This window comes from Amblyraja radiata, chromosome 46 (assembly GCF_010909765.2).
Source record: "Amblyraja radiata isolate CabotCenter1 chromosome 46, sAmbRad1.1.pri, whole genome shotgun sequence".
NCBI classification, from domain to species: domain Eukaryota; kingdom Metazoa; phylum Chordata; class Chondrichthyes; order Rajiformes; family Rajidae; genus Amblyraja; species Amblyraja radiata.
The window spans coordinates 7908870-7980546 of NC_046001.1; the positions used below are offsets into that span (position 1 = coordinate 7908870).

General features: G+C 45.1%; 3 protein-coding genes across 5 annotated transcripts in view; all 3 read left to right on the top strand.

The window, feature by feature from the left end:
- Positions 1 to 15063: 15063 nt before the first annotated feature.
- marchf9 (membrane associated ring-CH-type finger 9) lies at positions 15064 to 42350 on the top strand. Its single transcript, XM_033015547.1, has 5 exons — positions 15064 to 15133; positions 15581 to 15982; positions 27042 to 27197; positions 35652 to 35844; positions 41146 to 42350. The coding sequence occupies exons 2-5, from the start codon at positions 15599 to 15601 to the stop codon at positions 41466 to 41468; spliced, it is 1056 nt and encodes a 351-aa protein (XP_032871438.1). The 5' UTR covers positions 15064 to 15133; positions 15581 to 15598; the 3' UTR covers positions 41469 to 42350.
- Positions 42351 to 58439: 16089 nt separating this feature from the next.
- mettl1 (methyltransferase like 1) lies at positions 58440 to 66649 on the top strand. The gene is made up of 6 exons (XM_033015506.1): positions 58440 to 58595; positions 58773 to 58939; positions 60014 to 60198; positions 61866 to 61979; positions 62674 to 62775; positions 63586 to 66649. Exons 1-6 carry the CDS (start codon positions 58516 to 58518, stop codon positions 63730 to 63732), a joined length of 795 nt encoding a protein of 264 aa, XP_032871397.1. The 5' UTR covers positions 58440 to 58515; the 3' UTR covers positions 63733 to 66649.
- Positions 66650 to 68528: 1879 nt separating this feature from the next.
- The window catches only part of LOC116968782 (25-hydroxyvitamin D-1 alpha hydroxylase, mitochondrial), a 12725-nt gene continuing 9576 nt past the window's right edge, over positions 68529 to 71677 (top strand). For 2 of the 3 annotated variants that reach the window (XM_033015609.1, XM_033015611.1), the window contains exon 1: positions 69115 to 69307. In XM_033015609.1, coding sequence (XP_032871500.1) covers positions 69122 to 69307 — 186 coding nt within the window. In that variant the 5' untranslated portion in view covers positions 69115 to 69121. Of the gene's footprint in view, positions 69085 to 69114; positions 69308 to 71677 lie in introns of those variants that run through there. The other variant, XM_033015610.1, reaches the window with a different exon arrangement.

Sequence of the window (71677 nt, forward strand, 5' to 3'; positions counted from 1 at the left end):
CTCCCTGCCTCATCCCTCATGGGTGATTGGGACTATTGTTTGGCCCGGGGAGAAAAGGTTAATTATGTTCACAGCAGTGGTGTTTAGCAGAAGCCTCCTGTACATGACTTAGCATTAGATTGCATTACTTTGTGTCCTCAACAGCGTAAGAAGAAATTGCAAATACATTTTTATGTCGATTAAGGAGAGGCAAAAATAAAATATAAAAGACACCGGGGGAACTTCAAGCCTGCCAGTGAATTCCACTGTGCTGCACCATCACATGGGAAGTAACAATTTATGTGTTAAGACACATTTGCTTGGTGTGAAGGCAGTTCTACAGATTCTAGCAGGAACTGCAAAAGCATTTATGCTGGAGGGCTGCCTATCAATTCAGTCAGTTATTGTGGATGTGAGATTCTCGTCCGTATTTTCAAATTCTTCCACACCATGCCTTTCCTTATCACTGTAACATCTCCAATTCAACAAGCTTATGCTCCTCCAATTCTGGCATCCTGAAACATGAACTGACCACAGTCAATCCAAATCTCCAAAGTCTGAGGAATTAAATATTTCCTTACCCAAACTGACTCAGATAAAGCACTGGAGACACACAAAATTGCAGATGCTGGTATCGTGTGTGGAACACAATGTGCTGGAGTAATTCAGCGGGTCAAGCAGCATCTTTGGAGGACACATTAACACCGAGTAAGGTCACATCAAGGCCCTTTACACCTGTGTGATCTCTTTACTCCTGTATGCAAATTCTCGTGCAAAAATAAATCAACACATCAGAGTCTAAAGAAGGGCCCCGAACCAAAACATCACCTATCCATGTTCTCCAGAAGGTCGTTGTAAAGTTGCTTCGAGCAAATATAGACAAGCAGATTGAGTGGGCAACAACATGGGAGGTGGAATATAAAGTGCTGGAGTAACTCCGCAGGTCGGGCAGCAAATCTGGAGGGAATTTGCTGCCCGAATCAGGCGACATTTCATGTTGGGACCTTTCTTCAGACTGGACAGGCAACATTTTGTGTTGGGACGGACTCTGATATGATGGTGTCTTTTTGCAAGAGGATTATCATATAAGAGTGAAGAAGTCAAACAGGAGTAAAGGATCTTGATGAGACCGCACCTGGAGCAATGTGTAGTTTTGGTCTCTTTACCTAAACAAGGAAATATCTCAGTACACATGACATTAATGAACCGAAAATGGCCAAAATTTGAGCCTTTACTAGAATTGGGAGCAATGTGAGTTCAGTGGGCACGTGGACAATGGTCGCAAGTGGTTGACCTTAAGACTGGGCAGTGTATCCTCCATCTAAACCATGAGGGATTGAGTATGCATTTAAAATTCTCCACCATCTGGTTATGATCGCTGCAGAAGCGGCTTTTCCTTCTCCTTCCTAATGAATTGGTGTTTGGGCATTTTCAACATTAATCTCGACTTGGACGCTTTAAAAAGGAGGGGCGCACAATACATTTCCACCCACGTTCTTGGAGACAGCTGTACAACACATGTTGTAATTAAACTGATTATGCACAGCAGAGGTGCAGTGTCTAGACTCTGGTGCACTGATCAGCATTTCTTTTACAGAGCTTAAAATAAATGTACAGAAGCAACAAATAACATTTTAGAACTAATTACTGTAATTGTGCTGCAGTTGCAGGTGATTTTTGTTTGTTTTATTTTGCATTATACACAGAATAAGGAATAATTAAAGGGCCAATTCAGAAATGCTCATTTTGGCACCAGCTTTATACTGGCACTGGAGATTGTATCTGGTTGTCGAGGTTTGACATCGTTGTCGATCCTGAATCAGTCTTGTGCTAGCAGTGAGACATTGGGTTTCACCAGCCTTCACTCGTCCCTCTCTGCCTCCTTCCTCCAACATGTTACCTTTCAGACCTTTACTTCATGGACATGCCACAGCCCAGGTCTCCCTTTCCATCCATTCCAACACGCCCCTGTCTTCCTTTGTTTTCTGAGTTACAGGTGACGGATAAAACTCCGTTGTCTTGAATGAAAGGCAAACCAGGGCTGGGAGAAATTCTAGTTCACGGCAGCTGCCTGAACAAATTGCGACGGCTGTTTAAAAATCAAAAGGCTTTATCTAATTGAGGCACAGAACGTAAGAAGCAGGAATGGGAGCAGACGGCTCTTTGAACCCGCTCCACCATACAATAATAGACAATAGACAATAGACAATAGGTGCAGGAGGAGGCCATTCGGCCCTTCGAGCCAGCACTGCCATTCAATGTGATCATGGCTGATCATCCCCAATCAGTACCCCGTTCCTGCCTTCTCCCCATATCCCCTGACTCCGCTATCTTTAAGAGCCCTATCTAGCTCTCTCTTGAAAGTATCCAGAAAATCAGCCTCCGCCGCCTTCTGAAGCAGAGAATTCCACAGACTCACCACTCTCTGTGAGAAAAAGTGTTTCCTCGTCTCCGTTCTAAATGGCTTACTCCTTATTCTTAAACTGTGGCCCCTGATTCTGGACTCCCCCAACATCGGGAACATGTTTCCTGCCTCTAGCGTGTCCAAACCCTTAACAATCTTATATGTTTCAATAAGATACCCTCTCATCCTTCTAAACTCCAGAGTGTACAAGCCCAGCCGCTCCATTCTCTCAGCATATGACAGTCCCGCCATCCCGGGAATTAACCTTGTAAACCTACGCTGCACACGCTAAATAGCAAGAATGTCCTTCCTCAAATTAGGGGACCAAAACTGCAGCCAATATGCCAGGTGTGGTCTCACCAGGGCCCTGTACACCTGCAGAAGGACCTCTTTGCTCCTATACTCGACTCCTCTTGCTTTAAAGGCAACATGCCATTTGCTTTCTTCACTGCCTGCTGTACCTGCATGCTTACTTTCATAGACTGATGAACAAGGACCCCCAGATCCCGTTGTACTTCCCCTTTTCCCAACTTGACGCCATTTAGATAGTAATCTGCCTTCCTGTTTTTGATACCAAAGTGGATAACCTCACGTTTATCCACATTAAACTTCATCTACCCATTCCCCCAACCTGTCCAAATCACCCTGCATTCTCATAGCATCCTCCTCACAGTTCACATCGCCACCCAGCTTTGTGTCATCTGCAAATTTGCTAATGTTACTTTGAATCCCTTCATCCAAATCATTGATGTATATTGTAAATAGCTGCGGTCCCAGCACCGAGCCTTGCGGTACCCCACTAGTCACTGCCTGCCATTCTGAAATGGACCCGTTAATCCCTACTCTTTGTTTCCTGTCTGCCAACCACTTCTCTATCCATGTCAGCACTCTACCCCCAATACCATGTGTCCTAATTTCCCCCCACTAATCTCCTATGTGGACCTTATCAAATGCTTTCTGAAAGTCCAGGTACACTACATCCACTGTACCTCCCTTGTCCATTTTCCTAGTTACATCCTCAAAAAATTCCAGAAGATTAGTCAAGCATGATTTCCTCTTCGTAAATCCATGCTGACTTGGACCAATCCTGTTACTGCTATCCAAATGTGCGGCTATTTCATCTTTTATAATTGACCCCAGCATCTTCTCCACCAACCGATGTCAGGCTAACTGGTCTATAATTCCCTGTTTTCTCTCTCCCGCCTTTCTTAAAAAGTGGGATAACATTAGCTACCCTCCAATCCACAGGAACTAATCCTGAGTCTATAGAACATTGGAAAATTATCACCAATGCATCCACAATTTCTAGAGCCACTTCCTTAAGTGCCCTGGGATGCAGACCATCAGGCCCTGGGGATTTATCAGACTTCAATCCCATCAGTCTACCCAACACCATTTCCTGCCTAATGTGAATCCGTCACCCTAGATCCTCTGGCCACTAGTACATCAGGGAGATTGTGTCTTCCTTAGTGAAGACGGATCAAAAGTACCTATTCAACTCATCTGCCATTTCCTTGTTCCCCATAATAAATTCACCTGTTTCGGTCTTCAAGGGTCCAACTTTGGTCTTAACTAATTTTTTCCTCTTCACATACCTAAAGAAGCTTTTACTATCCTCCTTTATATTCTTGGCTAGCTTACCTTCGTACCTCATCTTTTATCCCAGTATTGTCTTTTTTGTTATCTTCTGTTGCTCTTTAAATATTACCCAATCCTCTTGCTTCCCGCTCATCTTTGCTACGTTGTACTTCTTCTCTTTTATTTTTATACTGTCCCTGATGTCCTTTGTCAGCCACGGTCACCCCATACTCCCCTTGGAATCTTTCTTCCTCTTAGGAATGAACTGATCCTGCACCTTCTGTATTATTCCTATAAATACCTGCCATTGTTGTTCCACTGTCATCCCTGCTAGTGTATCTTTCCAGTCAACTTTGGCCGGCTCCTCCCTCATGGCCCCATTGTCCCCTTTATTCAACTGTAATACTGATCTACCCTTCTCCCTCTCCAATTGTAGATTAAACCTGATCATATTATGGTCACTACCTCCTAATGGCTTATTAACCTCAAGTTCCTTTATCAAATCCGGTTCATTACATAACACTAAATCCAGAATTGCCTTCTCTATGGTAGGCTCCAATACAAGCTGTTCTAAGAATCCATCACAAAGTCACACTACAAAGTCCCTTTCTTGGGGTCCAGTACCAACCTGCTTTTCCCAGTCTACCTGCATGTTGAAATCGCCCATAACAACCACAGCATTACGTTTGCTACATGCCAATTTTAACTCCTGATTCAACTTGCACCCTATATCCAGGCTACTGTTTGGGGGCCTGTAGATAACTCCCATTAGGGTATTTTAACCCTTACAATTCCTTAGTTCTATCCATACTGACTCCACATCTCCTGTTTCAATGTCACCCCTTGCAAGGGACTGAATTTCATTCCTCACCAACAGAGCTACCCCACCCCCTCTGCCCACCTGTCTGTCTTTTCGATAGGAGGTATACCCTTGGATATTCAGTTCCCACCCCTCTTGCCCTCTTGCAGCCATGTCGCTATAATTCCCACAACATCATACTTGCCAGTTTCTAACTGAGCCTCAAGCTCGTCAACTTTATTTCTTATACTTCGCACATTCATTTACAACACTTTGACCTCCGTATTCACATTCCCCCCTCGCATCGCTTGCAATTGGCCCTTTTATCCCTTCTCGAACTTTCCTTTCCATTAATTCGAGAATCTTTTGTAATTTTTCCTGTAGCCACTTCCCCTTCAACTCCATCTTTATACTCCCAATTTGTCAATCCCTCCACCCCCACTATTTAGTTTAAACCCACACGTGTAGCCCTAGCAAACCTGCCTGCCAGAATGTCGGTCCCCCTCCAGTTAAGTCAAGTCAAGTCAAGTGAGTTTATTGTCATGTGTCCCTGTATAGGACAATGACATTCTTGCTTTGCTTAAGCACACAGAAAATAGTAGGCATTTACTACAAAACAGATAAATGTGTCCATATACCATGATATAAATATATACACACATGAATAAATAAACTGGTAAAGTGCAAATAGCAGAAAGTGGTTATTAATAATCAGAGTTTTGTCCGAGCCAGGTTTAATAGTCTGATGGCTGTGGGGAAGTAGCTATTCCTGAACCTGGTTGTTGCAGTCTTCAGGCTCCTGTACCTTCTACCTGAAGGTAGCAGGGAGATGAGTGTGTGGCCAGGATGGTGTGGGTCTTTGATGATACTGCCAGCCTTTTTGAGGCAGCGACTGCGATAAATCCCCTCGATGGAAGGAAGGTCAGAGCCGATGATGGACTGGGCAGTGTTTACTACTTTTTGTAGTCTTTTCCTCTCCAGGGCGCTCAAATTGCCGAACCAAGCCACGATGCAACCGGTCAGCATGCTATCTACTGTGCACCTGTAGAAGTTAGAGAGAGTCTTCCTTGACAAACCGACTCTCCGTAATCTTCTCAGGAAGTAGAGGCGCTGATGAGCTTTTTTGATAATTGCGTTAGTGTTCTCAGACCAGGAAAGATCTTCAGAGATGTGCACGCCCAGGAATTTGAAGCTCTTGACCCTTTCAACCATCGACCTGTTGATATAAATGGGGCTGTGGGTCCCCCTCCTACTCCTTCCAAAGTCCACAATCAGTTCCTTGGTTTTGCTGGTCTTGCGGGCCAGGTTATTGCGCTGGCACCATATGGACAGTTGCTCGATCTCCCTTCTATATTCTGACTCATCCCCATCAGTGATACGCCCCACAATAGTGGTGTCGTCAGCGAACTTGATGATGGAGTTCGCACTGTGGTTGGCTACGCAGTCATGGGTATAGAATGAGTACAGCAGGGGGCTGAGCTCGCAGCCTTGAGGTGCTCCCGTGCTGATTGTTATCGAGGCTGACACATTTCCACCAATACGAACAGACTGTGGTTTGTGGATGAGGAAGTTGAGGATCCAGTTGCAGAGGGATGCGCAGAGACCCAGTTCTGCGAGTTTGGTAACCAGTTTAAAAGGGATGATTGTGTTGAATGCCGAGCTGTAATCGATGAATAACAGCCTGACATATGAGTTTTTTGTTGTCCAAGTGGTCCAGTGCGGAGTGGAGAGCCAGTGAGATCGCATCCACCATTGATCTGTTGTGGCGGTAAGCGAACTGCAGTGGGTCCAGGTTTTTGTCGAGGTAGGAGTTGATTTGCTCCATGATCAACCTCTCAAAGCACTTCATCACCACTGGCATTAGTGCCACTGGTCGATAGTCATTGAGGCACGTCACATTACTCTTCTTGGGCACCGGTATTATTGATGCCCTTTTAAAGCAGGTGGGGACCTCAGACCTCAGAAGTGAGAGGTTGAAAATGTCCGTAAAAACTCCCGGCAGTTGGTCCGCACAGGTTTTTAGAACACGACCGGGTATACCATCAGGACCAGGTGCTTTTCGGGGGTTCACCCCTCTGAAGGATTTCCTGACGTCGGCCTCTGTGACTGAGACTGAAATGCCATCACAGCGAATGGGGGATCGGGAAGGCACATCAGTGTTCTCCCTTTCAAAGCGTGCGTAAAACGCATTGAGCTCGTCAGGGAGTGATGTTCAGGTGTAACCCGTCCCTTTTGTACAGGTCACCCCAACCCCAGAAGAGATCCCAGTGGTCTATAAATCTAAATCCTTGTTCCCTGCACCAGCCCCTCAGCCACACATTCAGATCCCCCATCTCCCTGTTCCTGTCCTCACTAACACGATAATCTCAATAATCTTGTAGTTGATCTGATGTAATCCTCAACTCCCTTCTCTGTTCCATAACCCTGGACTCACCTATAGATTAATGAGCTGATGTCTCAGCCTTGAATGACAAGGACTCCACAGCTCTCTGGGATAGAGAAATTCAAAGATTGACAACCATTTGAGAGAAAAAAATTCCTCCTCATCTGTCTTTAAATATGCAAACCCTTATTCTGAAATCGTGACCTTCCCCCCATCCCCATTTTAGATTTTCTCACAAGGAGAAACATTCACTCAGTATCTATCCTGTCAATGCCCAAGTCTTCCAAAAAGTTCACCTCTCATTCTTCGAAGCTCCAGTCGGTCTTCATAAGGCAATCTCTTCATCCAAGGAATGAACCTAAAATACAAGATGAGGAAAGGTTCATAAGTTCATAAGTTCTAGGAGCAGAATTAGGTCTGAAGAAGAGTTTCGGCCCGAAAAGTTGCCTATTTCTTTCGCTCCATAGATGCTGCTGCACCCGCTGAGTTTCTCCAGCACTTTTGTCTACTGCAGAATTAGGCCTGTCGGCCCATCAAGCCCACTCTGCCATGGCTGATCTATCTTTTCCTCTCAACCCCATTCTCCTGCGTTCTCCCCATAACTCATGGCACCCTTAGCAAAAGGAAAGTTGTGTTAAATCTTTATAAAAACATTTGTTATCAGCAAGTAAGTTAATGTTCAATTCTTCAGAAAGAATGTTGGGTCTTGGGGAGGGTGTGAAGGAGATCTACCAGTGAGTTCCTAGGGGAACGAGAGGCTTCCGTGTGTGAAGACTTTTCCAATCCGTGGATCAGCACATCGGTGTAATTATGAGGAAGGTACGCCTCTACTTTCTTTGAAGTTTAAGAGATTTGGCATGACACTGAATACTCTAATACGCTCTACAGATGCACTGTGGTAAGGTTTCTTGACTGATTCTATCATGGCCCGGTAGGGAAATTCCAATATCCAGGAACGCACGAGGCTGCAGAGAGTAGTGGACCTAGCCCGGTCCATCATGGGCACAGCTCTCTCCACCATTGAAAGCATCTACATGAGATGCTGCCTCAAGAAGAAGTGGCACGGTGGAGTCTGTGCTCACGTACTGCATGAACACGTGGTACTCCAACTGTAACTGCTCAGGCAGGAAGGCTATGCAGAGGGTAGTGAGGGGAGCAGAGAGGATCATTGGCGTCTCCCTACCCTCGGTACAAGAACTGTTCCAGAGCCGCTGTCTGAAAAAAGCTCTGAGAATAGCTAAGGACAAACTGCACCCTCTCCACACACATCTGGATCTCCTGCCATCAGGCAAGAGATACTGTAGCATCAAAGCTTCCTGCCACAGGCTATGAGGCTGCTAAACAGTCACTCCACCTGATTCTGCGGCTTTGCACTGACAAATTAATAACTCTGGCAATTGCCACTCAAATCAGCTGCCCTGGACATTTTAATGACTGTTTTTACTGTATTTTAATGTTGCTGTTTAACCTGCTTTTAACTATTTATACTGTTTCATCAGGGACTGGATTGTTTTTACTGTTATTATGTGTGAAATGTTTTATGTTTCATGTGCGATGCTCCTGGGAAACGTCTTCTCATTTTGCACTGTACAATTGTTGCTTTGCAAGATGACAATAAAGGCTGATTTGATTTGATTTGATTTGAACAAACTTAGGTCATGCCCTCTCTTACTGCTACTAGGAGATGCAGAAGCTTGAAGTCCTACGCCACCAGTTTCAGGAACAACTATTTTAGGTGAACCGACACACATAATCCTAAGGTACACAAAATTGCTGGGGAAACTCAGCGGGTGCAGCAGCATCTATGGAGCGAAGGAAATAGGCGACGTTTCGGGCCAAAACCCTTCTTCAGACTGATGGGGGGTGGGGGAAAGAAAGAAGGAAAAGGGGAGGAGGAGGAGGAGGAGCCCGAGGGCGGGCGGATGGGAGGAGACAGCTAGAGGGTTAAGGAAGGGGAGGAGACAGCTAGGGCTATACCCAGCCACTGACACTCTCCTCCGCTTAGCGGAGTTGGTCCTCACCCTCAACAACTTTACATTTGACTCCTCCCATTTCCTCCAAACACAAGGCTATAGCTATGGGCACACGCATGGGCCCCAGCTACACCTGCCTCTTTGTCGGGTACGTTGAACAATCCATGTTCGAGACGTACCAGGGCCCCATCCCCGACCTCTACCTCCGTTACATTGACGACTGCTTTGGCGCCACCTCCTGCACCTACACACAACTGACTGACTTCATCCACTTCACCACCAACTTCCATCCGGCACTCCAATACACCTGGACGATTTCCGACACGTCCCTACCATTCCTTGACCTCACCATCTCCATCGCAGGGGACAGACTCCTGACCGACATACATTACAAACCCACTGACTCACATGGCTATCTGGACTACACGTCTTCCCACCCTGCCCCCTGTAAAGACTCCATCCCCTACTCCCAATTCCTCCGCCTACGCCGCATCTGTTCCCAGGATGAGACATTTCATACCAGGGCATCGGAAATGTCCTCGTTCTTCAGGGAACGGGGATTCCCCTCCGCCACCATAGATGAGGCTCACACCAGGGTCTCATCCATACCCCGTAACACTGCTCTCTCTCCCCATCCCCGCACACGCAACAAGGGCAGAGTCCCTCTGGTCCTCACCTTTCACCCCACCAGCCGGCAAATACAACACATAATCCTCCGCCATTTCCGCCACCTCCAACGTGACCCCACCACTCGCCACATCTTCCCATCTCCCCCCATGTCTGCCTTCCGCAAAGACCGCTCCCTCCGCAACTCCCTCGTCAATTCTTCCCTTCCCTCCCGCACCACCCCCTCCCCGGGCACTTTCCGTTGCAACCGCAAGAAATGCAACACCTGTCCCTTCACCTCCCCCCTCGACTCCATCCAAGGTCCCAAGCAGTCGTTCCAGGTGCGACAAAGGTGCACCTGTATCTCCTCCAACCTCATCTACTGCATCCGCTGCTCTAGATGTCAGCTGATTTACATCGGTGAGACCAAGCGTAGGTTGGGCGATCGTTTCGCCGAACACCTCCGCTCAGTCCGCAATAACCTACCTGACCTCCCGGTGGCTCAGCACTTCAACTCCCCCTCCCATTCCCAATCCGACCTCTCTGTCCTGGGTCTCCTCCATTGCCAGAGTGAGCAACAGCGGAAATTGGAGGAACAGCACCTCATATTCCGTCTGGGGACCTTGCGTCCTTATGGCATTAACATAGAATTCTCCCAATTTGGCTCGCCCTTGCTGTCTCCTCCCCTTCCTTAACCCTCTAGCTGTCTCCTCCCACCCTCCCATCCGCCCGCCCTCGGGCTCCTCCTCCTCCTCCCCTTTTCCTTCTTTCTTTCCCCCACCCCCCATCAGTCTGAAGAAGGGTTTCGGCCCGAAACGTCGCCTATTTCCTTCGCTCCATAGATGCTGCTGCACCCGCTGAGTTTCCCCAGCAATTTTGTGTACCTTCGATATTCCAGCATCTGCAGTTCCCTTTTGAACACACATAATCCTAATACTACTTCGGCCACGGAACACTACAGACCACCTCTTGCACTACTATGGGCTTGTTTTTATAAATGTGTTAGCACTCGTATCCTGTTTTGTTTTTGCAGTGTTTTTTTTACTGTCTTGCAGAATTTATGTATAATTTATATTTTTGTGTGTGATCTGAGTCTATGTGCCTGTGAAAGATTGCCTTTGTATCTGCTCCTCACCATATTTATACCTATGACAATAAACTTGACTTGACTGAAGGGCTTATTTATGTGATGTACAACTCCATGACTCCATATCTATCCCTCAAACAACACCACTAAAAATAATAATCTAGTTATTATTGCATTGCTGATTGGGGGGTCTTAATGTGTCCAAATTGGCTCCTACATTTCCTATATCACACTGACTTCAGTTCAGATGTATTTCATTGTTTGTAAAGTCTGGGGGTGCACTGAGAGGTGCTATAGAAATGCACATTGGTCTTTCTAGTTATTAATATTTTTTTGATTCTGTATTGTTTGATTGGAAATGCTGTTAAATAAAGTAGTTGTTAAGAGGAAAGAATGTTAGGAAAGAAGGCCTTAATGCCTTCTGCATGTGTTATGAATTAAAACAGAAATGCCAATGTTGCATTGGTCTTATATTAGCTATTGGCTAGGCTATGGCAATATACTAATTGAATCAGTTTATGCGGAAAGTCAATGTATAGCAGCAAGGTGGTGCAGCTAGTAGAGCTGCTGCCTCATTGCACCAGAGATCCAGATTCGATCCTGACCAGGTGCTGTCTGTGTGGAGTTTGCATGTTCTTCCTGTGACCGTGCAGGTTTCCTCTGAGTGCTTCAGTTTCCTCCCACATCATAAAGACGTGCTGGTGTGTAGGTTAGTTGGCCTCTCTTTGTTTTCTAGATCTCTGTCTCCATCTCAGAAGACAAACTGTCCACCAATATTTTCTATAAAAAACTACGTACACCTACTGCTACCTTGATGACTCCTTCTCCCACCCTGTCTCCTGCAAGAATGCCATCCCTTTTTTCTCAGTTTCTCCATCTCCACCACAGCAGTTTTCAAGATGAGGTTTTCTGTTCATGGTCCTCTGAATTGTCCTCCTTAGCCAATGCCTCCTATCACCGACCAGCCACTGGCTCTAGTCTTCCTCATTCTCAACCCTACCTGGCTCCATCTGCCCATCATCTCATCCTCTAAAGGTTCCACCTATCACCTACACGTCTCTGACTCATCCCTCTCTCTCTCATTCTATATACTAGCTTTCTTCCATCTACACTCTTAGTCCTAATGTAGGGTCTCAAACTGAAACGTCAACCATCCCTTTGCCCCCACAGATTCTGCTTGACCCAGCAGTTCTTCCAGCAGTTTATTTTTTGCTCCTGATTTCAGCATCTGCACTCTCTTGTGTCCCACAAGTTGAGATATTGCAGTATCTCATAGGTAACAAGGGAAGAGAATTGTACTAAATGAGACCATAGAGAATGCATTCGATGCATTACAAGAAAATTGCAATCTGTCGAGAAATGAAGAAGTGGATCATTACTGGTTCTTCATACACAAACGGGAGAAGGGAGAATCCTTTGCCACTTTCTCAAATGAGGTGAAACTGTTAGCATATAATAGAGGTTTTGCAGATTTGAAGGAGATGGGATTATTTGTGCAACCCAGGAGTGCAGCCCAAGGGAATACCCACTACACAGGACGGAGATAACTCTAGAAAACTACTTGCAGACTGACAAAGCTGCAGAACTATCGAAAACAAGGCTAGAAATGTTAGGAGACCGACAGAAGGAAGTATGGGCAATGTGTCAAAAGGCAGAACAAAATATGGGTTGGATGTTGCAAGTTTTGTGTATAGCAACATGAGTTGCTGAGAAAGAAATGGCCTGAATCTGGGGAAAGGTGTGCACTATATGGATTGGAAAACCATTTCTACAAATGGTGAAAGATGTAGACGTCATCAAAAGTCAACGGAAAGGTCAAGATGAACTGTGTGAGGACAGGGCCAGATTCAGAGTGCCAGATGAAAACAATGTACCTGGTGCCAAACAAGGTCAATTTTGTGGAAGGAACTTCAGCTAGATCAAGAACCGAGAAAGCTGCAGTATTACAGTATATGGATTTCATTGCAGTGGACTATAAAGACATCACAGCTTGTACTTGGAAGCATTACAGCACAGCAGATGGCACTGATAAAGGTACACAATGACGGGATCATGAAGACCGCTTCAACACAAGCAATTACTTCAGCTGTGCAACTCACAGATGAATATGCAGATATTATTCATGGCCAAGTGAGACCAGAAGTGTATGAAGGTGCAGGAAGACGATTAGAAGTGATTGAAAAAAAGACTCTTCTGCTCTGCCACAGCTCATGCTGAAGTTAGTGAGGATGAAACCATATTAGATAAACGCCTGACATTGTTGAAGTTAGTGGTAACTCAACACACACCATGGCCTGATCATGACAGAGGAGGGTGTCCTGTGTCAGAGTTTTAGGAGGGTACACCATCCCATGTTTTATGCTAAATTAACAAGCACAAGAACTGGAGCAGTTATTTTGGCTGTTTGTTTTGTTGTCCACTATTAGAGGAGGGAAATAATATAAATGTCAAATGTAATATTTATTGTACTAATTTAAGAATTGTACTATGTGACCAACTACTCTCTGTATACACATTATAAAAAATGTTTTAGATAAAATGTTCCAAAGAATCTCTGCTGGTAGAAGCTACACCATTTACATAGACTTAGAGAGATATCAAAACAGGCCATTTGGCCCAACCAGTGCATCCTGACTTTTATGCTGCACTAAAGCCTCCTGGTGTAATTCACCATTGAATGTGTCGGTGTGACATAGAAACATAGAAATTAGGTGCAGGAGTAGGCCATTCGGCCCTTCGAGCCTGCACCGCCATTCAATTATGATCATGGCTGATCATCCAACTCAGTATCCCGTACCTGCCTTCTCTCCATACCCTCTGATCCCCTTAGCCACAAGGGCCACATCTAACTCCCTCTAGTCCCTTCCCCCTCATGTACTGGCCCTGTAAATTCACTTAAACCGCAAGTTCCACATTCTCAACACTTTTTGAATAGTTTCCACAAGTGGAAAAGTTCTCTTTGTTTCTACTCTTAAAACCTTTCGTGGTTTTAAAAACCTCTATTCGGTCACCTCTTAACTTATTTTTCTCCAGAAAAGGGAGAAGACAGGGAAGGTTAAGTTATTTTATTTAATACGGCATAACCAGCTGTCCTCTGTTATTCTGAAGGGGCTTTGACCTGAATCTTCAACTCTCTTACCCTTTCCACAAATGCTGGCTGTTCTGCTGTGGCTCCAGCACTTTTAGTTATTATTTCAAATTTCCAGCATCTGCAGTATTTTTGATGCGCATATTCTCCATTATCTTATTGGGTGAAGGAGAGAAAGAGCGAGAAACAGTTTTGGCATTGCAATATGGTTCACTGGCCACAACCTGTAAATCTTCATCCAACTGTTCCTTCCTAATAAGAGGGAGTGGTGAGATATGAGGTAGATGCATGTATGTTTTTAATCAGTTTGAAAATCATTAGCTTTTTTTAGTAATTTTCTTCATTGCACTCCTTTCCAAACCTGTTTTAATTTATTCCACCCGAAGGAACTAGGGGTAAAGCTTTTTTTTAAAATCTGCATTGGTGTTCAGGGTAGGTGGTAAATATAAGATTGCACCATATCACTTTGGTAAAAATTTCAGAAGTGCTTAACAGAGTTGTAACCAAAAAAAGACAATAAATCAAAAATACATCTGGACAGGTGACCACACCCTTGATCTGAGAGGAGACCTTTCTGGTATCTTAGAATTTAAATCCCACAGATGCTCTGAAATAAAACGGATAAATGTTGAAAACACTCAGTAGGTCAGGCAGCATCTGTGAAGAGAGAGTGAACGTTTCTGGTTGAAAACCCATCCTCAGGACGGGGAAAGAGAGAAACCAATTTAGTCTCTTCCCCAGTTCCAGCGACGAGGGGTCTCCGACTTGGAACTACTCTGCTTCTCTCTCCACGGGTGCTGCCTGACCAGCTGAGTGTTTCCAGCATTTTCTGTTGTTATTTTGTTCTGCCAAAACCCACGATCGCAGTCAGTTGCGAACCTGAGAACACGAGCTAGTAGCAATTAACTGACGAATCGCTGGGTCTATTGTCTATTGTTACTAAATCAAATGTCACTCAGGGGATGCGGGTATTGCTAGTGCGGTCCAACCCTGAAAACCCGGGTGAAACTGACACGGGACTACTTGAGATCGCGCGGGAAATTCACACGTGGCCGACGTCAACACGCAGTCAATTTCGAAAGGGGGGGGGGGAGTCAATGGAGGGGAAAAGAAATAATAAATGTTTATACATATATGTATATGTTAGTATCGGAAGCGTGGAGCTCGGGGGTGGCATTGTTGATTGAGATGTCCGGGAAGAGGCGCTCGGACTTGGGGTGGTGATTTATTTGGGAGGTGGGTTTGAAAGAAAGGAGGGGGGAGGGGAGAGAGAGGGGGGGGGGGCGGTAGTGGGGGGGGTAGTGGCAAGGAGATAAAAGGCAGGGCTTGGTTGCAAACGCGCACACGTCCGGGCATTGAGGTCGGCGCAGATGTGCGCGGGTTGGAGAATGTGGCAAGAGATTAACAGAGGGTGGCCCCTGGTGCCAGCGAGGACGAGGGCGGCACGGAGCCGAGCGGAGCAACGGATGAGCAGCGGCCCCGGTCCATGTCTTTTTTCTCTTCGTTAGACAGTCGTGCACAATGGGAGGTGCGGAGACAATAGCACCGGCTATTTCCTAACGCAGCGCGGAATCTGAGAATTCTGCTGCCGGTTTAGTATTTGGCCGCATATATTTTATTATCCAGCGATCAATAATCGACTACTTTATATTTTTTTGTGTGTTTTTTTTGCATACGACTTAGTGCAAACACCAGATGTAAATGATGTTCAAGTATCACATCCGCATGGTTTGCAATGACCTGAAGGTGCTGGTTTTGATGAGATCTTTCGCGATGCAGAGGAGCGAGCAAGATTTGGAGACGGGCCGGAGAAGGGGAGGAGGTGGAAGAGGAGGAGAAGAAGAGGGAGCAGGAGGGGGAGGACGGCTGGCCAGATTGGGATGCGGCTGGCCTCCCTTTCCCAATTGCTCGTCCCGGTCCGACGAGGATTGTTACGGGTCGAACGGTGCCGGGGCTGGAGGAGGATACGACGACAAGGGGAGGAATGGTGCGCTCCAAACCGGCATGGACTCCGTGTCCCTGAGCAGCAGCGACAGTGGAATGAGGAGCCCTCTGTGCAGAATCTGTTTCCAGGGACCAGACCAGGTACAGCGAGGAGAAATGCTGAGATACCACATTCTGCTCACATATTCCTATCATTCTCAGCATAGCTACTGCATCTAACGCTCAGAGTTGTTAACAGAAGACTGAAATGACAAAGCTTGGGCATTATTTTGCAAACGGTTATTTGTTACAGATCTGTATTAAGATGTTATTTATTCCCGCGTGCGTAGACTAAGGGGCTACATAAGACGCCCAGGAATGATTAAAGGATTCATTGGTTTCTTCAGGTAAGGCACCATTAAAATTAGAGTCAGGGGAGATGATGTTAGGATTGACTTCACACAAAAGGGTGGTGGCAATTTGGGACTTTCCTCCCCACATATAAAAGAAAAGTAAATTAAATTGTAAAAACATTTTTTTTTCATTGGATGGTAGCACTGAGGGATATGGAGCAGGGGTGGAGAGATGAATTTAAGATGCACATCAGTCAAAATAGGAGAGGGAAGTAGGTCCGAATGGCCCCTTCCTAAACCAGTATCATCACGATTTTATAAAAGCATGGTGTTCATATCTTTTATAGATTACATATTAACATTACATGGAAAGCTGGTTGAACTCTGAGAAATGTGTTTGGTGCTTGCCTGCAATCAAAGGATGTTGTAAATGCACAGCAGGTTAAACAGCATCTAAAATGAAAGATCAGGCGTGCCTTTAACGGATAATGATGTGCCTGGGTTAGGGAGATCCTTATACAGGGAGGTCAAGAATTAGGTGTGTAGAGGGATGAAGTAAGGGGAAAAGCTGGCTGAAGATTGGAGTGTCCAGGAGAGACACTTGATGGTGACGTTGTTGGCTGTTAATGATGGAAGGCAATAGGCATTTTGTCCTTTATTGCCCAAAAGTCTTGTTGCAATAGTACAGGGCTTTAGTGAGACCATATCTGGTGGACTGTGCTGTTTTGGTCTCCAGATGCAAGGAAGGATATACTGGCCTTGGTGTGTAGATTGACAAGATTGATTCCTGGGTTAAAGAGGTCATGCATTAGGAGAGACGGACTAAAATTGGTCACAATCATTGGGTTTCAGAGGAATGAGAAGCAATCTCATTGAGACACTGGATTTTGGAAGGGATTTTACAGAATGGTTATAGACAGGCCGTTTTCCCCATGGCTGGAAAGTCTGCAACTGGAAGAAGGAGGGCATTGTCTCAGAATAAGGGGTCACTCATTCGGCAATGAGAATGATAAATTCTTTCATTCAGAGCTGGTGATTCTTTACAGTTCTTCCACACAGAGGAGAGGTTTGCTTGGGTGTAACATTTATCTGAAACCAACCCAAACACGGGCAAGCTGAACCTGAACTTGGCCAGCACATGAGGGCATAATCTGAACCAGATGTGTATAGTTGGGTGCTGAGGGGTTTAGGTTGGGAGGGTCTAGAAGGATGGGTGGTCGTTGTACTGGCACAGGGCTTCACCTTGGGTTTCACTGTCGGCACTGCCCTTGCCTGTCTGATTGACTCGGTTTCTTCATGCTCTTGCATACCATTTCAGAGAGCTCCCTACCTCAATATGTACACACACACATACACACATATATGCCACCACCTTATAATGAAGTTAAATAGTGACAGTTTGCCTGTCCCACTGAGTTACTCCTGGATTTTGTGTCTATCTTTGGTGTAAACCAACATCTGCAGTTCCTTCCTACACAGTGACAGTTGTTAGTTTGGTTGTAAATCTGACCTGAACACAAGGATTTTTCATTTTCTTCAAAGCTGCCCCAAACTTTGGGCCCCATTGTGCTTGGATCAAATAGCCAGAGAAGAGGGCTCCAGATGCTCAGTTACTGAATACTAATTAAAATCGATAGATTTTTGGACACAAAGGGAATTGGGGATATGGGGATCAGAGAGAAAATGGATGAAGTAGAGGATCGGCTGTGATCTTATTGAAAGGTGCAAGAGGCTCGAGGGGCTAAATGGTGGAATTCTGTATTTTATTTTGTTGAAGGTTGTTCAAGAGGCAGATCAGGTCCTGTCCCCTGAACGGGTGCTGAGACACTACCTAATTAAAAAAAAAAAAGTTTGATCACGGTTCCGTGAGATTATATCAAATATACTGCCTGGTGAGTTAAAATATTTTGTGATGATTCTATCGTTATTAATGCCTCACTTTGAGAGTGATCGTTCACCATGTACATGGACGGTTAGAAAATGAATTAAAACTTATTTCAGTGCTGCAATTAGCATTATGAAGTTTAGCTGATGGTTCTAATCCCCTGGAATTGTGCTCTCTGTTTATGAGTTGCATTTGCTGCTTAGTAATGGTGCCCCATATGGGGGGGGGGGGGGGGGGGAGGCAATTTTAACTTAATCGCCAAAGGGCAAATCCACGGGATTAGGTGAAATATGGATTTTACTACTCTGTCCCTTGTGGAGAGTGAAATTGGACAGGGTGCAAAACCAGTGCTACACATGATCAACTTCCGAACAGACGGGCAATTACTTGGTTAAAATCTGTACATCTCACAGACGTGAGACATCTGCCTCTCGGTTTACAGGTGAGCTGGAACATTCAGTGATGTCCAGCTACCCGGCCTGTGGTTGCACTCTCATTCTCAATAACTCGTGTAACCTGAGGACCAGTGGTTATTCTGATGCTAGGACAAGATATCCTCTTCGGTTATTGTCTGTTAGTGACGTTAGTAAACATGGTGGGCAGATTTCCTGTGGTTGCTATTTCCAGCAAAGTTGGAGGTGTAGTTTAAATGCGAGGGTGAAAGCTTGACCTGAGTGTCAGCTGAATGGGGATTTCTTTGTCAGATTTCATTTTATGGGTAACAGCATGCTCAGCAATGGTAAATAGTAATGTTTGATTCTGTAGAGAATGAGGTGAAGGTGTTGTCAACTTTATCATTAATGTGAACTTGATGGTAGATCCCGACTGGCGGAAATGCATATACTACAAATAGCAGTCTTGACATTAGCATATTTTTGCTTCTGCATTAATTGACAGGATGTGGCTTTCACTGGCTAGGCCCCACATTGTTCCTTGCACTGAGTGGTTTGCTGGGTCAGCGCACAGTCGAGCTCGTTGCAGTGCGACTGGAGTTACGCTTAGACCCAGACTGGGTAAAGGGGCTAAGTCCTTTAGAGAGCGCGGAAGGGGGGGGGGGGAGAAGGAGTGGAGACGCTTTTAAGAAGTATAATAACGTTTAGTGGGCATTTTCCCTGGTCCTGAAAACTCCAATAAGCCAATCAAAATTCCCGGTCAGCAAAGGAGATTGCCTACGGCTGCCCTCGACTGCCTGTAACTAAATAGCGACCCCACTCCACTGCGCTACGAGTTAAAAAGAACCATGCCGACCAATTTTTATTCGCGGAAAATATTTCAACATGCTGAAAAATCTTCCGAAACCTATCTGAGGCCGCGAGTATTCGGGAACTTCCCTCGAGCATGAAGGAGAGTTCAAGTGACTCAGGCCTCCTCCCACATCCCAAAGATGGACAGGCTGGTAGGTGATCAGTTATTATAGTAAGAGAATGTAATAATATTACTTGTCCAGTAATTTAACAACTGTGCCAAGTGGTTCAAGCCCCAGTCTCGGGACTCAAGCCGAAAAAATTAGGCTGTCACTTCAGCGCATGCCATCTTAAGGCTAACGTGTTTAACTCAAAGCACCTTCTGCCTACTTTTGTAGATGAAACATATCCCACAGTCACCATTTCAGAGAAGAGTAGGAAGGTTTTCCTGACAGTGTCCTGGGCATTATTTATCCCTGAACAAATATCTACTCATTTCTGTTTCTGGGAACTTGCTGTGCACAGACTGTGACAATAGTGACTGTACTTCAAACTGTGTAGAGCTTACTAAGACTGTGGAACGCTCTATAGAAATGCATGTCTCTTCTGAAGATTGTTGTGAGGAACAAAAAAAGCATTTTATTTTATTATGTTCGACCTATTTGCACTGTGTGAGTGGATTAAGACAACATGCGTCTCTTTGCACTGCACATCTCGTATGTGTATGTGACGAATAAACTTGACTTGACTTGACTTTTCTTGAAGATCTGGAATAAGTCAAATTCAGGTTTGGAAACAAATGTCTCCACTTATGTCTAATTGTAGAGAAGTTGGACCATCCTATTTAACTCTGCTGAAAGTGAATCTGTACATTTTGCTTCTTGGGTTTAGAGAAATTCTAATTTCTTATCACCTGCAGTGGACTTTACCAGCAGCATACTCCGAGAACCATATCTCAATACTGCAGAGGAAGGAGCTTTTCTGCTTATCATGTCTGTGCTGCCCAGAGATTTGTAAATATTTCCTTTTAATATTATAGGATTGGCAGTTGTAATAAAATGGCTGCTAAATTGTTTCCAGCCACCCCATGCAACTTAGCCCCACAGTTGCATTTTGGCTCATAGAACCATGAGGTCAGAATTAGAGGAGTGTACAGATCTCAAAGGACTAAAACTGGAAGGTAGACAAAAATGCTGGAGAAACTCAGCGGGTGCAGCAGCATCTATGGAGCGAAGGAAATAGGCAACGTTTCTGGCCGAAACCATTCATCAGTCTGAAGAAGGGTTTCGGCCCGAAACATTGCCTATTTCCTTCGCTCCATAGATGCTGCTGCACCCGCTGAGTTTCTCCAGCATTTTTGTGCACCTTCGATTTTCCAGCATCTGCAGTTCCTTCATAAAGGACTAAAACTGGAGATGGGTACACAGGGAGAGATAATGCCATGGAGAGATTGAAAATGTCCAGGGTTGGAGTGTTTAATGAAGATCTACAATAGCAAGCACAGGAGAATGGGAGCACGGAATTTGGTGCAAACTATGACAGAAGGGATGATCACCTTGTTGGGGCTATACTATAGGCCCCCAAATAGTCAGCAGGTATTAGAAGAACAAGTATGCCAGGAGATTCCAGGGAGCTGCGAGACGAATACGGTTGTCATGTTGGGGGATTTTAACTTTCCAATGTAGATTGGGACTGTCATAGTGCCATGGGCTTAGACGGGTGGAATTTGCCACATGTGTTCGGGAAAGGTTCCTCAGGCAATGTGCAGAGGGCCCTACAAGGGTGAGGGCAAAACTTGAACTACTTATAGGAAATTGGGAGGGGCAAGAGACTGAAGTGTCCATGGCCGGCCCTTTTGGCACCAGCGACCACTGTTCTATTAGCTTTAAAATAGTTACGGATAAAGACAGGGCAGGCCCACAAGTTAAAATTCTAAATTGGGGCAAGGCCAAGTTTGATGCTAGTACACAGAATTTGCTAACGTTGATTGGAGAAGGTTGTTTGTGGGCAAAGGAACATCCGGAAAGTGAAATGCTTTTAAATGTGTGATGACAGGAGTTCAAGGCATGCAAGTTCCTGTTTGAGTGAAGGGCAAGGCAGGTAGGTGGGAGTAAGGAAGCTTGAACAATGAGAGAAATTGGTCTGGAAAAAGGGGACATGGGACAAGTATAGGCATCAGGGATCAAGTGTATCCCTGGAGGGGTTTCGGGAACCGAGGGGCATACTTAAGAAGGAAATAAGAAGAGCAAAAAGGGGGCCGGAGGTAGTTCTGCTGGAAAATTCAAATAAATATTGTAAGTCCATTAAGGGAAAGAGGGCAACATTTTGTTCCTCGTGTGACGGCACCAGTGGGATAAATCACTCTTGTTCCTGTGCAAGAAATGAGGGGTTCAGTGGACACACCTACTCCTGTAGAATGAGCTTGAGAGGTTGAATGGCCTCTTCGTGTTCTTGTGCAAAACACCTTACTTTCCAAATTCAGTCTACCCTTTATAATTCTGCTTCTGCTTGTCAAAGGTTATACACATTATAATGTTTGTGCAGTCATTTAAGAATGGGTTAATTGCACAAAACATATGAATTGCTGAAAATGGAGTTACATGGGTAAAAACCCATAAAGACACCTGAATTAGGATTCGATTGATTTTTTTTTTGTTAGTTACCATTTGTAATCGGCAGAGAATCAAAATGAATTGTCCTTTATCCTTAGTTCTATACAATTATAGACAATTACTGGTGATTGCGATTGAAACTTGCTTTGTCTGGCACTTCGTTTTAATGTAAACTCTGAGCACCAAACACTTGGTAGGAGGAGAGCATTGCAGAGTTGGTGGGGCCTTCCTCTTGCTGTATGGATCTGTGTGCTCTCTCTGGTGAATATAAATGATCCCACATCTGCTACTTTGAAGCTGACACCCTGACCATCATTCATCCCTTAGTCAACATTGGTCAAAACCACTACTTAAGGCACATTGGCCTTTTCTATGTTGGAATATTGGCCTAGTCCTATGTATTAAGCTTGAGTCGCATAACCTCTTGCTGTATAAACAGTTAGAATGACAACATTTTGTTCCTCATGTGACGGCACCAGTGGGATAAATCACTCCTTGTTCCTGTGCAAGAAATGAGAGGAGTTCACTGGATACTCCTACTCCTGTAGAATGAGCTTGAGAGGTTGAATGGTCTCTTCGGTTTTTTTTTTGTGCAAAACAACTTACTTTTCCAATTCAGTCTACCCTTTATAACTCTGCTTCTGCTTGTCAAGGGTTTAACACAGTAATGTTTTGCAGTCATTTAAGAATGGGTTAATTGTACAAAACACATAAATGGATGAAAATTGAGTTACATGGGGTGAAAATGCTTAAAAGACCCAATTTAGGATTCAATTGATTTTTTTGTTATTTACTATTTGCAATTTACAGAAAATCAAAATGAATTGCCTGTTATCCCTATGTGTAGGAAGGAACTGCAAATGCTGGTCTCGACCCGAAACGTTACCCATTCCTTCTCTCCAGAGATTCTGCCTGTCCCGCTGAGTTGCTCCAGCATTTTGTCACTGTCTGTTATCCCCAGTTCTATATAATTATAGACAATTACTGGTGATTGCGACTGGCAAAGTTTGAAACTTCCTTTGTCGGCACTTCATTTTAATGTCAACTCTCAGCACCACACACTTTAGTTTAGTTTAGTTTATTGTCACGTGCACTCAGGTACAGTGAAAAGCTTTTTGTTGCGTGCTATCCAGTCTGTGAAAAGACTATATATGATTATAATCGTGGTGTCCACATTGTTGAGATACAAGATAAAGGGAATAACGTTTAGTGCAAGATAAAGTAGAGTAAAGTTCGATCAAAGATGTTTCAAGGGTCTCCAATAAGGTAGACAGTAGCTCAGGACCACTCTCCAGTTGGTGATAGGATGGTTCAGTTGCCTGATAACAGCTGGAAAAAAACTGTCCCTGAATCTGGAGGTATGAATTTTCACACTTCTGTACCTCTTGCCTGATGGGAGAGTGGAGAAGAGGGAATGTCCAGGGTGAAACTCGTCCTTGTTTATGCTGCTGGCCTTGCCGAGGCAACATGAAACCAAGGCACTGGTAGGAGGATGTTGAAGATCCAATATGGCTGGGCTGCATGCTAAACGAGGGAAGAAAAGATCTGGGGACTGTGAACTGGCATAATCTGAAGTGCTTAGAGGTGGCAATGGCACAGGAAGAGTTTGGGATGGGGAGAAAGGAACTAACATAAGGTGTTTCCCAGGAGGTTGCCAGTCACTCAGGTGTTGTAAAAAGCCCAAGGAGTGAGCAAATAGCACAGGGAAGATGAATTGCACCTCGGGACCAGCCGGGAGATGGAGCTGGCGGCAAACCAACTCCAAGAGACTTGACTAAACTGGTAATTTTTTGTTAAGTCCACACTTTGGAATTATTTGGCCTTTGCAATTAATTGATTTGTTGGCTTGTGTGAAGGACAAACAAGCCAGGGAAATAAATAGAAATAAGTTGTCAGACACCGAATAGAAGCGCAGAAGGATTTTTGGAGTGAGACACAAAATGCTGGAGTAACTCAGCGGGACAGACAAGGATTTTGGAATGGATGGATAAGGTAATTAAAGGCCACAAACAAATACTGGTTCTTATCAGTCGAGGCATAGAATACAATAGTGGGGAAGCTATGTTGGAATTGTATAAAATATTCCCATATATAAGATTGAGAGCTGAAAAGCCTTAATACTCTTTTTGGCTAACGTGAATAAAATGGGTTGAATGGTACCCGGTGATGATAGCTGGAGCAGTGTGTGACTAGAAACCCAAAGGCCCCTTGTCAGAGGCTGAAAGAGACCGAGTAATCATTTTTAATGAGGAACTTCATTCTGAGGGGAGTGCAGGCTACACAACATTTGTGTATGTTTGACCTCGGCCTGTATGGCTCTGTTCCAGCTACTGTTTTTGTGGTTCTGCTTCATATCAAGTGAGAGGTGGCTTCAGAACAGTCTTTCTGTACTCTTATTATCGAATAGTACAAAAGTTTGGTTTTAAATGCACAGACCAGTTTTGTTTTCAAGTGAGAGTTAGATTTAGCTCTTCGGGCTAAGGGAATCAAGGGATATGGGGGGAAAGCTGGAACAGGGTACTGATTTTGGATGATCAGCCATGATCACCATTCATAGCAAAAGGATTTGAGTATAGGAGCAGGGAGGTTCTACTGCAGTTGTACAGGGTCTTGGTGAGACCACACCTGGAGTATTGCGTATAGTTTTGGTCTCCTAATCTGAGGAAAGATATTCTTGCCATAGAGGGAGTACAGAGAAGGTTCACCAGACTGATTCCTGGGATGTCAGGACTTTCATATGAAGAAAGACTGGATAGACTCGGTTTGTACTCGCTAGAATTTAGAAGATTGAGGGGGGATCTTATAGAAACTTACAAAATTCTTAAGGGGTTGGACAGGCTAGATGCAGGAAGATTGTTCCCGATGTTGGGGAAGTCCAGAACAATGGGTCACAGTTTAAGGATAAGGGGGAAATCTTTTAGGACCGAGATGAGGAAAACATTTTTCACACAGAGAGTGGTGAATCTCTGGAATTCTCTGCCACAGAAGGTAGTTGAGGCCAGTTCATTGGCTATATTTAAGAGGGAGTTAGATGTGGCCCTTGTGGCTAAAGGGATCAGGGGGTATGGAGAGAAGGCAGGTACAGGATACTGAGTTGGATGATCAGCCATGATCATATTGAATGGCGGTGCAGGCTCGAAGGGCTGAATGGCCTACTCCTGCACCTACTTTCTATGTTTCTATCCCATGACCAGCCCTTGGCTTTAGTTCACAAAAGTTGAAGTCAGTACTCTTGTGCAGTGCTGAGATGGTGCTGCACTGTTTGTTTTTACTACACACACATAAACACAAACAAACACATCACCATAATACAAAATAAACAAATATTCTTAAATATTAAATTACTATTTCCCCATCCTTATTGAGGATACATTCCACCCCCGCGGTGCCCAGCGGTCCCGGAAATCCCCCAGGGCGCCCATGGACTGCGCGTAGTCCCTTTCTATTAACACCCGGGTGCGGACGTAACCCCGGAAAAGGGGCAGGCAGCGGCTCAAGTGCTACACTGTCAGGATGTACACTGTAGCCACAGTAGTGCTGACTGTACATCGAACTGTAGGAGGGACCATGCCCATGGAGTGTCGCAGTGTTGATGGGACAGTCTTGATTGAGCGTTGCACTCTTGGTTGGAGGCGCCATCTTTCGGATCAGCTGCTAAGTTGAGGTCCTGCCTTTTCTTAGGTGTGTGAGAACCTCTAAAGAACCACTTGAAGGAAAAGTTTCACAGTTCCTTATATCCCCACAGCTTCAGTCATTGATTAATCAAGATCACTAAGTCGGCTTTTAACCTCCCCTCCATTGTTTCTGGGATCTCGCTGTACAGAAGCAGGCTGCCCCGTTTTCCCATTCCAAAAGCGTAGGCGTTTTGTAGCGTGCGGAAGTGCGGAGCATTTTGATGTGACCCAAGGGTGTGAATGATGCTATAGAAATGCTAGTCTGCCTTTCTATAAGCAGATGAGCAGAGTGTGGATGAATAGCTCACTCTAGATGCTTCTGGAGAAACTAAGGGTTGGCAGTCAGTTTTATTGTGTTGTCACTACCCCTTTAAATGATTGATTAATTATGGTTGGATTGGGATTAGGGAAGACAATCTAGATAAGGCCAATGGAAAGCTCAGGCGCATTTCAGTGCCCCCTTCTTTATCACTCACCAAACTCCGCACTCAACCGCTGCCCAGAAATGTGATGCTGCGTGTAATGTGGAGTGTTTGATGGCATCAGACGGGACTGCAATGTATGCCATCCTTGATTAGCCAGACAGCCCTCATTGTCTGCACCGACACATGAAGAGTGCCTGTTTTGTATTCGATCCCAGTGGAGGTGGGTGGGTAGTGAGGAGAATAAATCTCACCAAAAAAGATCAAGATAAGTGTGTTGCTCGGTGTGATCTCATCCAAAGAGTATTTTTTAATGTAGTGTGAGAATAACAAGGCTGGAATGATTCAGGATCCCTGTGGGGTTGTCATCTGTAATTGTGCCATCTAGAAAGGATAATAATAGACTCGATGTACGTGTGGGCTGTGTTATCACTGTCGATGTGGATCAGTGTGCTCCGAGACATGTTGGAGACGACAGGAGCAACACGGTTCAGCTCCACCTCAGGAAACAAAAGTGGAATCTGCACCATTCAGTTAGTTGGTGTGTATCAGTGTGCCTCCGTGTGTAGCACTCCTCCTTGAGTCAGAAGGTTGCAGCTTCAAGTCCCACTCCAGAGACCTGAGCTTCATTGTACAGGGCTGAGAGAATGCTGTGCTGCTGGAGGGCAACTGCTGCACCGTTGGAGCAGTTGTTTTTCAGAATGAGCCATTAAACATATCTTCCTTCTCAGATGGGGATTAATGATCCTCTGGCTGCTATTTGAAATGAACAAGAGAGTTCTCCCTGGTCCTCTTTCACAATCTTGTTTTGAAAAGAAACAGATTATCAGGTCATTTCCTCACTGCTGTTTGTGGGAGCTTGCTGGGTCCAAATTGGCTGCCACGTTTCACACATTGCACCAGTGACTGAGCTTCAGTGAGGCATCATTGACGGGCTGTGACACAGTTTGAGGATGTGATGAAAAGGTGAGCAGTGATTGTGACCCATTACTTTGCTGTGTGTGGCGCAGATAAGGAGGCCGTCGCTTCTCCCTGGCCCCAAGGCGTGTGTGAGTGACCTGCTGTTTATTGTGTCTGCCTTTGTCTTGCAGGGTGATCTGCTGAGCCCCTGTCGCTGCGATGGCTCTGTGCGTTGCACCCACCAGCCGTGCCTAATCCGCTGGATCAGTGAGCGAGGCTCATGGAGCTGCGAGCTCTGCTACTTTAAGTACCAGGTCTTGGCCATCAGCACCAAGAACCCCCTGCAGGTCAGTCGCCGGCGCTCACTGGCATGTAGGGCAAAAGAAACGGGTCTTTGACGCATTTCTTGTGTGGCGATAGTTGTTTCCAGCTTGGCCTCTCCATGACAGATCACGGCTTGAGTAGGGGTACATCCCATTTTACAGCACTTCATGTGCGGTGACCTACAGCATTACAGACCAAAGTTGGGATAAGGGACTAGTCTCAACAGTTCCTTCGTCCTGATGGCTGAATGGCCTCCTCCTGTGCCATCAGTGTCTATGTGCACTACAGCCCCAGACGACAGCATCAATCCTGATGGAGTTACCCCTTGATGTTCCAGTGCTACTCCTCCCTAAACCCTTTCCCACCTCCCATCCCCCCCCCCCCCCCACCCCACGCATGGCAAGTAGTGACCTAATATCCGTGGCTCTTCTGCGCATCCTGATGGTAATGGGAAGAACTACAGAGCGAAAGGAAGGAGGTGGGGTGGGGGTGAGGGGGTGGTCAGGGTTTACCAGCATGAGCTCCTGTTTTTGCGCAGCATCAGGTGGGAGCTGCTTGCAGGCTGCGGCAACTCCCGGTCAGAAAGATAGGAATGAGATGAAGGGAGTGGGGAGGGAACCCGTTCCCCAGCCTCAACTACCTTTTACTGACTGCAGTTCTGGCAGCGGATCGGTGGCATACTATCATAGCAGCTGTTGAAGAGCATGAACATTTTGTTTTAAAGTTGGGAAAGGGGGGTGCAGGGCAATTACTAAAATGCCCCTGAAAAGTCAAAAGATTGCCACGCATTGGAGTTCCAGCACATTGTGCCACCGAGCCACAAACCTGTAATTACCACACTCGGTGCCTGAGCCATGTTCTCTGCCAACAACGCACTAATGCAGCACACCAGCACTGTAAATAAAGATAACTGTATTCAGCTCTCTCTTTCTCGCTTACATTTCGGGGAGATACAATATGATCTTGGGAGATTTGCTGGTACCTGTAGTTGTATTACTATGTCATAATCGCAGCAGGTTGCCGAAAATTTTCAACATGTTGAAAATCCAGCGGCGACCAGAAAAAGGTACGACTCTTTGGGCCATTACTCACCACCAAACAGACTTTACCCCGAAACATGTTGAAATTTTTCGGCAACCTGCTTGACTGACGGGTGCCGGCAAGTCGCTGAAAAAATTGCGTAAGTGGGACAGGCCCTTTAATTTCACAAACAACTTTTTTGCTGTTCAAAACAATCTGCCGAGAATGTGACACTGCCTCACAGACCTGAGACCAGGGACAGTGGGGTCTCTTCCACAGTGCATGCATGAATGACAGCTTCCGGCCCACACCCACAGCGGAGTGCAGTGTGAACTCCAAAAGTTCCTGGAAAACCGCTTGAATGTGATTGGAAAGAGAGGAGGGATGTGGTGGGATGCAAAGTGCGACAGAGATTAGATAGAGAAAGAGAGGGGATAGAGGGGAGATAAATGGGGAGGGGATGATAGAAATGGGTTTAAAGGCGGTGGGCAAAAGATGGAGAGGGCTTCTGACTTCAATTGATGCCAGCATCTTGTTAGTGAACAGGCAAACCTGCCCTGCATTGGCAACATAGCTGTGCTGCGAATGTTGGCAAAGATTTGCTGTTGACGAACTGCAACATAGACAAAGTAACAGACAGATGAGAGGGATTCAAGGAATACTAAGTGTGCCTAGTCTGCAGAGAACATTTCATCTGTTCCCAGTTATTAACTTTGTTTTTCTAACCACCCCACCAGGGGACCTCAAGTGCAATTTCACAGGCATCAGCTGCCCTTAGGTACTTGCCCTGCTTGCTCACTCATTCTTTATGGATAGTGCAGTGGATCAGTGGGTAGCCCTGCTGCCACACGGCTTCAGAGACCCACGTTCAATCTAACCTATGGTGCGGTCTGTGGAGTTTGCGGTGTCCCTGTGACCAAATCGTTTTCCCCCGGGTGCTCTGGTTTCCTCTCACATCCCAAAGACGTGCTGATTGGTAGGTTAAGTAGCTGTGCTGAATTTCCCCGAGAGTGTATGTGAGGCGTAGAATCTTGGGGTGGGTGACGGGGTGGGCGGAGAATATAATGTGATTAGTATAGGATTAGTATAAATGGATGCTTGATAGGTGGTGCGGACTAAGTAGGCCGAATGGCCAAATTCCATTCTGTATAATTCTGTCGCAATCCTAGGTGGCAGTTAGGCTGTTTAATTCTGGGTGGTGTCGCCTGATCCTATGGCTCTCCCGGCTTCTCCACACATTTAGTTTCCAGCAGAGAGTGTTGGGGTGGGGAGCTGGGGGCAGGAAGGTGATTAGAAAGTCAGTGGATTTAACAGAACCGATCTATTCAGCCTAGGGTTCCTCTGTTACACAAGGGCTACAGGGCAGGATGACTGTGAGGGGGAGTGCTTCCCTATGGGAGCGGCTGTACAAGGGATGACTGAACTATGGGAGAGGCAGTATGAGGAAGGGTGTCAGAGGCAACATTTTGGACACAATTTTAATCCAGGGCTCCACCAGCCCCCCTGGCTATGCATGGGTATTAAAAATGCACGTCACGATTTGTAGAAGAACATGGACATTCTCCATGCTGACTGTAAGGCAATAGCCAACAACCTGGTCATTTATTGAATTCTTGCTTGAGGGAGCTTGCTAGGCGCAAAGTGTCCACGCATTTTCCTTCACTCTGTATGGCTGTGAAGTATTTTTGGGATACGCTGTGCTCATCAAAGTCGCAATAGAAATGCAAATTAAAGCCCAGTTGAACTTGGCAACACAGCAAACACACGCAGTCTTAGTGTGTGAGAGGGCAGGAATACCAAGAGAGAGGATCATGTGGCTGAGATCACGCAAGCATTGTCAAGCAACTTCAGCCGCTGTAGCATGAGGTGGCAGCACATAGGATCACTGGCTCGCACCGTATCAACCTTTTGGTCTCTTGCATGCAATCCTGCACCTTCTGTCAGCTCTAAGTGGCATTGTACTTTAATTGGGCACCATCTCTGCTTAGAACCCCCTCACCCAAGCAAGCGATGGACCATTCACCAAATGTAACACCAGTGTCTTTCATTGGAGATGAGCTTCAGCCTCTGGAGTCCAGGTGCCACTTCCTTCAATGGACTGTTAAAGAGGGCAGCTACAATGTTCCTTGTTCATTAACTAGAAGATATTACTCCAAGGCTGCAATGTGAGATGCAGCAACTGGGACCAGTCTCCGTTTCTCCTGCTTGGTCAGCATGAATCTGATGGGCCAAATAGCTGCTTCTGCCCAATAGATCCCTCTTGCACTGATTATTTGTAATTGTCCCAGTCAGGCAGAAGCTTCTTGTAAAGGAATTCCTCATCCTGTGTGTATTCGTGGAACTTCTGATAATGTGAAGAGATTCCCTGGAGGCTAGATGGAAGGCTGGAGAAACTTATTGAATTCGTGCAATCCTTCCAACCATAGTCCCCTGAACTTCCCCTGACCTCTATCCCAACAAACTGCCACTCCCTGCTGAGCAGTTCATTCAAGGCTCAATACCACCATCTTGCTTGGTTGTTGGCGTGTGGATTGCATATGATGACAACTGCTTCTCCAATGGAATTACTGTTATAGAAGAGCAAGTGTGTAAGCTGCCTGCGGGAGCTCACAGATTTCCTTCTGGGATTCTGGTGTCCCATTCCATTTTGAAAGACCTTGCGCTAAACATTGCCACACCCATGCCATGGCAGGTGTCTGATACTGCATAGCAGGCACTACAACTGCCGCTTGTCGTGGGACAGTCTCAGCTGCAGCTGAGGCTAACTTTCTGGGTGCTGTCGCATTGGGCTTGTCTCTGTCCAACTTCCCAGTGTGCTGAATTTGGTTGTGGGTCATCTCTGTGGAGCAGCAGAGCCAAGTTCCTGTGCTGAGGGCTCCAGACAGATTCATAGAACATAGAAGAGTGCAGCACAGGAGCAGGCCCTTCGGCCCACAATGTCTGTGCCAAACATGATGCCAAGACCAATTCTTCTGCCTGAACATAATCCATATCCCTCCATGTTCTGCATATCCATATGCTTATCTAAAAGTCTCTTAAATGCCACTATTGTATCTGCCTCCACCACAACCAGAGTTGCTGCCTTACAGACCAGAGACTCAGGTTCAATCCTGACTACGGATGCTTGGCTGTATAGAGTTTGTACATTCTCCCCGTGACCATGTGGGTTTTCTCCGGGATCTCCGGTTTCCTCCCATACTCCAAAGACGTACAGGTTTGTAGGCTAATTGGCTTGGTATAATTGTAAATTGTCCCTAGTGTGCGTAGGATTGTGTTAATGTGCGGGGATCGCTGGTCGCTGCAGACTGAATGGGCCAAAGGGCATGTTTCCGCGCTGTATCTCTAAACTAAACTAAACTAAACCACCCCTGGCAGCACGTACCAGGCACTCACCACTCTGCTCGTTGCACTACGTTTTTCCATGAGAAGTCACAACTGTCCACGCAAGGTCGCAATCTGGCTCACAGACTCCTTCTTGGTCTTCCAATAAATCTGCCGTGGACATATGTAACTTGTGTCAGTGATTCCTGCTCAAATAAAAATGTGTATTTGCTGAGATCTGATCCCTCGGCGTTGGAGCACAGCTGGAAACCATTCGACCACCTGCCAGACAGACAACTTGCTCCTCATCATTTCCTGTGACTCACTTTAATAGTTATCCCTTAAATAACATCCCAGATAATATCTTGTTGGTAATCACATTGCTATTTGTGGAATTTTTCCGTGCACAAATTGGCTGCTGCAATTCCTGGCTGCAACTCAGATGTCAACCTCCTGCCACAGTTAACCATTCCAGAGTCAACTGGATCCTCTGGTGCAATCCAGTATGCAACAATAGATGGGAAGATTTTGATTTCAGATCTGGCTTCCTTTCATCTTGCTAAGCTCTCTCTCAAATCGGGGCCGGATTTCATGGGCTTTGGATTCCCACCAGTGCAGGCATACTACAGCTGATTTTATTGCCAATATGAACGCATTGTTGGGATCATCAGGATAGATGGAGCAATGCTGTTGAACACATCACTTCACGTCCCTGCACAGTGAATAACCATCGACCCGCTTGGCTAAGTTGCAAACATTCCACATTAAAAACATTGCCACCTGGAGACTTCTGCCAAGCACATGGGTCACATTGCCGTCTGCTCATCTTGTTGGATCCTCGTTCAAACAACCCCTTTCTTGCTCTGGCCCTTCCACAGAATAATGATGAACATCACGTACTAAAATTTGGCCTTGCCGATCTTTCTTTCGCGCTTATTTGTGACACCTCGTCATGCCCAGCAATACTTTGGGCCTTGCCAACCACTGATTTATTTTAGTTTGCGATCTTCCATCTGGATGTGCTTGGGTTATCTCGGTCAGATTTTAGATCTTCTAAAAGCTCAGTTCTTGGGGTTTTGTGACAGAGAAATTGTGGGCAGTACCATCTCTCCTCAGGATCAAAATGTCATAGATGCACGTCCAGTGCAGAGACTCGAGCATAAAAATCCAATCTGACCATTAAAGTGCTGGGACTGAAGGAAGCACGGCCTTTGACCACCAGTCCTTTGATAATGACCCTGTAAAGCCCCTAGTGTTTTGTTTTAGTAAAAATGCTAAATAAATGGAGGTTGCTGTTGTCCTTTGGATGAAATGCTAAACCAAGGCCTTTCTGATCTCTTAAATGGATGTAAAGGATCTTGCAATCACTACTATGAAGAATTCTCAATGTCCTAGGCCAATATTTGTCTTTTTGCCTACCTCCCTAGAACACATTGTCTCATCTTTATAAGATAGTGATTTGTAGGAGCATGCTGTGCATAAATTGGATGCCACCTTTCCTACATTACTAAAATTATTTCAGTGACTGTGAGGTGCTCCTGAGGTTGTGAAAGACATCATAAATTCAAGTCTCTCTTTCAGATATTTGTGAAGTATATCATGTGTACATGAAAATTGCATAGTTAGTTTGCAGTGTACTTTTGGGTCCATGGGATATCCATCTTCTCAATTCCTCCTGAGTTTGCGCTATTTCTTGTGTTGCCTTTGCTCCATCAAGGACTTAATATAATCAGTTCCGCCGAGCTGAGTGGCTCTCCCAATAAAATAATGTCCCGCACACTTTCATCTCGGTCCCTGGCGGAATGCCTGGGGAAATCAGTGCAAGTAGGTCCCTTCTCTTCTCAGGGGCATCGAGATTTGTAAAGAGGTGCTGGACCTTGTTCTTGATCCTGCTGCTCTCTGCATGCCATTTATTGCAGGTTCTGTGACGGTGCCATAGATAGCACGACTGGAGATGCTGAATAAAGTCTAAGCAATGCTCATCCGTCCCTCAAACTGTGCTTGATTGATCATTTCTAGGACACGGCATGTCAACGTGTTTCAACTGTTCCACCGCTCAGCGGATGTTTGCACTGGTCAGTGGGTTTTGGGGTCGCGACATAATCACCAAAGACTGAGTGGACTTTGTGCTGAACCTCTTGGCTGGCAAGGCTGGCATTTTATGGCTCTCCCTCAAACAGGTTAGACATTGTAGTCAGGAGTAAGTGAGTAGGGGTCCACAGGGGGAGTTTGGTTTGGTGTTCCAGGAACACCTTGGGTTGTCATTGGTAAAACGGGTATGTAGATGTACAAGATTGGGTTCACATTATGATTTTTCCGTTCCTTCCCACTCTTCAGTCCCTCTCCAAAACCCACCCACCCTTCCTGCTGGAATAGCCTAGTGTCCCTCCATATTGGCCTGCAAGAAGAGTAGAGACCTGAGCAAGGTAGCAGGGAGCTGGTGGCACCCATGCTCTGTGCCCACAGCGTGTCTCAATACCGATAATGTTTTTATTATTACTTATTTACAGGATGTGGGTATTTATTCCACAGCCCTCACTGTGTTTTTTGAACTGAGAGGCTTCATGACCACTTTGGGATAGTTAAGAGTCAACTACATGAGTATGTCTGAACCAGGTATGGGCAGCAGATTTCCTTCCCAAGAGCACATCGTTTAACCAGGCAAATAAACTTGACATTTCACAATGATTCAACAGTTTTACGCCCACCACCAGCAATCTGTCTTGTTTTATTCCAAATCTGTCTGAAGAAGGGTTTTGACCCGAAACTTCACCCATTCCTTCTCTCCAGAGATGCTGCCTGTCCCACTGAGTTACTCCAGCTTTTTGTGTCTATCTTCGGTTTATACCAGCATCTTCAGTTCCTTCATACACACCAATGAATTTGTTAACTAGGTTTAAATTTCCCACCTGCTGCAGTGAAATTTGCCTGTGACCTTATAGTTTCTTCTGGGTGCTCCAGTTTTCTCCCACATCACAAAGACATAAGGTTTGGTATGTTAATTGGCTGCCTTAAAATTACCCCAAGTATGTAGGTGAGTGGTAGAATCTGGGGGAGATGGGGGGAGTTGATGGGACCGTGGGGAGAAAAATATAGTGTTTATGGGTCAGTGTGGGCACAGTGGGCTGAAGGGCCTGTTTCCATGCTGTATATATAGCTCTGACTCAATACTTCCAAGTCAAGATGATGTGCAACTTGGTGGGAAAATTGCAGAAGGTGGTGTGTGCCTACTTCCCTTTAAGGGGCCTGCCGAGATTGAGGTGGAGGAGAGGCAGGGGGATGATTTGCTGTCAAATCTGTGCTGCCTTGTGTCTGATAGTTCCTTTATTCCCACACATGGTTCATTCACTTCTCTGACTTTTGCTGCCCAGCACCAAGTGTGTGTAAATATGTAATTTCAACCCTGGGTCCAGTAGCCCAGTTAGCTCGGAATTGGTTACCATACCAGCAGGACCTCACTTTCCCTACCATGCAAGACTCTCATCTCTGCTGGGAAAAAGGAATGAGTTGAAGGAAAGAATGGAAGTGGAGTACGGGGAGAGCGGAAATGGGAACCCAGACACAAAGCCACAGCTCATTAGTTTTATAGTGGAACTGCACCATGATGAAACGTGAGTTAAGGCACCCTTGCTAAGACAGATCCCGTATCCAACCTGTACTACACCTGGAGCCGCTTCACACTGACGGCCAGTCCCATCCCAACGCCAATCGATCTGTCATGTTAGAGTGCTATTTTTTCTGAGCAATCCTCAGGGCTTGTTCATTCAGCTGTAACTTGAGCCATCTCGCGGGCCAGACCTTTAGGTGACTCCCTGGGATTAAGAGTCCCAAGATGTCATAATTTCATGCGCAATTGCATTGGAATCATGTGATACTAGCAACAGGTGCTTAGCTTTAATGTTATTCTCTTTCCCTCTCATGTTCCCAACCCTGGCCCACTCATTCTCTTGTGTTGAAATTGCTCACATAATCTTAATTTCTCTCCCCTTCCCCATTCTAACTTGTTCATTCTGTGTTTTATTTCTGCCTCCCGTTTCATCTTGTCTCTGGTCTGTCACGCTATTTTGCCCCCTCTCTCTTTCCACCTTGTATTCTCTCGCCTTCCATCTTTTGCGCCCTCACCCCTCCCATTCCAGTGGCAGGCAATCTCCCTCACAGTGATTGAAAAGGTGCAGATAGCCGCAATCATCCTTGGCTCCCTCTTCCTAATTGCTAGCATCTCCTGGTTAATTTGGTCCTCCCTCAGTCCGTCGGCTAAGTGGCAGAGACAGGACCTGCTCTTCCAGATCTGTTACGGGATGTATGGCTTCATGGATGTCGTCTGTATAGGTGAGCATCTCTGAATCAATGGTCAAATTGTAGATTGTGCTGTGGGCAGTGTTCGTATGACAACCAAGATTCAATATGTCAGATTGCACAAACGATTAAAGTCAGGGTTCTAGCCTCTTAGACTAACTTGGTGCACATCAGAAGTGTGGAACTGTTCACATTTCCTTGCCTCCTCTCCCAAGACTTACTGTGTCTTGCAAATCTTGTCTTCATTAGGTTTCAGGTTAGCTTGGCTGGTTGCACTTTCACCCCTCAACTCAGTAGGCTGTGGGTTCAAGCCCCACTCTAGGACTTGAGCGCATTATCTACACTGTCCCTCCAATCGCAACATCATAGCTTCTGTCTGTTTCACAGGAGGCATTATATACTTGCCCCATGACAATAATGATGCACTCTTGGAAGTAGGGCAGGGAATTTTCCCAATATCCCGACGAACATTCATCTCTTGCAACAACACGTAGGCTGGCCATTCATTTTATTGCTGTTTGTTTGATCTTGCTGTGCGCAAATTGCCTGCTGCATTTGGCTCTGTAACAGTGACTCAACTCTCAAAGCAATTCATTCAATGAGATGTTTCTGAGCAATGTGATGAGGCGCTATAAAATTGCAAGTCTGCCATTTCTTGTCTGCTGCCTGGTTCCCATCTCTGGCTTGAATGGCCTCATTCTAAAAATTCACAAATTTTGTCTTATTTGGGCCAAACTTTCCTCATTTTTACTGAGCATGTGCAGAAAGGTCTCAAGACATCATGGGAGTGGTGCTGCTCCCACCCAGTTGGGTTGTATCTATGGAGTGAGGCAAAACTCCCATGATGTTCTTTATCAATTGAGTGGATTCAATGGGCTCGCTTTATGACCCACTGATCAATCAGCAACATTAAACAGGTTCTGCAGTTAGAGTCTGCCCAAAGACATTTGTGATGTTTTATTCTTTATGTCCAATAAGATTTATATACAAAGTGATGTTTGTGGGCTGTACAATGCTAACCACAGTTTTACAGAGATTACAAAACTGCAATCTGAGAGCACATATCCCACTCACTCTGTAATGACCCTGACCTAGGCTCTTAGTGACACCAGATGGGGCAAGTGGCTGGGGAACCTTCCCTTCCTGCTCCATCGCTGCAACCTGCCACTTGTCAGCCAAGTCAGTATTGAATGTTCCAGTGGAAGAGGTAACATTTTAGCTCCAGAGGTTACAATTCCACCGGGACTTGGGGCTATTAACACAGAAGTGATGGAATCCTCAGGTCACGAGACCAGAATGCCAGTGAGGCAGCGCATATTGCTCGTGGTAAGTCAGAGAACGCATTGTCTAATAATACAACATAATACTCTGGAGCATATCAGAAGGCACTGTGCAAGATGCCCCCCTAATAAAGGTAAATTTTCTTTTAGGAAGGCTTTCCTGGTGGTTTTCTGAGACTCTGTTTAATGTCACCTCTCCTTCTGAGGCTCCAAGATGTATTCAAACCAGGAAATAACAACTCTCATTTGAATAATATTCTTAACATAGCAAGAATCTTTCCAGAAGGATATCGAACAAAATTTGACACCAGGAACATATGAGGCCTGGTTTGACAGAAAGAGTACAGCGAAAGCCACCTAGACCTGTGTCAGGATGGCTATGCTTCAGTCTGGGCCCATTCTTCAGTTCTTCACAAGATTATGACTAGAGTGGTGTAAGAGCTGTTAATCTCCACGGGTGCATGAGGGCCATCCATTGAGACACCGTGCTTCGCTACAAGACCATACATATTACCATCAATGCCTTACATTTATATAACAGGAAAGGTCCCAAAATTCTTATGAGAATAACCAAAGGTCAGGTGAAAGAAGTTGGTTTTGTGAAGCATTGTAGAGGAGGGAATTCCAGAACCTTGGGAGAACTCCAACTTATTCCTTCCGCCCGTGGAACACTCTCCTAAACAGTGTCAACACCTGGAACACTGTACTTGGTTTGCATGGTCAAGGGCTGCCTATTGCTGGCTGACATGAGAATTTCAAAAGGTACATTTGGCATCTCCTCCCCCAGATGGTGTCCACTCATGATCAGTCCAAGGACCATCCCCCATGCTCTGAATGCTTTAACTACATCTCCTCCAGGTAGAACATATATGTTGTGGAAACTAGAACCACTGGAAATTGGAGATTTTTAAGAATTTTCAAAAATCACCTGAGACATGGGAACGTCAGCATTAATTTTCCATTCCTAATTGCCCTAGAGTCACAGATAGCCCAGACTTCATAAGGAGGGCAGATTTCCATCCCTGAAGAACATTAGTGAACCAGATAGGTTTTTACAACAATCCTGTAGTGTCATGATTTATATACTTATATTAGCTTATTCCCCTTTAAATTTCAGATTAATGTAATCACCTGAATTAAATTCCCTATTCAAAGTTGTGGGATCTAAACTTGTGTCACTAGATCAATGGGCTAAACCTCTCATTGTTAATCTAATAATTTAAACCACTGCTTCCATACCACTAGCAACTAGGGCAAAGGAGCATTGGGAATTTCCAAGTAAATCAATTATGTGGAGTTGTCTGTAGAATTTTCTCAACGGGCTTCTGTTTTGCTCTTTTAAATTATCAAAAAAAACCTTGTTTCTAATTTTGAAGGCTGACCTCCAGTTTAAATAGCCTTAAGTTAAGTCACCATACCTGCCTGACCTTTCCCAGCGGGAGTTCGTCTGCTGTACACAATGCTTCAAATTAGTCAGGAAACTACTTTTCAGTGGAAGCAACGAAGAATATCTGAAAAAAGAGATTCAGCACATCAAAGCTCATTCCCTTACACCTGAATTTTTTCAGGATCATATTGAGATACATTTCAAATGTTTTAGCCTTCATTTTTATTGAAGGGTACAGAGGTCCTCTTTGAAAAAAGGAAGAGGAAAATAAAAGAAAGATGAAACTGGCACAGCGGTAGAGTTGCTGCCTCATAGCACCAGAGACCCAGGTTTGATCCTGACCATGGGTGCTATACTGTACGGAGTTTGTACATTCTCCCTGTGATGGCGTAGGTTTTCTCCGGATGCTCTGGTTTCCACCCACACTCCAAAGGGATATTCAATGTTTTGTGTCGAGATCAGGACTGAGAGTGTAGTGGGGAGAGCCAGTATAAAGAGGTAAGGGGGAGGAGTGAGGCCGGATGTTGACATGTAGAACTAGATGAGGTGGGGGATGATGGGCAGCTGGAGCCAGGTGGGAAATCTAGATAATGGTAAAAATGGAAAAGGAGAACAAAGGGAGAGAGTACTAAGGTGAACCAGCAGGAGTGGGAACAAAACACCGGGGATGTGGGAAAGACACAAAGTGCTGGAGTAACTCAACGGGTAACTCCAGCACTTCGTGGGATGTATGCTAAGCTACCCAAGTGGAATATTAGATGCTGTTCTTATAGTTTGCATTTGGCCTCATTGTTGTAGTGGAGTAGGCTGAGGACAGAGAGTGCGATATGGGAATGGGAAGAGGAGTTGAAATGGCATGCAACCAGGAGGTCAGGATAGTTATTGAGTGCAGAGCACATGTGCTCTGTAAAAAAAGTCGCCTTCTCAGCCCTTCATCTCGCCAATGTAGAGGAGGCTATATCAAGAGCACCAAATGCAATAGATGAGGTTGGCAGCTTTAAAACTGCAGTCTGGAAGCTGAGCCGAGGATTAGACCAGAATTCAGACATTCGGGTTAATGCAAGACTACTTCTCACAAAGTACAAAATAGGATTCATCTTACTCCACTGAAGCAATAGGAGGGTGATGATTATATAACAGCTGACACTCTTTACTGCCTTGTTAGTGCCACTGGTGGAGGTGACGCTTGTGTTTTCCAAATATCTTTCAAAAGAGAATGAAATAACTTATGTTCTGCAGGGAATAAAGGGCAAGGATTTTATTACACTCATCTTACAAGGCCAAGTAAAAATTGTCAGTAAGTGATAATTCACCCATCTTTTTATAGCAATCTCCCCCCAACGACACTAATGCCCCATGGTTTGTAACTTGCCATCCATTGGAGAGGGAATCACTACCTGAAAGGGAGCAATGATCAGCTAAGCAGGAATGAGCCAGCGCCACAGTGCCTTTTCAAGACTGCGGTGCCTGGTGACTCAGTGAAGAAGCCCTGGGGTCCCTTCAGCTATTGTTGCAGACCCAAGCATCTAGAAGTGAAAACCCTCTGGGTGGGTGCAAATTATACCATCAAGTGTGTTTTAATTTTTCATTCCCTATATGGCAGCATGCTCCAGCTTCCTCTCAGTCAAGTAATGAGAGCCACATTTGATAAATTTGTGCCAGGATTCCTCAACTCCTTTCAAACACATGCTAAATGTGAGATGGCTGCTCCCTTAATTGAATTGGCCTCGTAGAATAAAGATCTGGACTACTGCATTTAGACAGTGCCTCTGAAGGCCTATAATCTGCCATGTTAAATAGACATCTCGTTTATAGTGAAGTGCTGTCACTTGACATAGGCTCACCTTTATTTAACCTTACTTAACAAACTGCTGCAGAGCCAATGGCTGCACGTGCCCAACTCCAATACCACTTTACGGCATGTGGAATCATAGAAAATGTACCACAAATAAAGAGACTATGGCCCACTGTCCCTGTGCCAATCAAAAAGCTATACACCATAATTCCAAGTTCCAGCACTGATTCAGTGGGTCATGGCTCCATGTACATGTCCTGTTAAAATGTAGTAAGGGTTTATGTCTACATCACCCTCTGCTTAAAAAAAACAAAATGTATAAAAATGGCCTTTATTAAAATCTGACAGTGTGCACTTTAACCACATGTGATTTTTTTTCTACTACAAATCTCAAATTGTGGAGTACAGAGGCAAATAAATAAATGATGGGTCTTTGTCCCAAACATTATGGAGGGCACTGCATCTCATTCAATTGTTTGGAGGTCTTCGCTACTCTCTCAGCAGTGTGATTGCCTATTTTTTTTGTTAATTGAAACCATGTGGCCTATTTGATGATCTTGTAACATATCACGTGGTCTACTATTGTAACCTTTTTGAAGTCAAAATTGCCCCATCCCCCTCTTTTTCATCCCCTTTCCTATTCCATCTGGGTCAAGCCATCCTGAGCCAAGAATACCTTATTCGTTCAGCTTAAAGAGTCATGGAAGGAGGTCAAAATTAATGATTCAGCTTATGGTCAGAAGCAGAGCTAGGCTTTCCGCCAGAACCCAGAGACAATTCAAGAAATGCCCTGATATATTAACTGTTGCTCAATGGTGATAACATGATGTGCGGGGTTTTTGAGCTTAACAGTTCACATGCTCTTTTGCCAGGCCTCATCATTCACGAGGGATCGTCTGTGTACCGAATCTTTAAGCGCTGGCAGGCTGTGAATCAACAGTGGAAGGTACTGAACTATGAAAAAGCCAAGGACCTTGGGGAAGCCATTAGTGGGACAAGCAAGATAGGGGGAAGGAATTCACGGACGAACCACTCGTCAAACAATGACAGGAGTTCCAATCAGCGCACTGGAACCATTTTGAACCATCACTGTGGATATACCATCCTGCACATTCTCAGCTATCTGAGACCGAGCAACCATCAGAACAGTAACAACACAAACAGAGAGCTGGTCATGCGAGTTACAACTGTCTGAGGTTAAATAAGAGAGACCACTCACTGAACCTCATTTAAAACAAAGACAACCAAAACTTTAAAAGTACATGCGACAAAGCCAAGTACTGCTGGGGCTGTGAGAGTGAATTAAACTGAAGGCTCAGAATGGCAACAGCAGTGCAATGGGCCATGCTGGGCCTCAATCTCTACGTCTGGAGTCTGCCATCTTTATTGTTTTCTAAACCATTTTTTAAAAATAAAAACTTTCTCCTTAAACAAATTATGGGGGGGGGAGGGTGTGGGTGGGGGGAGTGGAACTGACTCGGAGAGGAATTGAACGCAAGATAGTTTGTTGAAAAAACAACCAAAAGAACAGCGTGCAATAACGAACGTCAGATCCAGGATGCTGTGGGATTTTGGCAATAAGTTCCCTGTGTACTTAAACTTTAAGTTAATGCATGTCACTGTTTCTCTTGTCTCCTGTCTCGAATCAGGAGGCAATTAATTTATATGCAAATGGTGGACGGCAAATAAATTTCTGTTTTTTTAGGAGGGTGTTTCGGAGAGCTGTAAATATAGATCTGTGAGGATTATTGGGACATCATTTATACAGTCTCCCAACTCGGTACTATGGATTGTGTTCTAATGTACCTGTGGGAGTTTCTATCTTGCTCCAATAATGTCTATACTGATATGTAAATGAGCGTCCTATCTTGGTACTGTGAAGTGTATTTTAATATGTACAAGAGTGGCCTAACAAGGTACCGCAGAGTGCATTTGAATATATATAGGAGTGCCCTATCTTGGTTTCACAGATTGTATAAATATCCAATAAATTCAAATTGGTAATCCTCAAAAGCAAATAATGTATTCTAATATGTGCAGGACACTTTTTATATATTAAAATACAATTCGGTATAAATTTCCTTTTTGTGTTGTTTTAACGTCTTGAACATGGCAGTAAATTTTCATCCTGACGTACGTTACCAATATCACACGACAACATTTGAATACTGACAACCTCCTCCCACCCCCAGAAACATTCTGTCGGTGTTGACCTGGATTTTGGTTTTCTAATTATTTGATTTAGAGAGAAGCTTTTTTCAATGAAGGATGGTGGACAGTGGAGCATAAAGTAAGTAATCTGGGACATATGACAATAAAGCACTCTTGACTCTCTCTATTACAAAGCTAGAGCCCGACTTTGAGATGCAAGAAATAAAAGCTCAATGATATCTGGCAGATATTGCTGGGCACCAGAGTTGATCTCTTAATTCACTTGTTACTTGTTATTAACAGTAAGAGATCCTTTCCTCTGCTTCTCCACTCCCCAAAGCTGGAGGGAGAGGCTTCGCACAGTCGGGTGCCAAGTGGCCACTGGAGTGTTGGAGGTCTGTAGGAACTGACAAACATAAGGACTTTGCAAGTGTTCAAGGGAATAGCCTCCAATGACTAAACCCACCCCTTTCCCTGAAGCAGAAATACGTTTTACAGGTGGGCAAGATGCAAGTTCAAGTGTGTAGCCAGATATTTGATCTCAAACTATAAGGATGCTGATCATCATCAGAAATTGACATAATGATTTCCGTGCTGACTTGGAGACAATCAAGTGGAAAATAGGTTGAGAATAAACTGCTGGGAAATTGTAAGTATAGGGCTCAGTAAGTGATCAATCCAACTCCACACTGATGCCATTTAGTGAGAAATCACTGATCCTCTTCCTTTGCCAGTCACTCCATTGGTGGGTGTAATTATTTTTCTATTGATGGTGGAGAGCAGCGCTGACTCGTGCTCGCGGGTCTGGACGTGTTAACTATCAGCCCTTGTTCAATCCACAATGTGGTCCCTGAAATGTGGGAGGTTAAGGCCTGATCTGATGGAGGGGATTAAAGGGTTGGATAGATTAGAGAGAAACATTCCTCAAGCAAGTGGAATGGGGGTTAGGGGGAAGAAGAGTCAGGAAATACATTTTCCACACGGGAGTTGGAGGAGATCTGCAAGTCCTTCTCCAAAGATAGATTATGGCTGAGGGGTCAATTAAAAATGTGAAAATTTATGTCTCTTAACGGAGACCAGTCTGGTGCTTATTGAAAGGATGCAGGAGAGAGACTGTAATTACATTAAATGATACTTGGATGAGCACTTGGAGTGCCATACCTACAGGGCTCAGGACTGAGAGTTGGGGAGTGGGATTCGGCAGAATAGCTGTTTTATTAGGTTGTTCAGTTAAAAAAAAAAAAATTCTCCTTCAACTGTTTCTTTCAAGCAACCCTTGCAGACCTCTTGAATCAGGAGAGTGTGTCTGATTGCACAGTGAGGCTCCCTTCTAGAGTTTAGGTATTGATCAAAGTGGCACACCTGTAATGCCTTTCACATCTCTTTATGGACATCACAAAGCACTTTACAGTCAACTGCTTCTTGATGCCATGCAAGGGGTACAGCTGCCAATTTGCACAAAAGGTATTTTGATTCTATGTATTGACTATGTTCCAAGGTTGTGAAAGTTTAAATTTCATCTTCCACTTGTATCTATCATTGCAATCCCAGGCCCACACAATGGCTTGTGCTGAAATTTTAGTTTTATTTATTTGCAAGACGTGGGCAAATAGTGTCGAATGCAAGACCAGCATTTGTTGACTATCCCTAATTGCCCCCTGAGTAGATGGTGAACTGCTGCAGTCCTATTCCCACAGTGCCGTTGTTTGGGACTTCCAGGATTTAGATCCAGCCAGATTGAAGGGATTTATTGGTCATTTATTTCTAAATCAGAAAAAAGAAATTGAGTTCTTCCTGGTGTCCTGGAGGCAATACTCATACCTTCATATGCATTACTAAAATAGATGATCTGTGAGATCATGCTTTGTAATTGGGCTGGCACCTTACTGAGATTATTAAAGAAATGTACTGCATTGGGTTTAAAACACTTTGGAACATCCTGAAGGGATGTGAAAGGCACTATGGAAATACAAGTCTTTCTTTCCTCTTTGTCTTGAAAGTGGCAAGGGTATTTTTCAAGTAAAAACATAGCATTGCTCTTTATTTGCTGCCTTCTTGGTGGGATGCAACATTATCCGACTTTTGATCAAACTGACTGACAAATGGAGATTAAAGGCCTTGTGCCTTTTCACAGCATGCAGTAACGTCCCATCATTGCTGTTCCTGATCCATAGCTTCATTGTAAGCAACCTTTGAGGCATGCTGTCATGGCAACATAACTGTCTTTTATGTTGCAGCAATCTTCAACGCTTTCACTGCCACCTGCAGTAACGAAAAGCCTGTGCTTTCAAAACAGATGTGGTTCCAAATTGAATTCTTTAGGCCCAATATCTACCCACATGATTATTTATTTCTATTTGCAGTGTACTTGGATCCTGAAATCTATCCATTTGTATTGCAATAAGCATTGTTGAGAAGTAAAGACAGGCTATAAATAAAAGGTCCTCTAGGTTGGAGGTTGAGCACAGGGCTAACAACCCTGTCTTGTAAAACAAATGATGTTACGGAAACAACAACTGAAGGAATCAACAGGAGTGGAGAACCTTCGTTGCTGCCCTACATGCCAGGAGGCATAATAGGCAGTAAGTAAGTAAGTAAGTAAAGACAGGCTCTTTGAGAACATGATTTAAATGTGAATTTTGTGTTTGAAATAAAAGTAATTCAAAAACAGTGCATTAAGGGGAGGGAACCATGCAGATGTGGAATCCGCGTTGGTGCTGAAGCTGATTTTGTTGCAAACCCGGGTCTCTGGCGCTTTAAGGCAGCAACTCTACTGCTGCGCCACTACATTGTCAAGAGAGGCAATATCAAGAGAGTACCAAACAGTCAGAGGAGCTGCGCTGAGGGAGCCATGGAGAAGCTGTGGGAGTGCTGGATGTCGGAGGGGCTGTATGAACAGAGGACTGAACTTGCAAGGGGGGGAGGAGTGCTACACTGTTGAGTTATTTTTCAGATGAGAAATTAAATCAAGATCCTAACTGCTCTTTTAGGTGGATGCAATGGATCCTATTGTGACTCTTGAAGAGCAGGGGAAGTATCCTTGAGGGCAACATTGATCTCTTGCTCAACATCTGGTCATTATTAAGTTAATGTTTGTCACAGCTTGTTTTTCAAATAACAACAGGGGCTGTATTTCATTGGCTGTAAAGTGCCCCAAGGTTGTGAAAGGCAGCAGAGAAATGCATGTAAGCACAAGGAACTGCAGGTGCTGGAATTTTGAGCAAAGCACAGTGCTGGAGGGACTCAGCGGATTAAGCAGCATCTGTGGAGGGAATGCACAGACAACATTTCAGGTCGGCACCCTTCTTCAGATGAGGAGTGAAATGTAGAAACAGGAATGGATAGTGGGTAGAAGGGAACAGGGGGAATAGTAAAATAGGGGGATCTGTCACTTACCACCTCTTGCTTCACCCCTTCTCCTCATCTCTTTTCCCCCTCCACTCCATCAGTGAAGAAACGGCATCTCTCCAGAGAAATGCATGTCTTTTTCTTTCTCAGTCCTAGATTTTGCAGCAGAGCAGGGTTGGAAGAACTGAGCCTCACGATTTAGTTACCCTGTAGTGCAGGCATCTTTGTCCAGTGAGGCCATACCATGCAGCCACAGAGCACCTTGATGTTTCCTTGCCTTTCCCCTATCAGTGTCAAAACTCTAAGGCATTTTCAAATTACATTTCAATCTAATAAAATCAAACTAGGAATAAATTAAACAAATATTGATTGTGCATGTGGGAATGTGACAGGAACTCTTGATCTGTAGTTTGTATAACAATGAATTACCTAATACTGACTTTGCATTATTATAAAATGTCACTGGGCTTAACAGTTGAATATCAGTCCCATGCCACCTTCAAGGCAGTTAATGTTTTTATACCCAGACAATAACTTCCATTTATGTAGCACTAGCAGCATACAATAGCTAATAAATCCCAAAATATTTCATCAGAGTATTATCCAACAAAATCTGATGTGGAGCCATATCAGGAGATGAAGAATGGAAGATCATAAACTCAGCCAAAGAGGTAGGCATTAAGATATGTCTCATAATGGGTGGAAAGATTGGGGGGGGAGGGGAGAGTTCCAAAGCTAGGGAGGTCCAGGCAGCTGAGGCTAAGGGCACCAGTGCTGAGAGTGTGCTGAACTGCCAGAGATGCTGTTTTTGAATGAATTAATTATTGTCGAGTCAAGAGAGTTTATTGTCATGTGTCCCAGATAGGACAATGAAATTCTTGCTTGCTGCAGCACAACAGAATATTGTAAGCATAAATATAGAACAGTTCGGTGTGTCTATATTGGATAGACCATATATATGGGTTTAGCTTCTCCAATATGTGTCATAGTCTGCCCTCTCCTCATTCTCATCCACTTCACCTCCCAGTACTTTTCCACCGGTCCCTCCTTCTCCTCATCAGCCCAACTCTCCTCACCTGTTGCACTCAGTTGCCTCTGATCACCAATTAACCCGGTATATAGACTCTCCTCACCGTTCACACAGTGCCAGATTGTTCTCAGCATTCAGGCAAGACTCTCCAGCGATTTCCAGACTGCCTACACGGATTCGATCCTGCCTGCCCCTCTTCGGAACCCTCGTTCCATCCTGAGCCTCTGTGTGAGTACGGTGTACCCATTCCTGTGTTACTACTCTGTGTTACAGTATCGTAATAAAGTTTGTTACCAACTATACCTGCCTGATTCTGTGCTGCTATTGGGTCCAAGCTATACCCGTTACAGTACAATCTGGCCAACAATGGACTCAGCGCACACAACGTCTCCATCAAACCGCTTCGAGAGGATTGAGCACACGCTCCATCAGCACGAAGCTATGCTCACTGCCTCCAACTCCGAGGTTTGACAGGCTGTGTCAAACCAAGAGCAAGCATTGGTTGCACTAGCCACCCAGGTCCAACAGCTGACGACCACCCTCGCCCAGGCTACACCCCATGCTTCGCCTCTGGCTCCGACAGCACCAGCTCCCGGTCCGCCAGGACCATCACCTGAGCCCCGGGTGGGAACCCCAGAGCGCTACGCTGGAGACCCGGAGGGATGCAACCCATTCATCACAAACTGTTCCATTCTCTTCGCCCTACAGCCCTACGCCTTCGCCAGGAAGCGGCGAGAGTGGCGTTTACCATTAATCACCTGACTGGCAGAGCTCGGCTGTGGGGAACGGCTGAATGGGAGCGACGCACGCCGGCTTGCTCCTCTTTCCAGGCCTTCGCCGCGGAGCTTCGCAAGGTGTTCGGTGAGGTTTCGATGGGTCCGGACGCTGCGGGAAGTCTGCTGGGGTTGAGCCAGGGGAACCAGAGCGTCGCTGACTTCGCCATCGACTTTCGCACCAGGGCCCGTCAGGGTGATTGGAACGCCCCGGCCCAGTGTGACGCTTTCTTGCTGGGCTTGAATGACTATATCAAGGATGAGTTGGTGTCCCACGACCTTCCTTCTTCTCTGGATGGGCTTATCGAGCTAACGACCCGTCTGGACCGACGCATCCTGGCGAGACGTCGGGAGTGGCGACAGGGACAGGCGGACCGCCAGCTATCCACCCAAGCTCGTTTTCCTCCGGAGACTGGACTACCCTCGTCGAGGCAACCCGAACCCATGCAGGTGGGTCGCACCAGTCTCACCCCTGGGGAACGTCGGCGTCGGGGGAACCTCTGTCTCTACTGTGGCCTGGCGGGTCATTACATCTCCAAGTGTCCAGTAAAATGCCAGACTCACCAGTAGCGGAGGAATTACTGATGAGTCGAACCTCTGAACTTTCCTCTGCCCGACGCCCTCTTTGTCATGCCCGTCTGCTGTTGTCTGATGGTTCTCACACCCTCGCCACCTTCATAGACTCTGGTTGTGACATTAATCTTATGGACAAGGAACTAGCCCGCCAGCTAGGCATCAGTTGTGTTCCCCTGCCTGAACCTGTTCCCGCCAACGCCCTCGACGGCCATCTCCTGGGGACTGTTTCTCACCAGACGGTCCCAGTGCGCATGCTCCTGTCTGGTAATCACCATGAGACCATCCAGTTCCACATCCTGCAGTCTCCCCGTCTTCCCCTCATCCTGGGTTACCCCTGGCTTCGGCGACACAACCCCAACATCGACTGGAGGACGGGGGTCATCTTGGGTTGGAGCCCTTCCTGCCACCAAGTGTGCCTGAAGCAAGCCTCAGCTCCTCAACCGGCCACCTGCTCCAGTTCTGCTCCAGATCTGATGGGGGTCCCAGCCGAGTACCATGACTTTGGGGAGGTTTTTAGCAAGTCTAGGGCCACCTCCCTTCCTCCTCATCGGCCCTATGACTGCGCCATAGACCTCCTGCCTGGTTCCGCTCCTCCTAGGGGTCACCTTTACTCCCTGTCCGCTCCTGAGAGAGGCGCCATGGAGAAATACATAAACGACTCCTTGGCTGCTGGTCTCATCCGTCCCTCCTCGTCTCCTGCTGGGGCTGGGTTCTTCTTCGTGGAGAAGAAGGACAAATCTCTGCGTCCCTGCATAGATTACCGGGGGCTCAACGGCATCACGGTGAAGAATCGCTACCCTCTCCCACTCATCTCCTCTGCTTTCGAGCTCCTGGAGGGGGCCACCATCTTTTCGAAGTTGGATCTACGCAACGCCTACCACTTGGTCCGCATCAAAGAGGGAGATGAGTGGAAGACCGCCTTCAACACTCCCACAGGACATTATGAATACCTGGTGATGCCCTTTGGCCTCACCAACGCCCCGGCCGTCTTCCAGGCTTTGGTCAATGACGTTCTCAGAAACATGTTGAACAAGTACGTGTTCGTCTATCTTGATGACATCCTCATCTTTTCACGGACCAAGGAGGAACACGTACACCACGTCCAGGCAGTTCTACATCGGCTCCTGGAGAACTCGCTCTTCGTTAAAGCTGAGTGAGTTACAATAGGATTTCATTTGATTATAGGAGCAGAGAGTTTCTACTGCAGTTGTACAGGGTCTTGGTGAGACCACACCTGGAGTATTGCGTACAGTTTTGGTCTCCTAATCTGAGGAAAGACATTCTTGCCATAGAGGGAGTACAGAGAAGGTTCACCAGACTGATTCCTGGGATGTCAGGACTTTCATATGAAGAAACACTGGATAGACTCGGCTTGTACACGCTAGAATTTAGAAGATTGAGGGGGGATCTTATAGAAACTTACAAAATTCTTAAGGGGTTGGACAGGCTAGATGCAGGAAGATTGTTCCCGATGTTGGGGAAGTCCAGAACAAGGGGTCACAGTTTAAGGATAAGGGGGAAATCCTTTAGGACCGAGATGAGAAAAACATTTTTTTTTCACACACAGAGAGTGATGAATCTGTGGAATTCTCTGCCACAGAAGGTAGTTGAGGCCAGTTCATTGGCTATATTTAAGAGGGAGTTAGATGTGGCCCTTGTGGCTAAAGGGATCAGGGGATATGGGGAGAAGGCAGGTACAGGATACTGAGTTGGATGATCAGCCATTATCATATTGAATGGCGGTGCAGGCTCGAAGGGCCGAATGGCCTACTCCTGCACCTATTGTCTATGTTTCTATATGCACATAAATAAACAGATTTGACAAGTCACAGTGAAATTCTTTGCATCCAAGGTATGCAAATAGTCACCACAATAAAGGCGCTGACAAATCCTGCGCCAGGTCCTCCTTTGTTCTCCCCCCTCCTCACAAGACTTTAATAGCTCAGATGGCATCATAGATAGCATCACACGATTAAGAAGATGCACAGAGGAGCACTCCCTGATGTGCTGTGACCAATATTTACCCTTCATTTGCGATCATTAAACAACTCTCTGGAAATCATCTCAACCCCATGATGGTGTTTGTAAGCTCTTTCTGTGCACAAATTGGCTGCCACATTTCCTACATTACAGCTGCACTTCAGAAAGGTAATTCATTGGTTGTGAAACATTTTGGTGTATTGTGAATGTAAGCCTTTCCTTATAATCTCCTGAATACCCAACACTAAAACAGAATTGCACTGAAAGCCTGGTGTGTTTAGTAGAAAGCCTGAGGGACCACATTCAACTCCAGCTGTTGCGGAGTTTATTTTTAAATGCTGTTTCCATTAATAATTATACTTAAGTATTAATGGTGCAGCATCCAATTAATTTTGATGAAGATTCACGGCAGGAACCTTCAGCTAATTGTTTTCCAAAGAAATCTCAGAAAAATGTGTTTTGTTTGAAAGCCATTATCACTGCAATCAAAAAAAAAAGAGCTTGTATGTAGCCTCCTACTGCAGGTATCCAGGCATCCTGAAACATATTTATACAATTAATTCCTTTTTGCGACAGTTAGCAGGCAGATTTATCTCTTCATATTCATTTATGGGATGAGAGTGTCACTGGCAAGCCAGTATTTATGGTCCATTTCTAATTGCCCTTCAGAAAGTGATTCTTGAAATGCTGCAATCTTCGATGAAGACTCTCCCACAGTGTTGCTGAGCAGGGAATTGGGAATCTAGACACAGTGACAGTGAATAAATGGTGATATATTTTGCAGATCAGAATGCTGTGTGACTTGTCCTCCTTGCTGATAAAAGATTGCAGGTTCAGGAGGTGCCATGAAAGTAACCTCAGTGAGTAACTACATGTACAATTCATAGATAGCAACCACGGTTGAGGGAATGAATACTTAGGCTGCTTGATGCTTGGGTGTTGCTTTATCCTGGATAATATCAAGCATTTTGAGTGTTGTTCGGGTGGCACACATCCAGACAACTGGAGAATATTCCCTCATATTGTTGAAACAGTAGTGTTAGAAAAACCATGGGGTATCAGGAGTTGAGCCGCTTGCTGCAGGATATGCAACTTCAGACCTGCTCTTGTAGCCATGGTCTTTATGCAGTTGGTCCAGCTAAATTTCTGATCAGTGGTGACCCCCAGAATGCCTACTCATACCTACCTACTCATGATGTTCAAAAGTATGACGATCATGAATCCACCATCACCAATTTTTACTGAAGCCAATTAACCTACAAACCCACACGGTCACAGGGAGAATGTGCAAACTCTGTACAGAAAGCACCTGTAGTCAGGATCGAATCATAGTCTCTGGTGCTGTCAGGCAGTAGCTCTACTGCTAACCACTGTGCCACCCTGTTAACTGTTTTTCTTTCCACAGATGCTGCCTGATCTGATGAGTTTAGTGTTTGTGTTCACATTTTGAGAGTTTTTATTCCAAATAGACTTGCTCAGGCATATCTTACTTGTGAAATGGCAGATGCTTTTCATTTTGGAGTGAGTTACTCGGGGTAATTTGGGAGCACTCTATGCATATACTGTGTGCCACCTTCTAACAATAATCAGTTTGAGTTTAGGCTCCCATTCTATCCTCTCACAGAATGGTTGATGGATTAACAAATCTCTTGCCCACTGTCCAGAGAGAGAAAATTCCTCATTTATATCTGTGTCATCCCAGTTCAGGGTTAATGCTGTTTTTGAGTTTATCATTGTTGCATTTTCCTCTTATTTACCCTGTCACATGGCCATACAGCAAATAAAACATCTAACCAGACAAGTTAATCGCTAGCAGGAGACTTAACAAATCTCCAGAGGGCTGATTTATGATGCCTCAAAAGCCAAGTTCCATTTTCATTGTTGAATATTTACAGGTGTTTTAGGAATTCATACTGCAATGCCATACATTTATAACTACTGGCAGGGCCTAGACTATTGATCCAGGGATACGAGTTCAAAACTCACTATAGCAGCTGGGGAATTTAAATTCAGTCAATGACATAAATTTAGAATTAAAAGCCAGTCTTTGTAACAGTGACCATGAATCTGCTGGTTCACCAATGTCCATTGCAGGAGGAAACCAGGGGCCACAGAACCAGGGGCCACAGTTTAAGAATAAGGAGTAAACCATTTAGAACGGAGACGAGGAGACACTTTTTCTCACAGAGAGTGGTGAGTCTGTGGAATTCTCTGCCTCAGAGGACGGTGGAGGCAGGTTCTCTGGATGCTTTCAAGAGAGAGCTAGATAGGGCTCTTAAAAAGAACGGAGTCAGGGGATATGGGGAGAAGGCAGGAACGGGGTACTGATTGTAGATGATCAGCCATAATCACATTGCAAGGCGGTGCTGGCTCGAAGGGCCAAATGTCCTACTCCTGCACCTATTGTCTATTGACTATTGAAATCTGCCATTCTTCTCCGAGTAGGCTTCTATATGACACCAGACTCTCCGAATATGATCGACTCTTCACTGCTTGTGGAATGATCCAGCCAACGACTCAACTCAATGTACAATTGAGGATGGGAAGTGAATTCCAACCTTGTCAGCAACACACACAACCCATGAACAACTTGAAATACTGAGGCTCATTGGTTCCTAATGTTTGAATAATCCACATTATTTTCTTGTTGCAAGGCTTTCTCAGATCCTTACCAATCATAAGACAAAGGAGCGGAATTAAGCCATTGGGCCCCATCAAGCCAGCTCCGCCCTTTAATCATGGCTGATCTATTTTTTCCTCATCATGGTGGCAGAATTATGATCCAGCCTATATACGACACCAGACATTCCCATCATTTGGTGGCAGAATTCAACAATTCTTTGGATGAAGGAACAAATTGGAAGCATATAGAGCTGTATAAACTCATGAGTGGAATATGGTGAATGCACAGAGTCTTTCACATAGAGTAGGGTAATTAAGAACCAGGGGACATAGGTTTAAGGTGAGAGGGGAAAGATTGAATAGGAACCCGAGGGGCAAATTTTTCATTCAGGGAGTGGTGGGTATATGAAAAAAGCTACCAGAGGAGGTAGTTAAGTCAGGTGTGCTCCCTCTCTCCCTCTCTCCCTCTCTCCCTCTCTCTCTCCCTCTCTCCCTCCCTCTCTCCCTCCCTCTCTCCCTCCCTCTCTCCCTCCCTCTCTCCCCCCCTCTCTCCCCCCCCCCCTCTCCCCCCCCCCCTCTCCCCCCCCCCCTCTCCCCCCCCCCCTCTCCCCCCCCCCTCTCCCCCCCCCTCTCCCCCCCCTCTCCCCCCCCCTCCCCCCCCCTCTCCCCCCCCTCTCCCCCCCCCTCTCCCCCCCCCTCTCCCCCCCCCTCTCCCCCCCCCTCTCCCCCCCCCTCTCCCCCCCCTCTCCCCCCCCCTCTCCCCCCCCTCTCCCCCCCCTCTCCCCCCCCCTCTCCCCCCCCTCTCCCCCCCCCTCTCCCCCCCCCCTCTCCCCCCCCCCTCTCCCCCCCCCTCTCCCCCCCCCCTCTCCCCCCCCCTCTCCCCCCCCCCTCTCCCCCCCCCCTCTCCCCCCCCCCTCTCCCCCCCCCCTCTCCCCCCCCCCTCTCCCCCCCCCCTCTCCCCCCCCCCTCTCCCCCCCCCTCTCCCCCCCCCCCTCTCCCCCCCCCCCCTCTCCCCCCCCCCCTCTCCCCCCCCCCCCTCTCCCCCCCCCCCTCTCCCCCCCCCCCCTCTCCCCCCCCCCCTCTCCCCCCCCCCTCGTCCCCCCCCCCTCTCCCCCCCCCCTCTCCCCCCCCCCCTCTCCCCCCCCCCTCTCCCCCCCCCCTCTCCCCCCCCCTCATCCCCCCCCCTCAGCCCCCCCCTCGCCCCCCCTCCTCCCCCCCCTCTCCCCCCCCCTCTCCCCCCCCCCTCTCCCCCCCCCGCCTCTCCCCCCCCCCCTCGTCCCCCCCCCCTCTCCACCCCCCCCTCTCCCCCCCCCCTCTCCCCCCCCCCTCTCCCCCGTCTCCCCCCCCCCTCTCCCCCTCCCCTCTACCCCCCCCCCTCTCCCCCGCCCCCCCTTCCCCCGCCCCCCCTTCCCCCCCCCCCCTTCCCGCCCCCCCCCCCCCCCCCCTCGCCCCCCCCCCCTCTCCCCCCCCCCCCTCTCTCCCCCCCCTGTAACTTACAGGCTTGTCTTCTCATTTTTCTAGTTCTGATGAAGGACCATTGACTCTTTTCTCACCTCACGTACGCTGTTTAACCTGTTCATCCTTCCAACATTTACTGCTTTTGTTTTAGATTTCTAACTTCTGCAGTATTTTAGTCCAAATGTTCAGAGAGAGCTTGACAGGGTACATGCCATTCAACTGGTTCCCCCTCAGATGAAAACAGAGGGAATTATTTCAGGATTAGGAATGGCCACTTGAGACTGAGATGAGGGACTTGTTCTCTCAAGATGGTTAACCTTTAGAATTGTTTCACTTTGGAGAGCTGCTGAGGTTTTCCACGACTGAGATAGATTTTGGAGATGGAAAATGGAGTTGTTGGGAAGTGGAGTTGTTGCAATGATCAGACTAGCCAGGATCTTACTGAATGGGAGAGCAGACATGAGAGTCCTAATGGCCGATTGCAGGTCTGATTTCATATGTGGTTGTCGAAAGCAAATCTTCATTCGTGATGTAGAAACAAGGAAATGCAGGTGCTGGTTTACACAAAAGGACACAAAGTGCAGGAGTAACTTCAAGAAGGGCCCCAACCCAAAATGTCGCATATCAATGTTCTCAAAACAAATAAATGCATGGGTCATATGTCAGTAAAATACAATCTAACCATTCCTGCTGTTATCTACAGTTATTCGTTGCATACAAATGCATCATGAAATATGTATGAGCAGATTTTCAAAGTGACATGGTCTGGTACTTGCCTTGAATTGCCTGGAGTTGTTTTAATAGAATAACATTTGTCCAACTGAACAGGGGAAATTAAGGTTGAATAAGATTGAGGGGAGCAAAAATAATAGCTGCTAAGATTTCACAAGCACAATGAGATTGTCAAGAGAGCAAATGTATGCTAATATTTGACAAAGTTAGTCCATTTTTCTAATTGTTTCTAGCAAGTTAGTGATCCTGCAAAATTCAATCGCACAAAAGGAAGGGCAGAAAAATCATTTCCCTCAAAATCCCATTGAGGGAACTATTGGATGGACATGGTACGTTGAACTCTCTGTAATAGTTTCTTACTTCATCAATCATTATCCCACCCAGCAAATCCACCATTAGCAGTGAAATAGTTATTTTGTCTCCATTTCAAGTTCTCTCTCATCCACTTTTATCTTACTGCCTATTTAAGTGCCAACTTTCCAGGTTTGTCCTGGAGTCTCTCACAACCAAAGAGTTCACGGGGTGCACGATGACACCCACCATCACCACAGTGCAGCATGGTGGGGCAGTGGTAGAATTGCTGTCTTGCAGTTCCAGAAACCCGGGCTTGATCCTAACCTCAGGTGCTGTCTGTACAGAGTTTGTATGTTCCCTTGTGACCAGCATAAGTTTTCTCCGGGTGTTCCGGTTTCCTCCCACACTCCAAAGATATACAGGTTTGTAGGTTAATTGCCTTTGTGTGTAGGATAGTGTTAGTGTATGGGGTGATCGCTGGTTGACGCGGACTTGGTGGGCCGAAGGGCCTGTTTCCGCACTGTATCTCTAAACTAAACCCACTATCATGCATTACCCCAAACATCCCCCCAAAAAATTCACCTTATTCATCCCCTGATAGACTCAGTGGAATCAATACCGAGGCTTCATGCAGGTTCCAATATTGACTTTATAACAGTCCAAAATGCAAAAGGAAGCCGAGTTTGAGTACCTGGAAAAGATGATGTTTTGGGAGTTGTAGAACTAGGGTAATATGCAGCCCTGCCTATGCAGCAGAGGCTGCAGTGAAGCATTGCAGCATCCCACCGACAATGCCAAGTACCAGTCTAGGCTGGTGCCAGTGTCCACATATCAATCACCCTACCCCTGGGACTTGGGACTACAACAGTCTTCATTTGGGTGGTTGAGTTCTGGCAAGTGAAGGGGACCTTGACTGGAACATGACACCAAAGAATAACTAGGATATTGTGTGATATTATCAAGACCAACTGGGATAAATAAGAGCATTGGAAAGAGGAAGGTTAAGGGCACAGGACAACCTATGTTCAGCCACTCTAGGAAGCTCTTCCAAGCTAAATATTCATCATACTGGGGAAATACTGCATCACACTGAGGGCAGATTGCAATGATTAATGTGCAACTCAGAGATTCCCTCGTAGGGAATAGAAATCCGTTGCTCAGTTTCATGCCAATGGCTTTCAATGTCTCATTAGTTAACAAAATTGGATAATTTGTGTTCTCGTCAGCTACTGTTTCTTAGCCTTTTATGCAGGAAATGATTCATTTTCTTTGTTAATGAGAAATGAAGAGCAGTTTGCTGAATGCTTCCTGTGCTCCCAAAGCTTGATACATTAACATAACTTTAAAATCTTGATACCATATATACATGCTGCCGATCGACTGGGAATGCCGAGGAATTTCTCCTGTTTCAAGGCTTCAACTTTGGAGAATTCCGAGAGAATTTGTAGAAACTGGTTTCAAAAACATGTTTCCCTAAACACTGAGGAACTCAGTGTGTCAGGCAGCATCTGTGGAGAGAATGGACAGACGATACTTCAGGTTGGGACCCTTCTTCATAAATATTCCCACTCCAAAACGTCGCCTGTCCATTCCCTCCACAGATGCTGCCTGACCTGCTGAGTTCCTCCAGCACTTTGCGTTTTGCTCAAAATTACAGCATCGGCAGATTCTCATGTCTCCAAAGTTTTTTTTACAGGATAGATATGGGGGAGGTGTTTTCCCTGTATGAGATGTCTAACTCCAGGATTTAGAGCCTCAAAGTATATTTAGAAACTGCTCCAGTCCTGGGGATCAAAACAAGGTATTTGAACCATGGAGGCAAGATTGCAGACAGTCACCACATTAATCCCTAACCTCAGAGCAAATTAGTTCAACAGCTTAACTTTGTTAGGTTTGTCCAGAGGTTTTTTAGAATAACTAGTAGACATCCAAAGATGGAGCATTTTTAAAGATGATCCAGCCTATATGAGGAAAGCTTCACTATCAGTTGGGATCTCTGGACCACAATACCATGAAGCATCACTCTGGTTGATAATGCAGACTCCACAAAACCGTAATGGCTCTTTTAACTGAGAACTGCTGCCAAGCATGCGATGAGATCAGGTTAAAAATGTAATTTCCTAATTTCACACATCACAGATTGACTAAGTGCATACTGCTGAACTACGAGTTCCATTCAGTCAGATTTGTTTTTAATATCCTCCATTGATGAAGTTCGTTCAATGATGGAGAATTGAATGGTTCTTTCTCTCCACTGGGAGCTTTCTACCAGAGCTTTTTATGTTATTTTGAGACACTGCTTCTCTGGGCTAGAACTGAAACTGATGTTTGTGACCTGAATGCAAAGATTTCTTCCTTTTGCTTTTGTTTGAATCTTCTTCTTATCGAGTCCACACGCAAGATTAGAAGTGTTCAGCTAGAGCTGAATACACTTCTCGGCATCTGCGTACAATGGTGTCTGTCTTGTCGCTTCTTGTGCTTCTTGTGTGTGGTGGTGGAAAGATTGGTGGAAACAGGGCCGCGACGTGAACGCTCTTTCCTTGACCCCTTGTTTGAATAAAAGATCAGAACCTGCGATTCCCATTGCCAAATAGATGGAAACACAGCTAGCGATGTAGTTTTCCAAGTAAGACCTCTCCCTCTCTTTCCTCCTCTTTTTAAAACTTAACTCTTTGACTTGACTTTATCTCTTCATTTTGATGTTTTTATCCTGATAACCCTCAAGCTATGCTAAATTTTGTTGTTTGTTCTTAGTCAAGAACAATTCAAAAATTCTCATTTTGCTTTGCAATCCATTCCTAGTTTCTCATCTCCCTACTTCTGGAATATTTTCCGCCCCAAGTCTTTCCCCTCGCGACTTCTGGAATATTCTCCAGCCCTAGTCCCCCCCCCCCCCCCCCCCCCCCTTCTTCCTATTTGGGAAATTCTCCAGCCTCTACTAACAACCAAGATATCTGGTATATTATAAATTAGAGGCAGGTGTGGTCAAATAATAAAATAGGTAATAGCCCAAGATGAAAGTGGGACAATATTTTTTTTATCTATGACACAAAATATGGTCATTATTCCCCCCTGCAAGAAGCGCCACTTTTATGCCTCTGCTTGTGTGGGACCGCGAGGGAAAGCGGGCGACAGCGCATCACCACAGCAACGGGCTGCTGGAGCCGCTCACGTGGCCTCGGCGGGAGCGCGCTGATGACGTATTTTGGGCGCGCGGGGCAGCGCGAGCTTCCCTTCCGAGCTGTCGCTGCTCGTCTCTCCTCACGGTATCGGCGAGAATGGCGGTGCCGGCTCCCCAGAAGCGTTATTATAGACAGCGCGCTCACTCCAACCCGATGGCCGATCACGCCTTCGATTAGTGAGCAATAGTTGTGGAGGGGGAGGTGTCATTGGGGAATTATGGATGTGTGAAGGGGAGGGGGAAGAGGAATCAATGTGTGAAAAGGATGGGGGAATAAAAGATTTGGTCCTTTATGGGATGGAGATGGTAGTTCATTGAGGATGCGATTTATTTTATTTTATTCTTTGTCTCCAGCCCCGTTAAGCCTGAGGAGATGGATTGGTCTCAGTACTACTCTGAATACTTCAAGCCACTTTCTGAGAAAGATCATCACGATGATGAGAAAGATATGACCGACAAAAATAATTTAAAGTTTCAGGTGGAATTTGCAGACATTGGATGTGGCTATGGAGGCCTACTGGGTAAGAGTGTGTTACTGGAGCAATGTTCTTTGTCTTTGTCAGTCTGGATATACTTTATTGGGATTTCAATATGGCCTTTGATAATCGACTAATGAATAAGGTTAGAGAAGGTGGAGTCAAGGGGCAAGTAGCAGATTACAAGCTAACAAAGATAGAAAGTATGGAGTGGGAGTAAAGGGTAACTATTCAGTGAAAGTACTGGAATACAATTACCCATCCAACACCATTCAGTTTACATTAACAGGGCAAAGAAAGCAAGAACTGTGTATAGGAAAGTTGGGCGAGAGCCTGGGTGGACCATAAATAACGGCATGAACTGGTTGGACTGACAAGCCTATTTTTGTGTTGAACATTTAGTTTGAGTTTAGTTTTAGAGATACAGCGTGGAAACAGGCCCTTTGGCCCATTGAGTCCGTGCTGGCCATGATCACCCAACACTAATTCTATCCTACACAGTCGGGACAATTTAAAGAAACCAACAAACCTGCATGTCTTTGGAATGTGGGAGGAAACCAGATCACCCGGAGAAAATCCACGTGGTCACAGGGAGAACATACAAATTCCGTACAGACAGCACCTGTAGTCAGAATCGAACCTGGGTCTCTGGTGCAGTAAGGCAGCAATTCTACCGCTGCACCACATTCTGCAGGGAATATCATTAACTAAAATTGTTACATTTGGGTTGAATCTGTAAGGGAGCATATAGTTTACAGTATGGAAACTGGCCTTTCAGCCCAACTCATCCACACCAGCCAGGTTTTATAACTGGGTCAGTCACATTGGCCTAGTTTGGCCTGTGGTGTGGGCTGTGATCCCACACAGTTGTCACTCAGTTTTGTTTTAATGTCGCTTGTTTTAGTCACCTGTGATACCCTCGAGATGCTCTATTAGTGCTACATTAAGCCGATTATCCTCGATCCTGCAGAGTTCTTGTGCGCTTCATTTGTATCAGGTGGAGGGTGGGAAACACTGCGGGTAGTATTGTTTGGTGTTTTACAAAAGTTCTTAATTCCAGGAAATTTAGCACCGAAACCAGACTCAACACTAATGAGACATCTTTGTTTTTTTTAACAGTTGAGTTATCTCCTCTCTTCCCCAATTCCTTAATTCTGGGGTTAGAAATCAGAGTGAAGGTATCTGACTATGTCATAGATCGTATCAAATCCCTCAGAGCTTCAAACCCTGGAAAATATCAGAACATCGCTTGCATCAGAAGCAACGCAATGAAGTATTTACCAAACTTCTTCAAGAAAGGACAGGTACAGTGTTTGGCTCATTCCGTGACTGATTCTGGTTATGTAACTAGACTAGTCTACTTACATAAACTTAACTGGCACAGGTTTAAGGTGTGAGGGGAAAGACTTAATAGGAACTTGAGGGGCAAGTTTTTCCACACAGAGGGTGGTAGGTATATGGAATGAGCTGCCAGAGGAGTAGTTGAGGCAGGTAGATACAAAATGCTGGAGTAACTCAGAGGGACAGGCAACATCTCTGGAGAGAAGGAATGAATGTCGTTTCGGGTTGAGACCCTTCTTCAGACTGATGTCAGGGGAGTGAGCGTGACAGATAGAATGTACTCGGAGACAGTAAGACTGGTGGGAGAACTGGGAAGGGGAGGGGATGGAGAGAGAGGGAAAGCAAGGGCTATTTGAAGTTACAGAAGTCGTAATGTTCATACTGCTGGGGTGTAAGCTACCCAAGCAAAATTTGAGATGCTGTTCCTCCAATTTGCGCTGGGTCTCACTCTGACAATGGAGGAGGCCCAGGACAGAAAGGTCAGATTGGGAATGGGAGGGAGAGTTAAAGTGCTGAGCAACCGGGAGATCAGGTTGGTCTTTGCGGAAAGCAGAAAGGGGTGGAGATGGGAAAATGTGGCCAGCAGTGGGATCCCCTGGAGGTGACGAAAATGTTGGAGGATTACAGTATATGCTGTATGCGACGGCTGATGGGATGGAAGGTGAGGACAAGGGGGACTCTGTCCTTGTTACGAATGGAGGGAGGGGGAGCGGTGCTGCGGGACATCGAGGAGACCTTAGTGAGAGCCTCATCTATAATGGAAGAATAGGGAACTCCTGTTTCCTAAAGAATGAGGACAGTTGAGGCAGGTTCTATAACAGCATTTAAAAGATATTTGGACAGGTAGGAAAGATTTAGAGGGAGATGGGCCAAACATGGTCAAATGGGACGAGTGTAGATGGTGCAACGTGGTCAAAGGGCCTGATTTCTTGCTTTATGATTCTGGTCACCCAGAAAGCTCAACTATTGATCTAGGCGCACGTTCAAATTATACCAGAGCAGCTGGGGATTTCTATTTTATGAAACCTGCAATTAAAATGAGAGGTTGTGGGATATTTTGCATCAACCCAAGGTGGCAGAACAGGATTCAATTTAATGTTTAAGGGGGCACTCGCTGCACCCGCTCGTTGCTGTAGCTAGTTTTGATTGTCTACCCAGGCCCATGTGGCGGCAGTGGTGTGCTGTATTATAAAAATTCATCTGGTTCAGCAATATCGTTTAGGAAAGGAAATAAGTGACCTGGCTTCTATGTGACTCTCAGCTACCTGCCGAAATGGCCAAGTAAGTTGCTCAGGTCAGAGCCACTTAGGAACAGGCATTAAATGTAACCTTTGCTAGTGATGCTCTTGCCCCACAAAATCTAAACTCTGGAGCTATTGTCCTAAACCATTATATTTTGAATTCCCACCCAAGTGAATGTATAGCCACTGGATATATTTAAGGCTGAGAATAGATTTTGTTTGCGAGTAAAGAGGTATAGGAGTTGAGCAGAAAAGTGAACGAGATACAAAATCAGTAGGGCTGAATGGTAGGGCTGAATGGAATACTGTTGTTTCCTATATTTAATATTTATCCATTTTCCTTTTCTGCGAAGTACATTCTTTTCAGTTTAGACTTTTTCTATTTACAGCTGAGCAAGATGTTCTTCCTTTTTCCGGATCCACATTTTAAAAAGACGAAGCACAAATGGAGAATTATCAGCTCAACATTGCTGGCTGAGTACGCCTACATTCTGCGTGTAGGGGTAAGAGCCCTTTTGTTCTGTGTGTAATTGGAAGGTGTACACTACCAGGGTTTAATTGAGAGAAAGGTGCAAATGAAGTTTCCCATACATGTAGAATTTCTAAAAGAAAGAAGACTGCAAAAAAAAAAAGACATTAGTGCAAAAACTTAATTAGAAAAAAAACAAGTACAAGGAAGAGCAAGAGATGGACTGTAATGTTCTGTTGCTATTATTCCGTATGCCAATATATTCTTTCTTAAATAAGGGGACCAAATGTAGAATTTAGTCTTTTGGACGAATCAGGCATTTATTGAGTTCTATAGCAAGTCCAGATCCAGTTGCTGGGCCCTGTTTTGCTGCTGTCCGTTAATTCTTCATCCCCTGCTTTAAATGTCTCTGCCAGAGTGGGGGCATCTTCAGCTGTCTGGGTACAGTACTCTGGAATTAGCTTCCTTGAACCGTTCTCTTTTTTCTTTGATAATCCTGCTGTGCATCTTGGAATGATTATATTTTAAGCTTTTAAGTTAATTGCAACTTATTGTAGCCAGATTGGGTTGTGGGGATAGTTATAACCCCTCAGTTAAGTTTTAAAATGAGTCAAAGCTATTAATATGGTGTCGTTTAATGAAATAACAGTGCTGTAATGGCCATATTTAATATTGTTATCCTGTGATTTAAAAAAATAAATAATGTATCTGCACTTTCTCCGCTTTAGGGTCTGGTCTATACCATTACCGATGTGCAGGAAGTACACGAGTGGATGGTCAAACACTTCACTGAGCACCCATTGTTTGAAGGTGTACAACTAGAGGATCTGGTGAGAATCACACATGTATTTATGTCGAAGTCGCAACATAATTGCATTTTTTGTCTTGGGTGTATTTCTAAAGCATAATATATAATTGGAATGCTTTGTGCTTCGGTAGTTTTTACCAACATTTCCCACTTTTTATGCTAACTTTGCAAAGCTATATTTCCTTTCGTGTCAATAGTACTTAGGTTGAAGCTAAACAGAAGTTCGACAGCTTATTTAGCCTTGCTAGCCCCATCCTGTTCTGGTCCAATCAATCAAGTACACTTTCAGCAGGAATCTGGTAAATTAATTGAATTTTTCCCCCCCTCCCCAGCGTTTGGCTGCTGAGCTGCTTTCTTTCAGCTGGTATTTTGCTCTGTCCATAGAAACCTACACAAAGGATTCCACACTTTGAGTGGATAGAAAGTCAGCTTGGATCTTGTGTCAGCTTGGACTTACATTCTAAAACCAATGATGTCTAGGTTTCCTGTGCAATATTAGGGATCTTGCATAAGTATGATTTGCAAATGTCAAATAAAAAAAGTTGGCGTCAGTTTTGTCAGCATGTTTAGCCACGTAGGCAGTGCACCCATCTTGGGTTAATTCTTCCTGTTATATCATATTTATAGGAATATACTGTCACTTTGTGATCTTTTGCTGTGTTTGGAGGCAAGGATATTGTTTGAGTTATTGCTGCATGACCGTATTGCACTATCCCATTAACACATTGGTGTGGGAGCACGTTGTCCTTTTCCCCTTTAACGGTAGATGGAGATTGACCAGCAATGGGGGATACTTTTCTGAAGCCTATCTTTTTTCTTTTATTTAAACCAGAAGGATGACATCATTATTGACCGTCTGGGTGTGTGCACGGAAGAAGGTAAAAAAGTATTGCGGAATGGTGGACAGAATTTTACTGCAGTATTCCGACGAATTGAGGGAAAAAACCTGAAGCTGACAAATGAAGGGAAAAAGTCCTGAGGAGAGCACTTCTTGCCTTGATTTTACAAAGACAGTTGAAAGGCACGTTGCTCAGTTGGACAATACTGGGTGTCTTGTTTTAGCCTCAGCCACTGGGCCACTGCATTGAAGAATGCGCCATCTCTTTTTTACAAAAAGCATAAAGCGAGATAAAATAAATCTGAGCAAGTTTTAATAACTGTCACTGCGTGGTGGGTAGGTATTTTGCTGTGCCAACAGAAGCATTGAAAATCTGTCTGCTTGTGCCATTTTTGAGATGTTTTATTTTATCCTTCAGTAAAAAGTGCGGAACACATCATTATAATCACCCCTGTAGGAAATCCCGGTGAACAGTTTGCACCGCGAGTTATCACCATGGCTGTTTATTCTAGCAAGCTTGCATTGTTGCTGTGAGATTTGTGTGCAAACATGTTAGTTCAGAAATAGACACAAAAAGCTCTGAAGAAGGGTCTCGACCCAAAACGTCACCCATTCCTTCTCTCCAGAGATGTTGCCTGTCCCGCTGAGTTACTCCAGCTTTTTGTGTCTTATCTTCGGTTTAAACCAGCATCTGCAGTTCCTTCTTACACATGTTAGTTCAGAGACTTGCTTATACCCTAGCTTCTCGCACTCCTACAGAGACCACACTTCAGAAATAATTTAGCAGCTTTGGAGCATCTTGCAGTCATAAATAGTGATGCCTTTCTCTCTACGCCTAAGGGAATTTATCACACAGGCTCCAGGCTATGTTACTGTCCTAAATAATTTTGCCCTTTTTAGCATAACTGTTTTGTGTGCCATCTACGATCTGTCATAGGATCAACCAAGGTGAAAAGGTTGTGGGTTCAAATCCTATTTCAGACAACGAGCACAAAATCCAGGCTGGCTCTGTAGTGTGGAACAGAGTGATGCACTGTTGGAGGTTGCAAATGGTAATGCCTTTAATCTAAATACAAATCCTCTGGCACCAAGGAGCATTATGCCACTGTGCTGGCCAACTTTCCTCCCTCTGCATTTGCATAAAAAATGGATCATTGCTATCCATTTTGTTTGCCATTCATGGGATCTTGCAGTGCATAAGTGAACAGCTACTTGTGCATATGCAACATTAACAACATTTTAGATTTGAATTATGTTGCATTTTGCACCATCTTGAGGATGTAATGAGAAATGTCTTCATTTGTTTTTCCTTTCAACTTTATCTTTTAGCTGAAAATTGTATTAAAATTGACAGATCTTTTAGGAATAGCTATTTTTGAAACCAAATTTATCGCCATTTTCCTATGTGGCCTTCGAACTCGATCTAAGTCAAAATATATTTTATTCATTATTCTCATCGGTTTCATCGAACAATTTTTGTATAAGCCAGGGTAGTCTTCCAGCGCAGAGACAGCTGGGGAGACATGAGACAGAAGATGCTGGAATCTTGAGCAAAAAAACAAACTGCTGGAGGGGTAATCTTCTGTCTACTCACAGAAATAGGTCGTTCAGCCCACTGTGCCTATGCTGAGCATCAAATACCCATCTATACTGCTCCCATTTACCAGCACTTCTTCCTGAGCCTTCTTTGCCTTGGTGATTCAAGTTCTCATGTAAATACTTCAATGTTGTTGGTCTCTGCTTCCACCATCCCCTCGGACAATTGCATTCCCAATTCCAAACATCCTTTGGATGAAAAAAAATCCTTCCTCGGGTCCTGGCGTCTCATCTTAAACTGAAAGTATCTGATTTTGGGCACCTCAGTTATAGGGAATAGTTTCATATCAGCTATCTTATTTATACCCCTCATAAATGTGTACACCGCCATCAGGTCCCACCTCTGCCTCCTCCACTCCAAGGAACATGAGCCCAGCCTTCATAGTCTCTCCTCTTAACTGAAGTGCTCTATCTCAGGCAACATCCTGATGAATGTCCTCTGCACTCTTCCAGTGCAGCCACATCGTTCCTATAGTGTGGTGACCAAAACTGCGCACAGTCCTTCAACTGCGTCAGGTACACTTTGACACCAGTCATAGATCAAGTTTACTGTTCTATCTTAGACACTGATTCTTTGGCCATTTCCATTGAAATTGCTTTGGTTTCAGACAAGTGGGTTGGTAACTACAGCACAGGGCTTGTAAAATGACAATAATTAACCGAAAGGTTCATCATATGAGTTAAGGCTTTAAATACCGAAATGCACACATGGCCTTTTGACCCAGAATATGGAGATTAGATAAGGTTTCTTTGGGTTTAGGGAATATTTTGTAGGCTTGTTCATGGCCTTACAAATAAAAAATGGTTTAAAAATAAATATCTGGAATGTGTCCCAGGTTAACAGACACCCTTCCATTTTCTGTTTATTTTTGCTTATATCTTTGAGTTATGAAGCTGTTTGGATGGAATTAGAACATTTATAAAATGCATTCAGAATTGAAAAACTACAGATTTCTAACCATAGATTGGGTGTCTTCAGAAAAAGCTTTCAGTTTCTGACCACCGAAGGTACTGCTGCTTTTGGTATAAAATTATTGTCTTGTGTAAGATAATAATTTTTCTGAGGTATTCTTGCAGTCCGTGGCTTGACCTATGTGGTCACCAGGATTACAGTGCAGGATTGACATCTATTGATCTTGATGGGTTGTGTTTGCATGTAAAACTTAACCTAAATGGAAAGCTTTGCCCTGGCGATCTGCCCAGCTTGGAACAATTAAATGAGTAGCGATATGGAGAAAGCACTAAGTATTTGCTCAGGACTCTGTGTCACTTGGCTTGAGTTGATGGTCATTCTCTGACAGAAAGTCCAAATCTGTAGTGTCCAGTGTGTGATCTCAAAATATTATCCAAAAGAAAACAAAATCTTGTCACTGATCACATTGTTCCTTAAAATTCATTGGGTGCATTGAAAACAAATAATGGGTTTGGGAATTGATTCAATATTAAAATTGTACACCACCTGGTTTTGTAATTCTTATTGACCATTCCAGTGGAGTGACATTTATGTTATTGAAGTATTCATTCTATTTAACAACCGTTGACATAACAGCGTTAAAAGCTAACAGTTTTAAATACGGGAATGTAGCTGTGCTTGGAACCTAGAAAATCAACAAAGATTTTTAAATCAGTTGAATTATTGAAATGAAAATAGTCCCCTAACCATTAATGAATGTTATGTTGATTGATTTTTGAGAATGTTGCCACAAAAATTACATTGTAAATAGCGATTGTCAATGACAGCTTCCATGAAATGTAAATGTGGCTGGAACTTGCCTGGATGTGTGTAAATTCAACAACTCCAAAGAAGCTTAGCACTGCACCATCCAAGATAATGTGGTCCACTTAACACCCCATCCACCAGTGGTGCATAGGGCCAGTATGTTTCTCATCCGGCCCAGCCAGAGGAATAAGAGCATCTGATGCAAGCGAACACCCTTGTAGGTTCCCCTCCAAGCACATACCAGCCCTACTTGGAAATGCCACCATTCCTTTCTTGTCTCTGAGTCTAAATTTTGGTGCTTTCTGCTTAATAGCACAGTGCAATGAAAATTGTTTAAAAAGTCAAACTACAGGTGCTGTAAATCTGATATCAAAACAGAAGCTAATGGAAATGCCCAGCAAGTCGGAGAGTAGCTGTGGAATGAAATAACTAACGTTTCAGGTCCCAATTCTGACCAATGTCTCGGCCTGAACTGTTTCTCCACTGCCACTTCGCAACCTGCCTCATGTTTCCAGCATTTCCTGTTTTTATTAACATGGCGAGAACTCCTTCACCAGTGGTTCGAGCAGCGTACTCGCCACTACCTTCATAAGGGGAATTAGGAGTGAACAATAAAAAAAAACGCACTGATTTCTCATGGTGGAGGGCGATAGACGTGCCCCCTCCGTCGTCCTCCTGTTCTCCCCAACCAAAATATAAACTGGTGAAATCTGAACCTTGGACTGGACCCTTTCAAGATCTGTGCAGAATCATCTCTTTTTTTAAAGAACTCATAAATTTCTTCATTTGGTGATTTGGAAATCAGGTACAGAATGTCACGAAAGGGGATTCTGTTGTAATATGTGTACTGCTCCGCACAGGACATTATCCCGCTGCGTGATGCAAGACATTGTAATCGAATACATTTTTCTTGTAGTTTTCCATTTGTAACGTTGCCCCATCACCAGGTGCTTTTGTGTACCCTGACAAAAGGACAGTGCGAGTCACCGAGAGCTCCGATTGTGAGTGGGGGTTGTTGGTTACGAGGTCATGACACCTCGTCATCAGTATAACTTCAGTTTTCAAAATGTATCTGTTTCCAACTTAAAGCAGGGAAATATTAATATGAAAATCACCAACTGACCAAAACTGCAAATTTACTGTATTAAACATTGGCGTTACCCGTGAACTTCCCAGTCCTCTTACGGACGAGGGATGGAGAAATGAGCAACACATTCCAAAACCTTCAAAAGAAGGACATTTTCTTATATAGGGCCAAATCTGGGTGAAACCGGGAACTGGAACCCTAACTACGATGAAGGTAGAAGACCATACATGTTCAATATATTTATAAATTAACCGGTCTTAAATAACATAAAAGAATGTCAACCAGTGTTGTGGTGTCAAATATTCTGCTCATAGAGTTTATATGGGTCCTAAGAGATACCGTGGGTCGTCTCTTAAAAAAGAATGGGCGGCACAGAGCCGCTGCCTCACAGCGTCAGAGACCCGGGTTCGATCCTGGTGCTGTCTGTGGAGTTTTGCGCGTTCTCCCAGTGACCGTGTGGGTTTTCTCCGGGAGCTCCGATTTCATCCCACACCCCAAAGACCTGCGTGTTTGTAGGTTCATTGGCTTCGGTAAATTGACCAGTGTGTAGGGAGTGGATGAGAAAATTGGATAGCATAGAACTAGTGTGTGAACTCCATGGGCCGAAGGTTTTATTTTCCGTGTTTTTCTTAAGTACTAAGAATGGGACACAAAGTGCTGGAGTAACTCAGCCGGTCAGGCAGCATCTGGAGAACATGCATAGGTAACGTTTCGGGTCGGGATCTGTTTCAATGTATTTATAAAATCGACTGGTCTTAAATACTATAAAGCAATATCCCTCTTCACGCTCAAAAAAAATAAAAAAAATACTGCTGTCAGTTTTGAAATGTGACCATGTTTAAAAATAACAGACACGCAGCCATTTCATATTTTCTTTTCTCCCGCTACCATGAACCATCTATCTCGCTCCGATGTCTGGAGTGTCCCATGAAATATCTGGCGCCTTCTTGATTGGTTCGGCCGCTTATAGTAGGAAAGATACATCCGCAGCTCAGCTCCTGATCGGTCAATTTACCGAGCCCCCTCCCCTCTCGCCGTCAACCTTGGTTGACAGCCACTGCTGCATCAATATAAACCCAGCAGAATGAAGGTGAGGATGATTGCACTGTTTTAACAGGGTACCTGCGATGTCTTTACTTCTAAAGCTAGCTAACCGCTTCCCCGTGTGCGGCAGGTATGTTGCAGAGATGCTGGCGAAGCCGGTTCCGGCCAAGAGTCCGTCAACTCTTGCTGACATGCCGGGTCCTAGCGCCGTCCGTTTTGCCTACGATCTCTTCTTCAATAAAGGGATTTCCAGGTTACATGAGCTGCAGGTAAGAACAACTTGTTCTAACATCATTAAAAACACATCCAGACTGAATGGCAGTTCAATGATGTTTGGGTGTTGCCTGACTTGCTGGGTATTTCCAGCACATTTTACTTTTATTTCGGAATTCCAGTATTTTGCTTCTAATATTTTGCTGTCCCTGTTTAATTAGGGGTTCCTTTCAGGATATCAGAGTCTTGACTGAAATATCAGTTCATAGTGCTACTTGCTAACTGTATTTAGAATCACACAGCACAACAAAGGAGAAGGCTATTTGGCCCATTAAGCCTGAGCCAACTCTGCGAAAGCTCTCCATTGGCTCCACTCACTCCACAGCCTGGCACATTGCCCCTTCTAGTGATTCCGTGATTTCCCCCTTCCTATTGTAAGCATCTCTAAATTATCTCTCTTATAATCTGATTAAAATTAAAATATTCACAAATATTAACTATTTTTTATTAATTTGGGTAATAGCCCTGCCAATCCCCAGCAGAAGCTCGTGGTAAGCTGCCTACTTGACCCACTGAAATTGATCCCAAGGTGTTGTTGGCTCAGAAATCCCTATGCTAAGGACAGGACTAGAAACATAGAAAAATAGGTGCAGGAGTAAGCCACCTTTCCCTTCGAGCCAGCACCGTCATTCAATATGATCATGGCTCATCATCCAAAGTCAGTACCCTGTTTTTGCTTTTTCCCCATATCCCTTGATTTCTTTCACCCGAAGAGCTAAATCTTAACTCTAACTCTCTCTTGAAATCTCTCTCTAGACTACAGTCTAGAGTTGTGGTGCCGCTGGACGTAGGAGGGTTGGGCCTGTGTAACCGCCTCTCTATGCTTCACTAGTGCAATGTCTTAAGGAGGAAACATGGGTGGCATTAACTAGAGTCATACAACACGGAAACATGCGTTTGGCCCATATCCCTCTAAAACTTTCCTATCGTGTACCTGTCGAAATGTCTTTTAAATGTTGTTATAGTGCCTGCTTCAACGATCTCCTCTGGCAAGCTCGTTCCATGTACTCACCACCCTCTGTGTGAAAAAGTTGTCCCTATTCTTGTTGCAAGAGATTGGATTGAATTGCTGGTACAATTGACATAAATATATTATGAATAAAGACCCTTCTGCAAACAAAAGTCTCAAAAAGCCAGCAACCTCTCACCTCAACAAATGTCAATCTGTTTTATTTTTAAATAAGTTAATTATGGGTGGCATTAACCAAAGATCCTTTAGCGGATCTCCGCTATAAGATCTTTGGCATTAACTAGAGTCAACACATGGTGTACGGACGTTGTTAGGATTGGTAGTCACTGCACTGCTCTGCTGACCTGGAATACCTGATGATAAAGTGCAGGCCCTTCTATCTGCCCAGAGAATTCACATCGACTGTTATCACTGCAGTCTATCTACCCCCGGACGCTAATGCCAGGCTAGCAATGGAAGAGCTGCAAGCTGCTATCAGCAAACAACTAACTGCACACCTAGAGGGGGCATTTATTGTTGCGGGTGATTTCAACCACTCCAACCTTAAAACTGTACTCCCCAGGTTCCATCAGCATGTTTCCTGCCCAACCAAAGGAAACAATATTCTGGACTTAGTATATACTAATATTACTGAAGCCTACAAAGCCCTCCCCCTCCCCCACCTTGGACAGTCTGACCACCTCTCTCTGTTCCTGCTCCCCAAATACACACCTCTGATCAGACGTGTGAAACCTACCGTGAGGACAGTGAAGGTTTGGCCTGAGGGGGCTGTCTCTGTTTTACAGGAACAGTTTCAGCAAACAGACTGGAGTCTGTTTGCCACTCAGGCCACCTTTAACTCCCAAGTGGACATCAACTCATACACCTCAACCGTTTTGGACTATATAAAATTCTGCACTGACAACGTCACTACCCACAAAGAGATTAAGACCTTCCCTAACCAGAAGCCGTGGATGAGCAGGGAGGTCAGACTCCTGCTGAAGGCTCGCGATGCCGCTTTCAGATCTGGCAATGCTGAGGGATACAGCTCATCCAGGGCCAATCTGAAAAAGGGAATTAGGAATGCTAAACTCAATCATAAACGGCGGATTGAGGAGCATTTCCAAAACAACTCTGACCCCAGGCGCATGTGGCAAGGAATCAAATCCATTGCCGATTACCATAAAGTCAACACCCCCCCCCCAGCCCCCCCCAGACAACGCCTCCCTTCCTGACGAGCTAAACCATTTCTATGCTCGCTTTGACCGGGACAACAAAACTCCAGCCATCAAAGTTGCTCCACCCCCGTATGAACAACCCCTCAGTCTCTCCACCTCTGCTGTACAAGATGCACTGAGCAAGGTGAATGAGCACAAAGCTGCCGGCCCCGATGGCATCCCCGGGCGGGTGCTCAGGG

What these genes read in the sequence shown, in the direction of transcription:
- marchf9 (XM_033015547.1), top strand. Translation starts at nt 15,599, where the DNA reads ATGATGTTCAAGTATCACATCCGCATGGTTTGCAATGACCTGAAGGTG. An exon ending in GCACCAAGAACCCCCTGCAG is followed by an intron (nt 27,198 to 35,651) that starts GTCAGTCGCCGG and finishes CTCCCATTCCAG; the next exon opens with TGGCAGGCAATCTCCCTCAC. An exon ending in CATGGATGTCGTCTGTATAG is followed by an intron (nt 35,845 to 41,145) that starts GTGAGCATCTCT and finishes CTCTTTTGCCAG; the next exon opens with GCCTCATCATTCACGAGGGA.
- mettl1 (XM_033015506.1), top strand. Translation starts at nt 58,516, where the DNA reads ATGGCGGTGCCGGCTCCCCAGAAGCGTTATTATAGACAGCGCGCTCAC. An exon ending in TGGCTATGGAGGCCTACTGG is followed by an intron (nt 58,940 to 60,013) that starts GTAAGAGTGTGT and finishes TTTTTTTAACAG; the next exon opens with TTGAGTTATCTCCTCTCTTC. An exon ending in CCTACATTCTGCGTGTAGGG is followed by an intron (nt 61,980 to 62,673) that starts GTAAGAGCCCTT and finishes TCTCCGCTTTAG; the next exon opens with GGTCTGGTCTATACCATTAC.